The sequence below is a fragment of the Canis lupus genome, chromosome 17 (assembly GCF_011100685.1).
Source record: "Canis lupus familiaris isolate Mischka breed German Shepherd chromosome 17, alternate assembly UU_Cfam_GSD_1.0, whole genome shotgun sequence".
Taxonomy (NCBI): domain Eukaryota; kingdom Metazoa; phylum Chordata; class Mammalia; order Carnivora; family Canidae; genus Canis; species Canis lupus.
The window spans coordinates 61,548,555-61,608,696 of NC_049238.1; the positions used below are offsets into that span (position 1 = coordinate 61,548,555).

Sequence of the window (60,142 nt, forward strand, 5' to 3'; positions counted from 1 at the left end):
AGCAAGCTAGTGCCTGAGTAGAGCTGGGAGTCCTCAAGACACTTCCCTCCTGCCAATCTCACATACTTATCAAAATACCACCTGACAAAGGCCAGAATTCAGGCTTGAGTATGCTTAGGAAGAACCTGCTGCACAGCAGGGAAACCCATATGTTCACAGCTACTGAGCTGACCTTAGCTGACCTCGTGCCATGTCAGGCAACACACCCACTCACCACAGTGCAGCCTGGGCACCGTCAGACCAGTGTGAGAACTAAGACCTTAGATGTGGATATGGAAGGAGGTATGCACACACTTACTAGAAAGAAGAAAAACTGGTCCTTTGGCATCTTCCAGTTAGTTCTTTCTGGCCTGGATGAAGGCTCAGGATGCTTTAGCAGTTTGGCAAGCCTGTTCAGATAAATTTAACATTGAAAGTACCTTCCTGTCTCAACTCCTTTCTACTAATTAAGTGAAACTAGACAGTAGTGCTGGCTCATTCCTTCAGCTTCACATTTTTACACACACCTACTATCCATGACAAGCAAGCTGTGAGAGCTGCCACAGAAGCCCAGTCTCCAGTGTCATTAGATGGAAGACTAGGAAGAAAGGCTATTTCCAGACATGCAAACTGTAGAGCTGTGGGCCAAGCACCTCCCCAAGCTCTCCCCAAGGATTTCAAGGGAGAGGAACTGCTAGCCTCCTCACTGCTGTGACCCTGACCCTCTGCTGGTGCCTTTCTTGAAAGCAGCTCGGGAAGTGCAGGTGGGTTAGGGATAGGAGTCTTCTTGGAGCTTGGCCATCCCAGGGTCAGCCAGCTCTGGGAGTGAAGGAGTCCAGCTGATCTTTTTTTTTTTTTTTTTTTTTTTTCCAGCTGATCTTTTAACTGTGCAAGGATAACTGCGTAGGGTACCACAAGCTTATCCATAAGTTATTAGGTTGAGCCATAGAAAATTGCCAATATTTGACCTTTGAAAATGACAATTTCATACAGTTCAACCCAAACTCTTAATAAGGGGAAAGGCAAGAAATTGAAGCCCAGACTATTGTCTGCAGATTTTATTCAATCTATTAGAAGCAGAATGTTTCCTAGAATATTAGTCTCCCAATTTATTTTTTCATCTTCCATATTGCTTAAGGTTCTATTATGGGTTGAACCGTGTCCTCCCAAAAGGCCTAAATCCTAATCCCCACTACCTCATAATGTGATCTTATGAAAAAAAAAAATTTTTTTTTAAGTAGGCTCCACATGTGGAGCCCAATGTGGGGCTTGAACTCACAACCTTGAGATCAAGACCTGAGACCAAGATTTAGATGCTTAACTGACTGAGCAACCCAGATGCCCCAGAAATAAGGTCTTTAGAGGTAATTAAAGTGATGTCATTAGTGTGGGCTCTACCAATGACTGGTGTCCTTACAAAAAGGGGACATTTTGCCAGAGGCAAGATGATGTGGTGGCAGGAGTGATGCATCTACAAACCAAGGAATGATTAAGGCTACCAGCAGCTAGGAGAGGCTTGAGCAATTCCTTCTTTCAAGCCTTGAGACGGAGCTTGGCCTTGTAGAAACCTTGATTTTGGACTTCTGGTTCCCAGAACTGTGAGGCAATGAAATGTTTATTGTTTTAAGATTTTATTTACTTATTCATGATAAACATAGAGAGAGGCAGAGACACAGGTAGAGGGAGAAGCAGGCTCCCCACTGGGAGCCCAATGAGGGACTTGATCCCAGGACTCTGGGATCATGTCCTGAGCCAAAGGCAGGCACTCAACCACTGAGCCACCCAGGTGTCCCAGATCTTGTTTCAAATCACCCAGTATGTGGTACTGTCATGGCATTACTAACGTTATGGTCCAAATGTTTATACCCCACCCGACTTTATTTATTTATTTAATTTTTTCCACCCGACTTTATATGTTGAAATCCTAACACCCAATGTGATGATATTAGTAGATGAGCTGTAAAGAAATATGTAAGTAACGGAGTGGTACCCTCATGAATGGCGTTAGTGCCCTATTAAAAGAGGCTCTAGAGAAATCTCTAGTCCCTTGTATACCATGTGAGGAGACAGTGAGAAGGTGTTACCTATGAGCCAGTAAGCTAGCCCTCACCAGAAGGTGACTGTGCTGATGTCTTGATCCTGGACTTTCTAGGCTCGAGAGCTGTAAACAGTAATTTCTGTTGTATATAAGCTACCCAAGTCTATGGTATTTTGTTGTAGCAGCCTGAAAGGATGAAGATACCTAGGAAGTAAATACAGGCTCCTTCCAGTGATGATAAACTATGTTATTGGTAAGACACAATAGGACAGCTCATGTTAAAAATGGTATAGTTGTTTAATCTGTAGGATCCAAATTTGAGGTATTTATTCCTACAGGAACTAGTTGTGTGCTTCCTACTGTGGCCAAAAAGATTTTGTTTAGATACAATAAAGCTAGCTTTGTCATTTATCTCACACACACACACTCACACAAACACACAAATACACACTCCTCCCTCTGGTTTTCTGGCATTGTCAGGTTTGTGGTAAGAGTTTCGATATGAATTTTTTCTTCAGTCGGCAATGGGGCAGACATCATGCTTGTGCAACCTTAAGGAGCCCATTCAAATTTAGGAGCACCAGAGACTTCTCCTAAAGAGACACAAAGGATTGCTGATGCTATCACAGGGAGCCCTTTCATGTCAAAAAGTGTAGAAGTGGAAACAGAGCCTCTGGGGTTGTATTCCGAAGATTTGTCTAGGAAGATCAGTGGCTTCACCCTCTAGGGGCCTCAAAAGCAGGTCAGGAGAGCAGGATCAGGGACAACAGATTCTTCTGGAGGGAAGGTGAGCCTATTGCGGATTGGTGTAGAATGCACCAGAAGCTCTTATGTCAATTTTTTTTTTTAGGATCCAGTTTTACAAATGTGCCTAAAAAAACAAAATAATAGAAGGTGATTTTAAGTCAGCTGACTGCAGTCAGATAGGACTTCTCTGAGTAGAAAAGTATATAAAATGAAAGGGATTTTGATTCATATTTGTACCTTCGATCTACGGGCCTACTCTCATTTCTCAGTCAAATTAAAAATCAGCTTTTGACTATCACAACACCATAGTGCCTCTGGGAACTCAGTTCTCTCCCACTTGGTCATTTAATGGTTCATTACCACTTCCATTAAAGATAGTTAGGAAAGGGAAAGGAAGTGAAATTACAACTAAGCCATATGGAACCTTGATACTGAAAGTGTTAGGGAGATAGGATGCATAAACCAAAGCCTGGAATGGAGTTTTAAAATTGACTATGGATTCAAATTATTCAGGATCTTATTCCTGCTTCTTTCATCCATCATTTCTGCAAACAGCTGATACTTGGTGGGGGGTGAGGAGGACACAAAAAGCATTAACGATAAAGGAAAAATAATTTAAAGACATTAGCTTAATATAAAATACAGAAAGAACTCCTATAAATCAGTTAAAAATACAAAGAAAGAAAGACAAGATAAAGGAAAAAAAATGATAAAGAAGTTGAACAGGAATTTCACAAAATGGGAAACAAATATGGTGAAAAAATATATGATGAGATGCTCATCTTCATAGGTGATCAGGAAAATGCAAGTCAAGATCACACAAAGATAGCATTTTATAACCACCTGATTGGCAAAAACCCAGAAGGCTGACTTTAACAATTGCTTGAGAAGATAGATCAACAGAATCTCCTATTGCTGGTGGGAGTGTAATTCGGTAACAGCTTTAGAAAACAAGTCTGGTGTTTCCCTGTGAAGCTTAACACTCAACACTTAACTATGCGCCAAGCTCTTGCCCATGTACAACACCAGAATGCTCACAGAAGCTCATTCATAAGAGAGTCTGAGGTCCACAGAGGCACCTGGGTGGCTCAGTTAGGTGACCAAAACTCGATTTTGGCTCAGCTCATGATCTCAGGTTGTGAGATCCAGCCCCATATCAGACTCCCTGCTAGGTGGAGCCTGCTTAAGATTCTCTATCCCCCCTACTCTGTCTCTAACAAAAGAAAAAAAAATGAAAAAGAGTCCAAGGTCCACGATCAGAAGAGGAGATAAATCCACCATGATATAGTCACATAGTGGACTATGATTAAGCAGGAGCAATGAGGAAACTACAAGCCAACAACAGAGTGAATGTCAGTAACATAAGCTGAATGAAAAGAAAACCAACCCTCAGACAAGTACATATTAGCACTTTTTTTTTTTTTTTTTTTTTACAAAGTTCAGAACAGACAACTAAACTATACACTCCTGAGGTACACACAAATATCCTTGATAAAATTCACTAAAATAAAAAATAAGGTATAAGCAAATATAACACTGTATGGTAATGACACTTCAGAAACCTCAGGAGGAAAGCAGGAGGAGGAGATGGGAAAATAATTAGGTAAGGGTATGATACTAAGATTCTGGTTCTTGGTTGATGGTAGGTTTCAGGGTGTTTATTAAATTAAAAAAAATATATTAGTGAATGAATAGATAAAAGATGGCTGTTTCATGCACCGATGATGCCTGTGTGTCCTAACTCAAAGATTCTGATTAACCTAAACTGGGCACCTGAGGTCCATTAAAACAATACAGAATAGAAACCAACAAAAAAACCCTGGATACCTAAATTAACTCATCTAAATATGAAGCTACGGAATGTAAGGCTTCAAGGGCTCTTCCCTGGCAAATGTCCTGTCGGAGCAGGGGGCTGCGGGTGCTCAGGGATGCAATCTGGAAGCACTTCTAGTAAACTGTCTGCAGAGTCCAGAGGGAAGGGACCGTGTCTTCCAGATAACAGCAGCAGCAGCATGTTGTGGTTTCTTTCCTCGTTTTAAACAAAAACTCATATTTATACACAAGTTTGCATTCTTTTTCTTAAATTTCTTGAATTGTGCAAGCTTTAGGTGCCACAAAACCTGGCTCCAGTCCTGGTAGTCCACTGATATAATCACATCACAAGGTGCACTCCCTCCGCCTTCTGGTCCTCCTCCTAGAGGAAATAAATGTTTGTGTGGCATTCTGGAAGGTCTATGCAACACAAATATACACAAAATATACGGGTATTTTCCCTTCCCTATTATTTTTTATTTTGAAATGTCATCCTGACAGAAAAACTGTAAGACTACTACAAAGAAGAATGGTTTCCTCTGGAACCACTGGAGATTAACTCGCCAAAATTTGTGTAAGATGACAATATATGAAGTCACTCATGATGTTATTTCTAAGAGCAAAAGACTAGGCAAACACTCATGTCTGAGATCTCCAATTCCAACCCAACACTACAGGGTGCATTCTAGTTTTTACTCTTTCATATCTGGAAATCCCCTCTCTGACAGGAACCTGGCTCCCCTCTCAGCTGTCAGCCTGTGTAGATGTCACTGCGTTCCCCATGGGCTTTGACACCAATAGGGAGCCATACTTTCCCCTACTTGGGCTCTGCCGCCCTGTGCTGGGCCACTTGCTCATGTGGACACCCTCTTCACTCCACTAGGGCTCACACCTCACTGTGGCCTCCAGATCAATCCCAAGCCTACCATGCCCACTCTACCTAATGGCTTTTGGAATACATTTTTCGAGAAGGAGGGAAGGGGTAAAAGGGAAAGAGGAAGAAAAAGGAAGAGAATGCAAAAGATCTCTCTACAGTTTCTACACTAATGACAGCATACTACATTCACAGTCCTGCACCTTGTGTTTTCATTCAATATATATTAATGAAATATAAATAATTTCCTTATTATTAATGGCACCATAATATTCCACAAAATTTTTTTATACCACACACAATATGGTTCTTCAACCAGCCTCCTATTGATGGTATCTGTTTTGCCAATCTTCTGCTATTCCAAATAACTTTACATTTATGTATAAATTAACACAATTACTGTGACAGTAGAGCAACTTATACACTGTAATTTTACACAGTTTAGTACATCTGTAGGATAAAGTCCAGGAAATGGGTGAAAATGAGCACACAAGTTTGTGGTTTTGTTTTTTTTTTTTTTCTAAGATTTTTTATTTATTTATTCATAGAGATGCAGAGAGAGAGAGAGAGGCAGAGACACAGGCAGAGGGAGAAGCAGGCTCCATGCAGAGAGCCCGACGCGGGACTCGATCCTGGGTCTCCAGGATCACGCCCTGGGCTGCAGGCGGCGCTAAACCACTGCACCACCGGGGCTGCCCAAGTTTATGGTTTTAATAGATTTTGGCAAGTGCCTCTCTACCAGTAATGCTTAAGAATACCTTTAACTTATTTTTTGCGTGAGAGAGAATTGAGAATTTCTGGGCATTTGTGGGTGATAAAACCAAATCAAAACAAAAACAAACCCAAAATCTGACAACTCCTAAGCCCAAGAAAGTCCAAAGCAAATTAAGGCAAACCACATAAAGAGGCAGTGGCAATTCCTTACTTGTTGCCTCGGAGTACAGGGTCTTCTCATCCATGCTTCGGATATTACAGGAAACAAACAACTTCCTTCCTTCAACTCTATCAAGCTGGCAATTTATCACAACAACAGAACAAAGAGGGATAGGCCTGCAGAAGAAACAAAAAGGAGACAAAATTAGTTTTTACTAAATTTATGTAACATTGAGATGATCAAGTGCTCGTGAAGGGGCAGAAACTCTAAGAGCTGGTGTGTGTGTCAGTAAAACTGTCTCAGATAAAACACCCTTTTTCCTGGGCTGAATGAACCCAGTGGCCATGCATACCCCCTTCCTCCTGAGTGCCTCTGATTTCAGGTAGCAAGTGGGCACCTGGTCCAGGCTGTCTTGGGGCTGACTTCAAAGAGACCACTTGGGTTTCAGATTTGCGATGGCATAGGCTGTCCCATCTGAAGACCCAGCGCAAGGTTTGAAGGATGCTGGGATCCTTTAAAGAAATGAAAACAAGACCATAGGATGGTCCCATCAGCTCTCTCATTTTCTAACATAACAAAAATTTCTCACCCTATCCCTTTTAGGGCAACCGTCACTAAAAAGGCATCAAATGACAACAAATTGCAGGCAATGGCTTAATGTACTAAGCAAGGGCTGTCCAAGAGACCTTTCCATGGAGATAGGCATGTTTCACCTCTGAGCTGTCCAATACAGGAGCTCCTTTACAATGAATACCCAAAATGTGGCTGCTGTGAATGAAAAATGTAACCTTAAAATTTATTTAATTTTAATGAATTTAAATTTAAATTTAAATAGCTACATGTGACCAATGGCTATAGTTACTCTTAGGGAATCCTGGAGACAGGGTGCCATGATGAAAAAGTACCTTTTCAAAGGTGAAATTTTATTTGGCAGAAACATAATGTGGAGCAGATGTGTTCTGTGCTCCTGCAGTGCCACCATGTAAAGGACTACTCCAGGTGGAAGGAGTCATCACAGTGATTCCCTCTGCCGAGTTTCTCTCCCATTAGCTTTTCCTGAACTTCATGATGGAACAATCGAGCTTTGCTTTTTTTTCTTTAAACATCTCTTTATATCATCTTTTATACTGTGTATCTGATTATCATGATATCTTAAGTCTCTAAATCTATTATTTATTCTTTCTGCTGATTCTCACTTATGGTTGTTTACTTCCTCATGGCTTTTATCTTTGTGTATTTGGCACAGATCTACGACTCTAAAGGAAAAATGTCCTTCAGAATTTCTGTTATGTTGCTAGCAGAAGTCTAATCCAGGGCTTCCCAATCAATATGCCATGGATAAGTTGCAAAAATGCTGAGCTATCCATTCTTCACAGCTGGCTAGCTACTACTAATCAGTAGATGCTTTGTCTATGTATCTTAATATGTTAAACACGAAGTATGACATTTGAATCAGGTGTCAGGAAAGTATCTGACCTGAGTAAGAGGCAGTCTTGCTTCTTAGGAGTGTGGACAAAGACATCTCATGATTGACACTGTAATTTATCTTCAATTAAATTTAATCCTAGGTTCTTATCTCTAGCCCCCCTGAGGGCCATCAATGGACTGACTTAAATTTATTATTATTACTACTATTATTATTATGAATCTAACAGCTAAATACAAAATATAAAGCTTGGTCAGTATTAAATTCTAAACTACTGCTGACCCTTAAACAATGTGGTAGGTTAGGGGCACTGACTCCTGCACAGTCAAAAATCCATGTATAATTTTTAACTGTCCCAAAATGTAACTACTAATAGTCTACTGTTGACCTTATTGATAATATAAGCAATTAACCCATATTTTGTAAGTTCTAGGTATTATACACTGTATTCTTATGATAAAGTAAGCCAGAAAAGAGAATGTTAAGAAAATCCTAAGGAAGAGGGACGCCTGGGTGGTTCAGTGGTTGAGTGTCTGCCTTCAGCTAAGGGGGTGATCCTGGGTTCCTGGGATCAAGTCCCACGTCGGGTTTCCTGCAGGGAGCCTGATTCTCCTTCTGTCTGTGTCTCTGCATCTCATGAATAAATAAAATCTTAAAAAAAAAAAAGAAAATCATAAGAGAAAATAAACTTACAATTAAACTTACTATGTTTAATGGAAAAAAGTCCAAGTATAAAGTTGACCCATGCAGTTTAAACCTGTGTTGTTCAAGGATCAACTGTACTTACGTCGCCCAAAGCTTTATTCTGGTCTTTAATCATCAATTAATAGAAGAGAATGAAAGCTGTGTATTGTAGAGAGGAATATCAAACAAGAGTCAAAGACTTCAGTTTTGATCCTGACTATAGTCTCTCTATCCATGTGATTTCATGGAAACTTGTTTTTACTAAGTTTTCTAACTGTGGGTAACAAGTGAACAGCAATAGAACGATTTATGTGGATAGTTTGTTGGATGGGACAAGGACTAAGCATAGGGCCTAGCAGGGAGCAGGTGCTCAAGGCACACATACTTGGTTAATCTAAATTGTAATCCAAATACTGTGCTTTGTTTTTAAATGTACCTTTTTTTTTTTTTTAATTGAGAAGGGAGGTTGTACTGTATTCTTCAATTTTATTTGAATAAAAAAATATTTTAAAAAACCATGAACATGGAAAGATTAAAAACTTAAATTTTGGTGTGCCTGAGTGGCTCAGTGGTTGAGCATCTGCCTTTGGCTCAGGTCGTGATCCGAGAGTCCCAGGATCGAGTCCCGCATCAGGCTCCTTGCCTGATGGAGCCTGCTTCTCCTTCTGCTTGTGTCTCTGCCTCTCTGTGTTTCTCATGAATAAATAAAATCTTAAAAAAAAAAAAAAAAAAAAACTTAAATTTTAATATATTCTTTATCATGTTGAAAAGCCATTTCTAGGATCTAATTTTATAGTATAAATAGTATAAAACATGGACTGTATGTAAAGATGACAATTTTCCCCAAGTTAATCTCTAAGTTAATGTAACTGCTATCAAATTCACACTTTTTTGGTAGATTTTGACAAATTTATCCTAACTTTCATTTGATTCATTCAAATGATACAGAAAGGTGGTTGGTGAGACATAGGATTATATAAAAGAAGGTATGATGACAGTTTGGGTGAGGAATTAAAAGTCTCAAATACAATTAGGAATAAAAGGAAACTACCTCAACATAATAAAAGCCATATAAGAAAAGCCCTCAGCTAACATATTCAATGGAGAAAGATGGAAAGCTTTTCCACCAAGATCAGGAACAAAACAAGGATGACTACTTTTGCCACTTCTATTCAACAACTGCATTTTTTATGTTAACAATGAACAACTGGAAAAGAAAATTACAAATATTACATTTAAGATAACATAAACATATAAAATATTTAGGAATAAACATGACCAAGGAGGCAAAAAATTTCTACTAAAAGAAATTAAAGAAGGTACAAATAGAAGCACCTGGGTGGCTCAGTGGTTGAGCATCTGCGTTTGGCTCAAGCCGTGATCCGGGGTCCTCGAATTGAGTCCTGCATTTGGCTCCCCGCAGGGTGCTTGCTTCTCCCTCTGCCTATGCCTCTGCCTCTCTCTCTGTCTCTCATGAATAAATAAATGAAATCTTTAAAAAATAAATAAAAAAGATACAAATAAATGGAAAAATGTCCTGTGTTCATGGACTGAAGAAAATACTGTTAAGATGTCAATACTATGCAGAACAATTCACGGATTCAATGCAATCCTGGAAAATCTCAATGGGATAAGTTTTTGCAGAAATAGAAAAATCCACCCTAAAATTGATAGGAGTTTCAAGGAATCTTGAATAACCAACACTAGTCTTAGGAAAAAAAAAATAAATAAAAAGCTGGAAGTCTCAAACTTCCTGATTTCAAAACATATTACACAAAGCTACAATAATCAAAACAGTGGTGTACTGGCATAAAGACAGACACAGAAACCAGTGAAGTAGAACAGAGAGCCCAGAAATAAACCCTCTCATATTGGTCAAATGATTTTCACTATAAGTATTAAGACCACTCAATGGGGAAAGGACAGTCTTTTCAACAAATGGTGCTGGGGAAACTGAATATCTACATGCAAAAGAATAAAGTTGGACCTTTACCTTACAACATATACAACAACTGAAAATGCATTAAAAACCAGAAAACTGAGAAGAAAACATCAGTGAAAACCTTTATGCATTGGGTCTGGCAATGAATTCTTGGATAGGGCACCAAAGGCACAAGCAAAAGAAGAAAATAAAGACAAAAGGGATTACTTAAACTTAAAAACTTCTGTGCATTGGGATCCCTGGGTGGCGCAGCGGTTTGGCGCCTGCCTTTGGCCCAGGGTGCGATCCTGGAGACCTGGGATCGAATCCCACGTCGGGCTCCCAGTGCATGGAGCCTGCTTCTCCCTCTGCCTGTGTCTCTGCCTCTCTCTCTCTCCCAGTGTGACTATCATAAATAAATAAAAACTAAAAAAAAAAAAAAAACTGTGCATCAAAGCACACAATCAACAGAGTGAAAAAGCAACCTTCATATGAAATGAAAGAAAATATTTGCAAATCATGTACCTGGTAAGGGGTTAATACCCAGAATATATAAAAAAATCCTGTAACTCAAGAGCAAAAAAATGAAACAATCCAATTAACAAATGAGCAAAGGACTTGAATGGATATTTCTCTAAAGAGAATATACAAATACCCACCAAGCATATGAAAAGATGCTCAATAACACTAATCATTTAACAAAATGCAAATCAGGGGCACCTGGGTGGCTCAGTTGGCTGTCTGCCTTTGGCTCAGGTAGTGATCCCAGGGTCCTGGACTGAACCCCACACTGGGAGCTGGGAAGTCTGCTTCTCCCTCTCCTTTTGCTCCCCCTCCAATGCTCTCTCTCTCTTGCTCTACTCGCTCTCTCAAATAATAAAAATATAATAATAAAATATTTAAAAAACTGCAAATCAAAGCACAATGATATCTATCACCTTATACCATTAGGATGGGTACTATCCAACAAAAATGAAAATAAAAAATCCAAAATAATGTGTGTTAGCAAAAAGATGTGCTGTTGATAGGAATGTAAAATGCTATAGCTGCTATGGAAAACAATATAGTGGTTCCTCAAAAAATTAAAAATAAAACTACCATGTAATCTAGCAATTCCACTCTTTGGTACTTATCCAAAAGAACTGAAAGCAAGATTTCATTGAGATATTTGCATATTCAGGTTCATAAAAGCATTATTTGTAATAGCTAAGCAGTAGAAATACCCTAAATAACCACTGATGGATTTATGGATAAACAAAATGTGGCATATACATACAGTGGATTATTCAGCCTTAAAGAAAAAAAATTCTGGGGCATCTGGGTGGCTCAGTCAGTTAAGTCTCCAACTCCTGATTTCAGCTCAGGTCATGATCTCAGGGTTGTGAGATCAAGCCCTGCATTGGGCTCTGTGCTCAGCGGGCTGTCTGCTTGAGATCCTCTTCCTCTCCCTCTGCCCTACTTGCTCTCTTGCTCTCTTAAATCAATCTTTAAGAAAAAAAAGAAGAGAAAAAGTTCTGTCACATGCTACAACATGGATGAACATTGAGGACATCCTGTGAAGTGAAGTGAGCTAGTCACAAAAAAAGAAATATCATATGAGTCTCTTACATGAGGTAACTGGAGTAGTCAAATTCATAGAAACAAAAAGTAGAATGGTGGTTGCCAGGGTTAGTGGGGACAGGAAAATAGGGAGTTACTGTTTAATGGGTATAGAGTTTCAGTTCTGCAAGATAAAAAAGTTCTGAAGATTAGTTTCACAATAATATGAATATATTTTGCACTACTCAAAAACATTTTTTTAAAATATAAGGCACAAAGCCCATTAAATCTAATATACCACTGTGGACTCATAACCTTATTAAGTGTTAAAAACTTCCCAATTATGACAGAAATAGGCCAGCAGCAAGGTCATCCTGCTCACCATGAGACCACATCCAATATTTTCATAGTCTTTTGCACTATTCTTCTCCACTAAAAAGAAATCAGGGATCTAATGTCTTGGCACAGATATGCCTAGTTGTTGCTAAAATAAAAGTAATGATAATAGCAACATTAACGATAATAATAATAAACAGCCAACACTCACTGAGTATTTGTTTTTTTTTTTTTTTTTTTTTTTTTTTTACTCACTGAGTATTTGTTATGCGGCCAGAGAGTATCCCAGGTGCTTTACATGCATTCATTCATTTACAGCTCATAACGACCCTATATGGTGGATATATTATCATCTTTTTAAAGATGAGGAAATTCAAGCACAGAGAGGTTGAGTAACTTGTCCAAGGTCATACAGCTAGTAAGTGGCACAACAGGCATTTGAACTTTCTCCAAAGTCTGTCCTCTTAACCATATATTATACTGTCTCTCTGGAGACAAAAGTACTTAAAAATACATTTGGATAAGATTGAAAGGACAGGTGCCAGTCTAAAGAGATTCCTAACAGGCCAAATGCAATTTAAGCATAGAAAAGAGGGTGATAATGATAGTTAACTACTTTATGGAAAGCCAGGAGTCCCTAATGATTCTTAAAAAAAGAGAAAAATTAACACAAGAATCATAAAACTATAGCTATGATTCAAAAATAAGGATGGCTATGATATAGGGGAAGTTTAATTTTTTTAAGCAGTTCACATATAGAGCACACTGCAAACAAGTGTTTCTTCTATAAAGTATGTATCTGTCTCACAGTATTTATCTCTGTGAAAGGACATGCTAGACACAGAGTAAGGAATGTGTAGGTCAGGTTGGGGAGGTTGCTTTGAAAGAATTATGTTTATATCCTCATGGCATAAACAGTCCAGTAGTTTTCTGAGCCATAAGGTGAGATCTCTAAAGGTACCTACATTCAGCAAGGAATCTTCCACATGTTAGTTGAAGGTGCTTTGAGAGCCTGCATGAACTGAGGGGTAGGCAAAGACTTGCACAGCCCTCAGCATCCCCACAAAGTGTGTGAGGTGTGAGTGACCTGACAGGCGAAAATAACATCTATGCACAATTGGGGGATTTACACCCACAGACAAATGCCATTTAGGGGTTTGTAAGTCTGGCACAATCTCCTTAAGAACCCTCACTAAACCTCTTCCCTGCCCCAGAGGCAGAGAACTGGCAAGAGGCCAAACAATTCCAGAAAATGCAGGAATTGTACCCTTAACAGAGAGGACTGGTTATAGAAGATAACCAGCTATGTACTCAGCTTGCCCAGTTGAGTATTTCTTTCTTTTTTTTTAAATTTTTTTATTTATGATAATCACACAGAGAGAAAGAGAGAGGCAGAGACACAGGCAGAGGAAGAAGCAGGCTCCATGCACCGGGAGCCCAATGTGGGATTCGATCCTGGGTCTCCAGGATCGCGCCCTGGGCCAAAGGCAGGCGCCAAACCGCTGCGCCACCCAGGGATCCCCAGCTGAGTATTTCTGAAAGAAAACTATAGACTAATTAGTCCTTGTCTCTTGGGAGATGGAATCTCTGCCAATTACATGAGATACATTTAATTGTAGGTAAGTGGTAAACCAAAGCAGAAAATACACAACTAGGACACAATGGACTTGGATACTAAAAAAGGGGAAGCGCTAGGTTAGAAGAAAGGTCTGGAAAGTCCCTCTCACATGGTAAGGAAATCCTGACTCCAATAGGGGCTTGGCTTTATGAACTAGGTAAGGCATGTGTTCCAATCACCTTCAAAGGAAAAATCCTATCCATTAACAATCTCTAGATGACTGCCAAGAACCTACAAATTTGGCTGACCTGTGACAGTTCTTTTAGGGTCTGGCACAAGTACTGGACACCTAATGAGGCTGTAAAAAACAAATATACTAGCCTCAGGAAAATATAAACACTGGCATCCTGGAGAAATTAATCAAGCCCAGAATGAAAAATTTTTAGCAAGTGTAGGTAAAATAAGAAGATATTTTAAAAAGGTTTATTTATTTTAGAGAGAGAGTGATCGAATGCACAAGTGAGGGTGGAGGGAGAGAATCTTCAGGTAGACTGCCCACTGAGCACAGAGCCTGACGCAGGGCCTGATCTCATGACCCATGAGATCATGGCCTAAGCCAAAGCCACAGGTCAGTCATTTAACCAACAGAGCCACCCAGGCACCCTGAAATAATTAGTTTTATGATCACTGAGATAATTTTGTGTTTTTAGTATGTGTTTATGTATTGTCTGTGGCTGCTTTTGTGCTGCAATGGCAGAGTTGAGTAGTTATATTGGGGATGTTATGGCCTGCAAAATGTAAAATATTTACAGAAAAATGTTTGCTGGCCCCTGAAATAAACTAGTAACATTTGCTAAAAGGAAGTGTCCTTTTCTGTAGAATGCCTGGCTAAGAATTACTTATAGTAAATAAGCTCACAATCCATGAGCCATGATGAACTATATAACTCACTGGGGCGTAAGATGGAGATGTTTTGTAATTTAAACGCCCCTCACTGTGCAAAGTAATAACCCACAAAACCTCACTTGGAGACTTCATCTATTGAACTGTTCTTAAACTTTGTTTTGCCCTATTGCTCTTTTTTCTGCCTCTTTTGGGGTTATTTTTGCCTAGAGCCTACCTTGCTCAAACACATAGAGCCTGAAGGGCCTGGATTTTTGGTTCCCGGGACATAGCCCTCACTGCATGATTGATGTGTGAGAGAGCTCCCTTGCTTAAGGTAAGAACAATTCAGAGGCACACATTTCATTCCAGAGCTCCTTGAATGATCAGGATGAGTTGCCCTTTGCAGCACTCGAAGAACCCAGTCTGGTTGGCTCCTTCTCTTTTGTCCTGTTTTGCTCCTCCCACTCCTGTGCTAGTTTACTTCGGGAGCACTTCCTTTATCATTTGCATACAGATCTTTGTCTCAGGGTCTGCTACTGGGCAGCCCACTCCGTGACAGAATACCCAGGAATTTACCTTCTAAAATTGATGTTGAGATTGGCGGTCATGGCAATTCCCCCAGTTAAAATCGCACACATACCAAGAGCAGAATCAATCATGGTTGCAATGGCACCTCCGTGAAGGAATCTAGTTACAACAACAGGGAAAGAAAAAATGTTTTCAGAAGGTCTAAAAACAGTGCCTCTAGAGAGAAACTATCCAAGCACATCTCCATATAATTTACTTATGAAAGGTCCACTTGGTCCATGTTCAACGAACTCAAATAATATTCACGTTCCCAGCTTTATTCTATTTGTAGCATAATGGTCTAGTATTGGTAATATACCAGAACTTAATGGTAATTAGATCACAAGCAAGGAGAAAGCTAAAATATAATTTAAGAAATCTGTATTGTAGGGATCCCTGGGTGGCTCAGCAGTTTAGCGCCTGCCTTTGGCCCAGAGTGGCCCTGGAGTCCCGGGATGGAGTCCCACATCGGGCTCCCAGCATAGAGCCTGCTTCTGTCTCTGCTTCTCTGTGTGTTTCTCATGAATAAATAAATCAAATCCTTAAAAAAAAAAAAAAAAGAAATCTATATCGTATTTTTACTTAGCCGTATACATCACTGTTTAAAAATGCAGGAAATGCAGATAGAAAGAAAAATAAATTAAAAATTGGAAGGTCTTGGGATGCCTGGGTGGCTCCACAGTTGAGCCGTGATCCCGGGGTCCTGGGATTGAGTCCTGCTTTGGGCTCCCTACAGGGAGCCTGCTTCTCCCTCTGCCTGTGTCTCTGCCTCTCTCTGTGTCTCTCATAAATAAATTAAAAAAAAAAAAAAATCTTAAAAAAAAAAAAAAACTGGAAGGCCTTTCATCCCATCATCTAGTGACAAATCACCGTGAACATGTTACTGATACTCTCTCAAATTATACCTTTTGCCCTATCCCATAGCTTTAATATTTTAAACAACTTTCCATGTCAGTAAATATATATCTGCATTGCCACTTCAATGCCTTTATTGTACTCTGTGGGTATGTATGGATACTCTAAGCTATCATTCTTACCCAGGTACTCCTTGCAGGTGAGGACCTCCTTGAAATATGCAAACTGTCCTGTCTTCAACATGATTATGGAACATCGCATATTCAAATCCCACACCTTCCCCAAGGCTTCTGGGAAACTGCTGGGCCTGTGACATTTGTTCTTTTAAAAGTTTTGCGTCTGGAAGGGAAATGAAGTGGATAGGCACATGAGAAAACAGGTATGAGAAAGAGCCATGACAGAGTTAAGTATCTGTACCTTGTGAGAACCACAGGTTTATGGACGACCGATTAAAATGTCAACCAGAAAAAAAAAAATTAAAAAAAAAAAAAATAAAATAAAATAAAATAAAATGTCAACCAGGTACAAAATTAGAGGGATTAGGAGCATCCCACAGAAATAGACTATAGGCTCTTTGCCCTTATAGACTTAACAGTCTAACTGGGGACATAGCAAACATAAATGAAATAAAAAAACAAGGGCAGCCCAGGTGGCTCAGCGGTTTAGCGCCAGCTTCAGCTCAGGGCATGATCCTGGAGTCCTGGGATCGAGTCCCACGTCAGGCTCCCTGCATGGAGCCTGTTTCTCCCTCTGCCTGTGTCTGCCTCTCTCTCTCTCATGAATAAATAAATAAAATCTTAAAAAAAATAAAAATAAAAAACAAGTACTTACACATGGCAATCAGAAAATATAGTATATAAACGCTGATGGTATATTAAATGAAATAACGTATAGACAGAAAGTCTTCTCAGAATAAGTATGGTTTAAATGGGATTTAAAGAAAATGAGCAGTGTAACAGTAGGGAGGTTTTCCTTGCAGAAATGAGTTTAGCCTCAGCAGAAGACAGTCATCATACTGCATCAAAATCAGGTCCAGTTCAGTCCAATGTTCTGAGTGACTAGGACTCTAAGGCCCCAAATTCAGGGTTAGAACCAATAAGGTTTATGAAATCAAATTAGGGAGTTGTAATCTGACATTAAGAAGCAGAATACTTTACATATATCCTGGGCAACAACTAGTATACTTGTTTAGATGTGGTTTTTTGCATATACAACTGTGCACTAGTCAGGTCTACTGAGCTGTGAATCAAAAGGCAGGTCACTTCAAAGCAAAGATGGAAAGCTACTGTTCTAAAGGAAGGGCATATTTATACTTATGCATCTATGTGAGGATTTAATTGCCCAAATTCCGCTTCCTTTCCTGGCTCATTATGATTTGCCGTGCATTAACACGAAATTTCCTTTCTTGTTACTGAATTTATATTTACAAAGTTTGGAAAAATATGAAATGAGAAGATTTGGGAGAGGTGGGGAAAATGGCTCCATGTTAGGTCATGAACATCCTGCGGAGCAGGAACCCTTTTAGACTTTTTTTTTTTTTTTAAGATTATTTATTTATTTATTTATTCATGAGAGAGAGAGAGAGAGAGAGAGAGAGAGAGAGAGGGGCAGAGACACAGGCAGAGGGAGAAGCAGGCTCCATGCAGGGAGCCCGACACGGGACTCGATCTGCGTTCTCCAGGATCAGGCCCTGGGCTGAAGGCGGCGCTAAACCGCTGAGCCACCCGGGCTGCCCCCCTTTTAGAGTTTGTATGCTTGACAAATGGCATTCACTGTGTTTGCACACACAATACGCACTCTAGTGGCTGCTGAGGAAATTCAGGGAGCAGTAGCATAGGAATTGGGAAATTTAAGTTCTTGGCCTAGAACTTGTTCTGTCTTCCACACTTTATCCATACAGTGAGGGGATAAAACTCAATGACCTCTGAGATCCTTCCAATTTTAACATTCTGGAACTTTAGGATAAGATAAAAAAAATTAGAAGGATTTGTTGCTTACTTAGAAGGAGTAGATAAGCAAGTAAAAATTTCTGATCCAGATTACACAAAACCTCAAGGTTATCTTATAAAAATGAGAAAAATAAAGATGTAAAATCAGTTTGTGAGAAATGCAGGCTCAGGCTCACCTCCAACCTTCTGAAGCTCAGCCTGCACTTTAGCAAGACTCAGTGGCCTCATATTCATGTGCAAATCTGAGAGGCACTGGCCTCTTAAACATCTGTGACAGAGGAGAGCTATGGTTAGATCTGAGCTCTGAGTCACTGCCAGCTGGATGAAAGGACAGATTGAAGGGGATGAGAAAGATGAGCGAGAAGACCACTGAGACACTACAGCATCACAGCCACTAGCTCATCCCCTGGGTGAGGTGACTGTCTCCAGGATGTGAAAGAGATGACAGGTGGCTAGATTAGTCCCGGGCTGGGGCTTTCTTAGTTGAGTAGGCCAGAGAGGTTCAGATAAATGCAGTCAAAGAATCGCTTCCGTGGGCCCTAAACAAGCAAGCTAGAAGGAAGACAACTGTGATCAGGGTGTAAATGTGTGAATGTGGGGGTTATTCATTTGTTGCAGTCAAGGCTCAGGATGCCCCTGGCAGTGTGCAGCCAGGGCTGGGTGAAGGAGAGTTTACAAGTGACACAGGAAGCCAAGTGAACTGCGGAGCGGTGGAGAATGGTGGGGAGGCAAGATGGTGACCCAGCTGCTGAGACACTTAGCATGTGAGGGAGAGGTTGGCAGAGGACGGCAACACAGAGGAGAGGAGGAGGTTCAGATGGGATCAACCTCAAAGGCACGGGGGTTTCTACGAGGAACAGGAAGTAACGGGCTGAAAGCAAGTGTGGGTAGCAAGGAGAACAATTCGGAGGGTCAAGTTTCAGGCAAGAGAAAACTGAACCATGAGCCATATAGGAAAGGAACTCTGGAAAACACTGATATTTAAGGAACAGGGAGGGGAGAGAGAAAACTGGTCAGAGATCTGTGAAAGCAAAGAGAGAGATTTCAAGGAGAAGGAGATCAACAAGGCTGAAAAATGCCCTCCAGATTTGGTACTTAGGTCACTAGGAGCTTAAGTGAAGAAATTTCCATAGAGCTGTTAGGGGAGATTGCAGACCACACTGTTAAAAACATTCAGTTGTGTGATGAAGTGTCAGAATAGAACTAGCAATACAAGTCACTAATGTTTCCCCTTCATTTGTAAAACAGAGTAATTCTTATTTTTCTCTTTTGGAGGTTCTATAAAGAAACTTGCAAACTCATTTTTCTTAGTGAAAAGTAGTTTTATTTTTATTTCATTCGTTCCTTCAACAAATGCTGGTGTCTACCATGAGGAAACGAAGACAAGGAAAGTAAAGTGATTTGCCCAAGATCATACAGCTTTAAACTGTGCAACCAAATCGGAACCCACACACTAACATAGGAAGTTGTCAGCTTTTGGATAGTGTCCAAAGCCATGTGACTGAATGGGATTACCAATAGGGTATAGAGAAGAAAGGAATCCTGAGGGCTGAGATGTGGGGCATCCTATCATTAAGACTTTGAGGACAATGAGGAACTGGCAAAAAACAGACAGGAAAGGACCAGTGAAGTAGGAGTGTGCTGTCTTGGAAGCCAAGTTCAGGGGAAAGGAGGCACTGCTGTGCCAAAAACTGAGAGATCACTAGTTAGCATCATGAAGGTCACTATGACCTTGACAAGAATAGTTTCAACAGAGTGATAAGACTCCACTGACTGCAGTGGGTTCAAGAGCGACCAGGAAGCGAGAAAGAGAGAGTTGTAGCATGTCTGCACACTGATGAAAATGTCCCAGTAGGGAGAGATGCCTTTAAATAGGACAAAAGTGAGGGAACACAGCACACAGAGACAAGGCTTGGCTCTCCTAAGAGGATGGGTAGTTCTCTGGTAAGAGGAAAGAGCAGAACATCAGGCACAGATGTAGCAAGTAGATAAATGAGGCAGTGGGAACCTGATTGCTTTTATTTTCTCATAGGGCAACAGGAAGCAAGATCCACTGAAAGCAAGGCTTGAGAATAAGGTAGGAAGCAGCCATCTAGGACAGCAGGAGCATAAATAGGCAGGGGAAAATAAAAAATGCCGGTCAGGCAACATTAAGAGCTTACTGCCGGTCATTTTGTAAAAAAAACCTTTACGATCCCCAAACAATAACCTACGGACAAGTTTGGATGACTAAAAGACAATGAGTGGGATGCCTGGGTGGCTCAGCGGTTGAGCATCTGCCTTCGGCTCAGGGTGTAGTCCCAGGATCTGGGATCGAGTCCCTCTGCCTATGTCTCTGCCTCTCTGTGTGTCTCTTGTGAATAAATAAAATCTTTAAAAAAAAAAAAAAAGATTATGAGGAAATATCCGTATAAGCTTCATGAGGTCAGGGATCCTACCTGTGCCTTCAGATCTATTTTAGGACTACAGTACTTAGGGTAGCAGATGCTCAACAGATGGTTACTGAAGGAGTAAATACTGGATTTGCAAAGAGGAAGCCAAAAAGGCCTTTACAGGCTCATTCTAAAAATGAAGAATACATTAGGTATTTATACAAACTTGTGCAGTTAGGTTCAACAAGTCAGCCACGTAGGTGCAGAAGAGAGATCAGTAGTTTACACGAAAGACATGGAGTGTTAACCGACTTTTAGTACAAAGTGGGACCCGGCTACCTATCTAGTGCTAATGTCTTGTTCTACACTGAAAGGATATCACTGGTTTCAAACTTAGTTCTGGGAAGCATATATTAAAAACGATCCTGAGAAACTGAACATGTCCTGGAAAAGGCAACCAGGCTTGTAAAGGAGACTGAAATATCCTCTGGGAGAAATACCTGAAAAAACAGAGAAGAGCAGCCTGGCAACAAGAACGGTCAGGGAGAGGAGATACATGTATTTACGTCCTACACATGAAAGGATGTGAACAGCTGCTTATTGTTTGTGTCCCTAGTACTAGAATTCAACAAATGGGTGAAGGGCACAAGAAGTGACTATAGCTCAACAGTCTCAGGAAGAAATCACTAATAATAAGAGCTGTCCAAAATGGAAAAAGCCCCATTGCCCCAAGCACCACCGTATGACTGGAGGTGCTCAAGTTACATCCAGCCGAATGGTTGTACAGGTTAACGTAGAAAGCAAGAGAAGATAGAGAAAAAATTAGACTATATTAGTGGGTCCCAATCCACCTTCCACTCCAAAATGAGGGAGCCCACTGTTCTCTCCAACAGCAGTGGCTTAATAGGTTGTGAGCTGGAGGGTGGACATCCCAGTTTTCTTCATTGCGATACCCTAGTACCTAGTAGCATAGTGTCTGACATACAGTAGGTGCTCAATAAATACTTGTGTAAGGAAGAAAGCTAGTAATCTTAAGAGACAAAAGAAGGAAATAGTAATGATGACTAAGAACCCCTCCCTAAGTGATTCTGAAGGTCCATCCCCCTGTGCCCCAGACTAAACAATCTTCCAGGCCCCAAGTCTGGGATTCTATATATCTGTGTTATCCTCGCTTGATTTAGCTAATATATTTATATTAATAACTATCCCTATTTATAACTCCTTAAACTAGTGGTTCCTGATGTTTTTAGGTCTTGGATTCCTTTGGGGATCTTATGAAAGACACAGGTTGGTCCCTAAAAAAGAGACATTCCTTAGGAAAGGGAGATCATTGCTTTCTAAGTGTTTATGTCAAAGAATGGCAGACTTCTTACTTTCTTATAAGGGCAGGTGTTCCAAGTTTTTGTTTTAAATGTAAAAGTCTGATTTAAGAACCTAATTGGGCATTAGAGCATCTCCTAAAATGGCAGAAAAGGTGGGCATTATTACCTCACCTATTTATTTCCCATTTAAAGTGAAATAAAACCAAAGAATGAGTTCAGTAAGACTGGATTTTGCAATGTGAAGATAAAACCAGTTTAAAAAACTTTCAACTTCTAAGTCACTGTTATTGGTGTCACCACAGAAATTGGTGGTTCCCTAATCCCAGGACTAACTGCATCCACATAGTCTGAAAGTTTGTTAAAAATGGATTCTCAGGCTCTACACCTAAGAGTCTGAGTGATTCAGAGCAGGAGAAACACTGACAAAGGAGCTTAACTCTTCAGTTAGTGCAAAAGCAGTACGCCTCTGCAGGCTTGGAAGCAGAAGCTTTCCACGTTTTTCAGATATGCCCCCTTCAAATCACAAGAGCGGGCCTAACTGTGGTCTCTACTCCCACCAGACCTGAGCAGGGAGGTGAAGAAAGCAGTGGGCAGGAGCAATCACTCCTTTTCCCTGGTTATTTTCCATGTGTCTCTGAGGCATACATGTTAATAAATTTGTGTATTTTTCTTATCAGCCTTTTAAAACATTGTCTCCACCAACAACTTGGAATTATATTTCCTCCCCTGTCGTTCCTGGTGACCCAGAAAGGACCTGTTGAGATATACACTTGTTCCAGAGCTACAGATGGGATCCTGGGAAAACTGGCAGAAACCAGCCAAGGAAAAGAATTCTTACCAAGTCTGCCCTCCCGGATTTCCATCGGTAATAGCTGGACAAGACAGGAAGGCAAACATTTTATGTCATTCCACCCTTTCCAAATTCAGCTTAGCAGGAGAAAAACACATGTAAGAATTAACTCTGGGGATGCCTGGATGGCTCAGTGGTTAAGCGTCTGCCTTCGGCCCAGGGCCTGATCCCAGGGTCCAGAGATTGAGTCCCACATCGGGCTCCTCCGCAGGGAGCCTGCTTCTCACTCTGCCTGTGTCTCTGCCTCTCTCTCTATGTCTCTCATGAGTAAATAAAATCTTAAAAAAAAAAAAAAAAAAAAAAAAAAGAATTAACTCTTTGAACTGCAGCTCCTGGATTTGCTTTCAGGTACCTGCTGGCTACTAACCCTTTCCCTCACTTCTATTTGTCTTGTGTTCTGAGAACTTGGGCTGTGTTTCTGCCTGCTGGAGCACACAGGTTGGTGGCCCCAAAATACGGCCAGACAGAAATGTCTGAAATGCAGTTCAGCATCCCATTAGTGGCTAGTGTCCTACAAACTTTTGCCAGCTCTCAGGAGGGTGTTGCATAGTTCTTTCTTTTTTTGGTTACTTTTGGGAGTGGTTCTGATCTTGGAGGGCTGCATTGCCTCTCTCTGGGGACACCTTTCGTGTCTGTCCTTAAGCCATAAAAGGCTTACTGGTTTTGGTTTTAGGAATGACTTAAGGCATTCCTGATTTAAAAGAAACAGGAAAAAAGATTTCAAAAAGGAATAAAGTCAGGAAAATTTACTGTTTGTTTCAGCCGAAACCTGAGAAGGTATTTGAAAGGAATTTTTAAAAAAGCTCTATGGCCACACTGGAGGCTGATATTCAGAGCCTGATATATTTTGTTTTGTTTAAGAGACAGAGAGAGATTGAGCATAGGATAGGGGCAGAAGGAGAGACAATCTTAAGCAGGTGCCATGCTCAGTGGGGAGCCCAAGGCAGGGCTCCATCTCATGAGCCTGAGATCATGACCTGAAGTCAGACACTGAACTCTATCACCCAGAGGCCCCAGGAATTTTTTTTAAGATTGATTGATTGATTGATTTATGATAGAGAGAGAGAGAGAGGCAGGCAGAGACACAGGAGGAGGGAGAAGCAGGCTCCAATGCCGGGAGACCGACGTGGGACTCGATCCCGGGACTCCAGGATCGTGCCCTGGGCCAAAAGCAGGTGCTAAACCGCTAAGCTACCCAGGGATCCCCCCCAGGAATTTTTTAAAAGGCCTCTCTGTTCTATGTGATCCTGGCTCCTCCATGGGAACTTCTCTTTGACTGAAAAGAAACCCCCTTCTTGAGCCCCTACTGATGATATGGTCCACCAGCTCTGTCTACCTCCTCTGTGTCTACATGAGTTAGCTAAGTATAATATGGAACTTAATCACCTTCCACCTTCCATTTAGTTCCCTGGATCCTTTGATACGTCTTCCCCCTTCAAACTCCTACCTTGTCCAAATTTTCTCCACTCCTGCCACATTTTCCCTTCCTACTTCAGCCTCCCAGCTCCCTAAAGCTACTCGATCTTCAGGCCCCTTCCTCTACTAGGGGCTCTCCAGGGACCCAGAGACCCCAAAGCAACTCTCAGAGGCTGCAAAGAAACAAGGAGCTACATGGAAATGGGGCAAATGAAAACCTCTTAGAAGTCTTCTACACAAATATTGGTAAAAAGCTTTAGCTGAGTACGTTAACCGTAACTTACTCCATCTGCCTGAAACACAATTTGGATTCAACTGTTCTTATAAACTGAGTGTAGATTTCTGTTTGCATTTGTCTGTATGTTTATGTATGTCTACATACGAATCTTCTGGATTTGGGGAATTTTTTTTTTTTACCTGTAGATGGCATTACTGTAAAAAGAGCTCTACGTAATTAGCTTTAAAAAAAAAGTGCTTGGGGGGCACCTGGGTAGCTCAATTGGTTGAATGTCTGCCTTCGGCTCTGGTTGTGATCCTGGGGTCCTGGGATCAAGCCCTACATTGGGCTCCCTGCACAGCCCAGAGCCTGCTTCTCCCTCTCCCTCTGCCTACTGCTCCCCCTGCTTATGCATTCTCTGTCAAATAAATAAAATAGGAAGGAAGGAAGGAAGGAAGGAAGGAAGGAAGGAAGGAAGGAAGGAAGGAAGGAAGGAAGGAAGGAAGGAAGGAAGGAAGGAAGGAAGGAATGATTTTTAGAAGTGCTTGGGACACCTGGGTGGTTCAGTGGTTGAGCATCTGCCTTTGGCTCAGGGCATGATCCCCTGGTCCTAGGATCAAGTCCTGCACTGGGTCCGCTACATGGAGCCTGCTTCTCCCTCTGCCTAGGTTTCTGCCTCTCTTGTCTCTCATGAATAAATAAGTAAAATCTTTAAAAAATAAAAATGCTTACATAAATTAAGTAATCCTTAAACTCAGAAATAAAGAAACCGACCTAAATGTTTTTCAAGTTCATATGACTTGAGTAATCTTTGGTAAATAGATACATTGTTTACTAAAACAACAAGCACTAACCCAGAAAAACAGATATACCTTCAGAGTTGTCACCACTAAATGCAGACATACAAACTTTTTCTACCTGGTTTACTAGTCAAATGAGCTCATGTTATCTGTTATAAAAAACCTGGTAGCTAGAAAAATAATGAGGGGCTCCCGGGTGGCTCAATGGTTGAGCATCTGCTTTCAGCTCAGGTCATGATCCCGAAGTCCTGGGATCAAGTTCCACATCAGGCTCCCTGCAAGGAGTCTGCTTCTCCCTCTGCCTGTGTCTCTGCCTCTCTCTGTGTGTCTCTCATGAATAAATAAAATCTTTAAAAAAAAGAGAGAAAAAAAGAATTTGAGATGATGAAATTCTCATGAGTAATGTAAACACTGCTAAGAACAAATGAATGAAGTAGATATAAGCTAAATGTTTATAAATGAACAATTATATGTCTGCTTAAAAATAGTTTCTTAAATCTCTTTGGTAACTTACATTCCTAGAATTTTGCTACGTGATAGATAATCTCTAAATATCTAAACCATTTCGGGCAGACCCGGTGGCTCAGTGGTTTAGTGCCATGTTCAGCCCAGGGTGTGATCCTGGAGACCTAGGATCAAGTCCCACATGTCAGGCTCCCTGCAAGGAGCCTATTTCTCCCTCTGCCTGTGTCTCTGCCTCTCTCTCTCTGTCTCTCATGAATAAATAAAATCTTTAAAAATAAATAAATAAATAAATAAATAAATAAATAAATATCTAGATCATTTCCAAATAAGATAAAATATTGAAACATTAATCGCTAAATATGAAGTCTAAATTTACCTGCTTGTGGCCTCTTATAGAGAAGCTAAACATATTTGGATTTGTTTGTAAACATGTCTTGTGCCACAGTGAAAAACTATGAGAAAGTGCATGCTCCTAGAAATTATGAAAATATATTCACAAAAAAAATTTAAAAAAGAAAATATATTCACAAGTTTGCCAATCTACACAACGCTGGCATGACATAGTTCATAACTGCTTACTTCTTCACTTTCATTAGAAATTAAGATTTCTATGAGTTAAGAATTCTAATATATATCATTAAAAATACTAAAAATAATAAGAGGAACAACTCTGTATATAAAGCAAGTAGAATGTATTTGTAGTGAGAAAAGGTAGACGGTATGGAGATGTATTTTTGTTAGGGATGAAAAAGAGTAAATTTGTCTTAAAGCAGAATAACTAGTTGCTTCAGAATGAAAAGAATAAAGGACAAACTAAGTAGATAAAGTTGGGGAGAAGGGAGAGGGAGGGGGGAGAAGGGGAGAGAAGGAGAGGAGGACAGGGAGAGAGGAGGACAGGGAGAGGGACAGGGGGAGAGGGGGAGGGGGTAGAGAGAGAGAGAGAACACCTTACTTGTGTGCTCAAGGTGGCTAAAACTGAATGAAATTATTACAATGGGATTTTATTTTTAAGCAATCACTACGTCCAACATGGGGCTCTAACTCACACCCCCTAGATCAAGAGTCACATGTTCCACCAACTGAGCCAGCCAGGTTCCTCTATTATTAAGAGTTTTAAAAATAAGTTTTAATAGAATGCCTGTACAAAGTTAAAATTTAACCACTTTCATCTATTAGAAGTACACAGTTTTCTTGACTACTGGTCCGCCTTTTTTTTTTTTTTGTTAAATATTTTATTTATTTATTTATTCATGAGAGACAGAGAGAGAGACAGAGACACAGGCAGAGGGAGAATCAGGCTCCACACAGGGAGCCTGATGTGGGATTCGATCCCGAGTCTCCAGGATCACGCCCTGAGCTGAAGGTGGCGCTAAACCGCTGAGCCACCCAGGGATCCCATGGTCTGCTCTTAAGAAGAAATTGAGGAAGGTTTTTCTTTACCTTTTAAGCAATCTGTCTAGAAAGCAAAGATTTTGTACCTTACCAACATCATTTCCTGTGCTCCATGTTGTCTTTTCCAGGTCTTAAGAAACGGAGTCTTCTCTACTAACAGAGCTAAGTTTTGTTTTGCTGTGTTTTAATAACTAAGTACTCTTCTGGTTTGCCTCTGACACCTTTTACCATCACTCTGGTTAAATAAGAACTGCTGTTTCACAGTGACCTATTTATTAATAAGATGTTCTAAAACGCTTCATATTTGACAAATTTCTCCTAACCAAAGTCTAAGTCAGGTCTGTTTGAACCCAGACTAACTTTGGGATTTCCCAGCATGTTCCCTGTAACATCTTCTAAAGGACAAATATTAAGTATTTAAATTGTGTGAAATTCCTAGAAATCTACTATGTCCTGGTAAAATGTTACCAGTCATAATTCTAGTCATCTTAAAATCTGTGCCACAGAAATAACCACATTTCCTTGTCATTGACATTAGAAGGAAATGTCATCAGATCTTTAACCGTGGCCATTTTTAGGTCTTTTTGTCATTTACAGACAGTTGTTTTATTCTGATGATTTTGCAAAAGTGTTTCATCTTGGGGGCTCTTCTCCGCTCGTGCTCTATTTCTCTCTCTCAAATAAGTAAAATCTTTAAAAAAAAAAAAAAAAAAGGTGCTTTGTCTTCTAAGAGATTCAAGAAAAGGACTGTTTTCTGATAAGCACACTTTTCTGATAACTTTAAGCCATACCACTGAACTGGGTAAGAATTTCCATAACTCTGGTGGAAAACTCAAAAACTCAAACCTGCCAAGATCAAGCAAAACAAGAATCAATTATGTGGGACTAAATGAACTGACAAAGATAAACAGAACTGAAACATTTATCTTTCTCCTTACCTGATCTCATCAGAATTTGGAAATGCTTATTGAGTATTCTTATTTTCATAGTAATATATTTACTCGTAGAACATCTGTTCCTTAGACACAGATATGACCAGTTTCAAATAACTAAGGCTGACTTTACAGAGCTAAGAAAGCCCCTTCAGAACACTGCTTGGTATCTGGCTTACTGGGCTCCTAGTATTATAGTGGGTAAAGACGGTCACCTCTTGGCAGCCTCAGGAAGTTCAGAATATTTGGGGGCCCTGAGAAGAGAGGAATGCACTCAAATTCATAGGTACTACGGCAAGGACAGTTGGTTGTTGGCTTGGCTTCTGGCGTTGAGTGGCTTTTGAAAGTCCATTCTGAGATTCTTAACAAAGGGGGCTCCTGGGTGGCTCAGTACATTAAGCATCTGCCCTCTTCTCAGGTCCTGATCCCAGGGTCCTGGGACAGAGAGCACCGAGTGGGGCTTTAACATCTAACCTAACTGCAGTGTCAACCTTCCCCAGAAACTGGGGTTTTACATCTAACCTAACTGCATCAGTCAGGAATTTTCTGGTCTCTCTCCATCGCCAAAGGCAAATGAGGTCATCTGCAAGATAAGACACCCTGCCTGCCCTTTCCCCTAAGTGATGGTGACCTTGCTTGGAATCCTTTCTTTTCTTTTACTATTAACTCCCTGCCCTGCCCTCCTTCTTATAAAAATCTTCCATTTTGTACAATTCTTGGGAACACCTCTCTACTTGCCAGATGGGATGCTGCAGGATTCACAAATCATTTTTTTTGTTGTTGTTGTTTATTTGAGAGAGAGAGAGAGAGAGAATTCGAGCAAGGGCGAGGAACAGAGGAAGACGGACAAGCAGACTCCACACTGAGCATGGAGCCTGACGTCGGGCTGGATTCCACAACCCTGAGATCATGACCTCAGCTGAAATCAAGAGTTGGATGTTTAACCGACTAAGCCACCCAGGCACCCCTCACAAATTGTTTAATAAAGCCAATTAGATCTTCAAATCTGCTTGGCTGAATTTTGGTTTTTGGCAGGGCTCTCAATCCAATATCTAGAAATCCTAACTGTCCTATTGACTCAAAAACAGTCCATGGTTTGTCCCAACTATTAACTTTTGTTTTTTATTCGTTTCCATAAAAATGCTTATTAAAAAGGTGACTACTCACACCGTGTAGAGCACCCCCCCCCCCCCCCCCCCCACAATACTACCTCCTGAAATGACACAAAACTATTTAGCTGAGCTGACGTATTCTCAGGACTAACAGACTGGTGCAGACATGAAACTTCTTGGTGAAGCTTCAAAGGCAGGAATGAAGGATCACATAGTATGCCAACCCTAAATATGGCTCTTTGGCATCAAGATTATCGTGAGAAAAAAAAAAAAAGATTATCGTGAGGAAAAACAGACACGGGAACTTCTGGAAACATCTATCGTGTTTTCACAATAGATGGGAAAATTTACATTTTCCACACATTTTTGTGTGGGAAATTTATATTTCTAAATGAAATCTCCACTTGTAAGGGTATCTCCTCCTCTGTACTAGACAGAAGGGAGGACTCTAAATTGAAGAAACTCTTCTCAATGAAGAAAGCAGCCTGCCTAACAAACCTTACCCTGTTAATTCCACTTTTCCTGGTAACCTCCCTGCAGCTGGCCCCCTTCCCTCCAGCTTTTTGGCCTTTAGCTACAGATGGTATTTAAATTGGTGGCTAAGGCCTCTTGGGGAGTTACTTTTCCTGGGTATCTTCACATACACCTGAGGTATACCGGTTCAACTTCATTTTTACAATGTTTTGATGTTTTGCTTTTCTTTTAAGAAAGCAATGGGCAGGAAAGAGGATGGTTCACTATTCCTCCCAATTTCTAACCAGAGATTTTGGGACATTTTTGGGAATAAAAAGTCCTCTTTGGGGGATGAAAAGAACAGAATAGAAACTACGGTCAATAATTTTTTTTTAAAAGATTTTATTTATTTATTCATAGAGATGCAGGGAGAGAAAGAGAGGCAGAGATGCAGGCAGAGGGAGAAGCAGGCTCCACACAGAGAGCCTGACGTGGGACTCGATCCTGGGTCTCCAGGATCACGTCCTAGTCTGCAGGCGGCGCTAAACCGCTGCGCCACTGGAGCTGCCCTATGGTCAATAATTTTGTGATAACAATGTGTGGTAACAGAAGGCAGCTAACCCTTAAATCGTGGTGAGCACTGAGTAACACATAGAATTGTTGAATCACTATGTGGTATACCTGAAACTAACGTAACATTGTTATGTCAGTTTTACAAAAGTTCTTTTAGGGGCATCTGGGTGGCTCAGTGATTGAGTGGCTGCCTTTGGCTCAGAACATGATCCTGGGGTCCTGGGATGGAGTCCTACATCAGGATTCCCGCAGGGAGCCTGCTTCTCTCTCTGCCTGTATCTCTGCCTCTCTCTCTGTCTCTCACAAATAAATAAAATCTTTTAAAAAAAGTTTTTTTTTTTTTTTTAAATAACGTGCCTTTATTTTTTTACATAGCACTCATCACCGTCTGACATACTTTGTGTTTAATGGTTTGCCTCTCGTCTCTATGGTGTCAGCTCCACGAGGGCAGAGATTTTAGGTAAAGAAAACAAGTCAAAGCACAGAGCACCTTAAACAGGTCCCCTGGTTTGTTTCCTCTCTCCCTTCTTTCTTTTCTCTCTTCTTCCCCAAGTATTTACATGGCACATAACTAAGTACCAGGTACTGTTCTAGGTACTGGAGACCCATAGAGAATAAAACACAAAAATCTCTGCCCTTGGGGTGCCTGGGTGGCAGAGTGGGTTAAGCCATCTCAAGGTCTTGGGATCATGAGATGGAGCCCCGTGTTGGGCTCTGAGCTCAGTGCAGAGTCTGCTTGGGACTCCCTCTACATGTGTGTATCCTCTCAAATAAACAAATTAATTAAAAAAAAAATCTGCCCTTATGGAGCTCATAACCTGATGTGAGAGACAAAAACACAGTTTGTCCAATGGTGATAAGTGCTATAGAAAAAACAAATGCATCTGAAAAAATGCTTATTAAGGGAAAGAAAATAATCTGAAAAGGCCAAATGCTATATGAATCCAACTATGTGGCATTCTGGAAAAGGCAAAACCATGGACACACTGAAAAGATCAGCGGTTGCCAACAGTTCAGGGGGAAAGTGTTGAGAATGATGGAAACATTCAGTTTGATACTTTAATGATAGCCATCAGTCACCACACATTTGTCAAAACCCATAGCACAATGCAAAGAGTGAACCCCAATGTAACCTACGGACCTTTGTAACCTATGGTTAAGAATGTTATCAACAAGGACGTCTGGGTGGCTCAGCGGTTGAGCATCTGCCTGTCTGGGTGGCTCAGAGGTTGAGCATCTGCCTTTGGCTCAGGGTGTGATCCTGGTCCAGGGATCGAGTCCTGCATCAGGCTCCCTGCAGGGAGCCTGCTTCTCCCTCTGTCTATCTCTCTGCCTCTCTCGTGAATAAATAAAATATTAAAAAAAAAAAAGTTATCAACAGTAGCTCATCAATTATCAATTACACTATCACAAAATGTTAATGATGTGGGAAATAAAGGCAGAAGGAATGAAGATAAAATTAAATCACCTTAAACCTACAGCCAATTGAACAATACTTGAGGTAGGCACATTATGACATTCCTCCTTATAAAAGTCCTTTTGAAACTTCCCTTATCTTTACCTTCCCCAACCCCAAGGTATAAAATCACTTGCTTCTCCTAATCCTGGGGCAGCAGGGAACAGCAGGCAGCAGCAGCCACAGCTCCTTCTGCCCACGGGTCCTGTCCTTGTGCTTCAATAAAACCACCATTTTGCACCAAAGACCTCTCAAGAATTCCTTCTTGGCCATTGGCTCTGGACCTCACCAACCTCATCAACATTCAAAAACTGCATCAGTTAATAGGGGAAGCTGGGGTGGAGGGAGTGTAAGAGGATATGTGAACTCTGTACTCTCCATTTATTTTTCTGTAAGCCTGAAACTATTAAAAAAAAAGTTTTCATTAAAAAAATAAAAAAGCACACACAGAAAAACAGGAAATGCAGTGTGTGTGTACCAGAGGCAGGGTAGGTTGCCTTGGGAGTTTAGAGTCTGAGAGAAGAAAGGTTGATGTCAGAATGCTGAGCTTCTTAGGGTGACAGAGCCACAGACTGGGACATTGCCTCTCTCTGTGTGTCTCACGAATAAATAAAATCTTAAAAAAACCAAAAAAAACAAAAAAACCACAACTTTGCTTGAAGGAAAAACCACCTTAGCTTGACAACAGCCAGGCCTCCAGGATCCTGAGACTTCTTTTTTTTTTTTTTTAATATTTTTATTTATTTATTCATGAAAGACACACAGAGAGAGAAAGAGAGGCAGAGACACAGGAGGAGGGAGAAGCAGACTCCATGCAGGGAGCCTGATGCGGGACTCATTCCCGGGAATCCATCCCAGGACTCCAAGATCACACCCTGGGCCGAAGGCAGGTGCTAAACTGCTGAGCCACCCAGGGATCCTCCTGAGTCTTCTTTAGCATAGGAAAGTCCTTTTGGAAACTTCCCTTTGTCTCTACCACCCCATTCCAAAGTATAAAATCAACTGCTCCCCACAATCACAGTGTAGCCTTTTCTGCCCATGGGTCCTGTCCCCATGCTTTAATAAAACCACCTTTTTGAATCAGAGACCTCAAATTCTTTGCCATTGGCTCCAGCCCCAACATTTCCACATCAGTAACCAGTGCAATATTTGTTCTATATTTGACATTTAAATATTCTTTATGATAATGTGGCTGTTCTTACCAGGAAAAAAGATTTTGACATCTTCAATCCTTTCAGGAGGGTTACATTTATATGAAGGCAAACGTTTCCAAGAGCCATCTTCACTTTTCTTCATGAACTGGTCAAACAGGAGCCTCATGTCCTCATTCCAGCTGGGATTGGGGAGAGAATGGTCCACATGAAGGACTTCAGAAGAAAATGACCTCTAAAGGAGAGAAGAGAAAAAGAATGGGAAGTAAACCCTAATTCATAACATATTCTCCTATTTTCTGAGACTGTTTTGCTGCTGCTCCTCTTCCCAGAAGTTTGTCACTTCAGAGTGCAAGCAAATTTCAGGAATCAGCCAGTACAACCTCTTTGAGAGAAGATTGAGAGACAGTAAATGATTTGCTCAGTGTCACCCAACTACCTACTGACAGAGCAGCATTAAGCCCAGGTCTGCGGATTCCTTTCTCTAAAACAAAACAAAACAAAACAAAACAAAACAAAACAAAACAAAACAAAACAGTTAATCAATCCTAGGTGAGCCAGGAGGAACTGGAGATAAACAAATGAAGGACACACATTCTCCTCCATGTAAAAGGGTTTACCAGTGGGGTCTGCAGAGGAGCAGGGGTGAAGGTGTTTATCTCAGATGGGGGATGGGGAGAAGTTCTTGGACTTGAATCTTAATGATGATGTAGGAAAGATGTCAGGGTTTGAAGCCAATGGCCAAGAAAGAATTCTTGAGCCATCTCTAATGCAAAAAGGTGGTTTTACTAAAGCACGGGGACAGGACCCATGGGCAGAGAGAGCCGCAATGGGGTTGTGTGGGGTGGAGATCATATACCTTCAAGTTGGGAGGGGTTAGGGATAGCATGTAAGTCTCTTGATGAATTTTGGAAGCAAAGTTTCCAGAACTTTGAGCTGGCTAACTGTTGTTGGTGAAAGGTCATTTATTACCGTCTAATAAAACCTTAGTCATGAGACCCTGCAGATGTATATGGTGGATTGTAGGCTTGGGGGATGGCTCTTGGCGGGTAGAAATAAAGTAAGTCTTCAAAGGAATTTTGAGATGTTACATAGACTTACAGGATCCTGGGGGTCGAGCTAAGATTGCCTGTTGCCCTCAGCAAAGTACTAACATAGAGGCAGCTGAGTTCCTAGAGGTCACTCTGTCTGTTTTAAGGACTTGTCAATGAGCTGTAGAGAGTAAAGACATTTAATAATTCTCCTTCTGCCTTTGTTTCCCACATCAGTTACACAAGCAGAAATCAGGCAGCTTGAAAGGGTAAGGGAAAGCTAAGGGAAAACCATATGCAAAAGCAAGGAGGCAGGACACAGTTTCGAGGGGCCTTATGACAACCAACTTATGAAACACTTATGAAATAGGTACTAATTATTACCCTCATTTTACAAATGATGAAACTAAGGCCTAAAAGAAGCTTGGCTTTGGGGTGCCTGGGTGGCTCAGTCAGTTAAGCGTCTGCCCTCGGCTCAGATCATGATCCCAGGGCCCCAGGATTGAGGCCCTGCATTCATTCATTGGGCTTCCTACTCAGTGGTGAGTCTGCTTCTCTTTCTCTTTCCCTCCCCAACTATCTCAAATAAATAAATAGAAAAGAAAAGAAAAGAAAAGAAAAGAAAAGAAAAGAAAAGAAAAGAAAAGAAAAGAAAAGAAAGAAAAGAAAGAAAAGAAGAAAAGAAAAGAAAGCTTTGTTTCAGTGCAAGGGGAGGAGCAGATGGCTGTAGAGATGCAGACAAGGGCTTGACTCTGAGAAACTTCCATACTAAGCTAGTTGGCCTGGTCTCTAGCTGCAGTTGTTCCCAGAGAGATTTTAATAGGAAAATAACAAGATCTAATCTAGCCATCATTAAGAAAGAGAGTGGGAGGAACCAAGACTGAATCTAAGGACTCTGTGTCAAGGATTTTAGAGATACATTTTAGAGATAACCCAAGTGAAAAATTATGACTGCATGAAACAGATAAGGAGTAGGGAGGAGTTAAAATACAAACACCAGCCCCAGGTTTCTGAATTACACAACACAGTGAATGACAGAGCCAATTACCAAGAAAGGGAATGTAAAAAGAAGGCAGAGGTTAGGGGGACAGGTGCTTGGTGTCAAAATGGCTTCCAACCATCAGCACTGAGCAATGCTACTACCATTCCTGTACCAGAGGCCCTGGAAGAGGATAAAGTGTAACTAACTATGGTGTTGGACAAAGCAAATGGCCACAGGCACCGGAAAGGAAAACTATTTTTCTTTTTTAAGCTTCAGTAGAAATCTTGGAATATTTAACAGGTGACTCTAGGATAGATCAGTTCCAGTCTTTTATGGACCAAAGTGACAGAGATAATTGAAGACTTTTAGGAACTAGAATGACTCACTTGGCTGTGAGTTCTCCTACCTGATTTTAATTTGGAAGTGTGGAATTTAACTAAATTGTGTGAACTTTAAAAAATCTGCTATCTGCCAGGTTCTGTGCCAGGAACTGGTTAAGACAGAGAGAGAAGACTTATGCCCTGCCCTCAACTGCTTGCAGCCTTGGGTGTGAAAAATATCCTAAAAGAAGTACATATAGACACAGAAGGACCGACTGGACATTCAGTGAAAACTTCAAAAACACTGATGCAGTGGTTTCTAAAGGATACAAAGTTCACTTGCTGTCCCAAGCAAAGGCACAGGGAGATGACACCTTGGGGAAATGCCAGTATTTCGGTCTTCACAGAGGTAAGGTGCAAAGAGAATAGCAGCCAGATATGGATGGCAGAGTAGAAGGGGAACACACCACCAAGGCTCTTTGACCTTAACAGAGGGCTTATATTTCATCAGCTAGGTCAACGTTTCCAAAGGCCAAAATGAAAGCTGATTTTAGGTAGCACAAAGACTATGGCACATGTATTTTTAAATGCCTATTATCGAAGGATATAAATAACACATCAGGGATCCCTGGGTGGCGCAGCGGTTTGGCGCCTGCCTTTGGCCTAGGGCGCGATCCTGGAGACCCAGGATCAAATCCCACGTCGGGCTCCTGGTGCATGGAGCCTGCTTCTCCCTCTGCCTGTGTCTCTGCCTCTCTCTCTCTCTCTCTCTGTGACTATCATAAATGAATAAAATTAAAAAAAAAAAAAAAAAAAAAAAAAAAAAAATAAATAACACATCACACTTAGCATCTCACAAATGTTATTCCTTAGGATGAAAGCTCATTAAAGAAAGGTAGTCTTTAAAAAACCATGAAACTGATATTTGAATGATGAAATACTTTTTTCCACTACAGGGAACCTTATGGAGTTTTAAGCAAAGTTTTAGAAACCTCCCTCTGGTGTAAAGGATGAACTACAAGGTGTGAAGAATGGCAGGGAAAGCAGTTTAAAAAATTGTTGTAGAGATCCAGAGGATATACGGTTAGAAGCTAAACTAGGTAGAGAGAAATGAAGGAAAAAAAAAAAAAAAGATTTAAGAGACATTTAAGATAATATGACTAATGGATGTGGAGACAGACTGATCATGGGGAAAGAGAAACAGGAGAGCCTTGGATGATTCCAGAATTGTAGCCTTGCAGATTGGGGTGGAAAGAGGAAAGGCGGTTTTTGTTAGTGTTTGCGTGTGTTAGGAGGGGGAAGAGGAGTGGATCTATTAATTTTAGTTAGAGGCATGTTGAGTTTAGGACCACATGAACACTGATGTTGTGAAAAAAAAAATAATGAAAGTTTCAGGTCAAGAGAGTGAGAACTAAAGGATACTTGATGTAAAGGCCTTGTAAATTCCCAGCATAGACTGTGTACTTGAGGGATAAATATCAGGGATTATCATTACCTTTTGTAGCCCTCCATAGAGAAAAAAGTCTTACTTGATCTTTGGTTATGTATCTTTCAAGTGGGACTTGTTAACTAAAGTTATAACTTCTTTTTAATGTGTTTCCTTTTAAGATTAAGTTACCGAACAGGAAAAAAAAAAAGACAAAGTCTGTAAGTACTACTGTCAAATATTCTCAACACAGACTACAAGGCACCAACATATAGTTAAAGGTACAAATGTGGGCAGCCCGGGTGGCTCAGCGGTTTAGCGCCACCTTTGGCCCAGGCGTGATCCTGGAGACCCCCCCGATGGAGTCCCACATCAGGCTCCCTGCATGGGGACTGCTTCTCCCTCTGCCTGTGCCTCTCTGCCTCCCTCTCTCTGTGTTTCTCATGAATGAATAAATAAAATCTTTAAAAAACAAAAAAGGGATCCCTGGGTGGCGCAGTGGTTTGGCGCCTGCCTTTGGCCCAGGGTGCGATCCTGGAGACCCGGGATCGAATCCCACGTCGGGCTCCCGGTGCATGGAGCCTGCTTCTCCCTCTGCCTGTGTCTCTGCCTCTCTCTCTCTCTCTCTGTGACTATCATAAATAAATAAAAATTAAAAAAAAAAAAGGTACAAATATATTTTTGTTGTTGTGAGAGGAGTACAGGACATCTTTCCCAAGGTGAAAGATGGCACAGGACTAATAACTAATCTGCACAGGTTATTCTTTAAAATCAAGGTTCTTGGGATCCCTGGGTGGCGCAGCGGTTTAGCGCCTGCCTTTGGCCCAGGGCGCGATCCTGGAGACCCGGGATCGAATCCCACGTCGGGCTCCCGGTGCATGGAGCCTGCTTCTCCCTCTGCCTGTGTCTCTGCCTCTCTCTCTCTCTCTCTCTCTCTGTGACTATCATAAATAAATAAAAATAAAAAAAAATAGAATAAAATAAAATCAAGGTTCTTGCTCAGAGCTGTTCCCTACCTCTATGTCCCCTTAGTAATTCATTATAGCATATAGTACTTACTAATTTTGCAATTTCATCCTTTTCTCCCAAACTAGATTGTGAGATCCTTGAGACAAAGGCTTTTCTCACTAATCTTTGTATCCTCACAGACAAATGTCTTACTTATTGTTGGAGCCTAATTAATAATAATGGAATACTTCAGTACCAGTAAAACTTAGGGGCCCCTGGGTGGCTCAGGTCAGGATCCCAGGGTCCTCAGATGATCCCCTACATCCGGCTCCCAGCTCAGTGGGGAATCTGCTTCTCCCTCTGCAGATCCCCCTGCTTGTGCTCTCTGGCTTTCTCTGTCAAATAAATAAATAAAATCTCAAAAAAGAAAAAAAAAGAAAGAACAGACCAAACTTATTTAGTACCAACGCCAGACAGTGCGTTACAAGTCACCTCGTTTTACTCTTCCAACAGCCTTTAAAGTCGGGAAAGCGGCCCTGTGCAGCGCGAGGAGGGGCCCCGAGGGAGAGGCGCTGCTGTGCCCGCGGGCGCACACCGCGAGGGCCGGGGCGGGGATGCCCAGGCCAGGTCCCAATCCGGTCACGGTCTCGGCGCGACCAGGCCCCAGCGCGGCCCCAGCAGCCTGGCCGGAGTCCCTCCCCGCCCGGCCCGCCCGCCCGCACTCACCCCTCTCTTCGGGCCGCGGAGGGCCCAGGAGCGCAGCAGCCCCGCGCAGCCCCGGAGCATGGCTGAGAGCGCGGGCGCCGGCGGGAACGGCGCTAGGCCGGGGCTGCCCTCCCCTCCCCTCCCCTCCCGGGCGCGGCGGGAGCACGTGACCCCGGGGGCGGAGCGGGCGGGTCTGGGGTCTCGTGAGACTTGGTGCCCAGGTCCGCGGGCTGCGGGAGGGGAGGAGGCGGCCCGCCCCGCGCGGCCGAGCCCTGGGGCTCCCGGGCCTCCTTCCCGCTGGAGACAAGGCCCTGGGGCGGGTGCAGCCCGCGGACGTCCCCCGGGGTCCGGGCGGTGGTGACTCCCAGGGAGGCTCCCGCCCCTGAGCGCATTCGGAGGCTCAAAATGCTCCTCTTCCTCCTCTTCCGCTGCTCCCCGTCCCTCGCCCCCCTAAAGCCCAGGGCAGAGTTAAAAGTCCTGAGTCAGGCTCCCCTCCCCCGCCCAAAAGAAAGAGAACTCGTAGGAACACTTGAAGGATGCGTGAATCCCCAGCTTTGGTGACAGACCTGAGCTCAAACTCCGCTCCACACCCCGACACCTGGTGTAGACTCTCCAGCCAGCTGCACCTGGCCTCCGAGTCTCCCTCTGCTGCGCGCCGAGAATGCACAGAAGGAGTCACGGAGTTAGGAGTCAACACAAGGCCCCTTGCTTGTACCCTGCAGGGGCTGCCCCCAGGGGGCACCTGTACACCTAAGCCTTCCGCTCGGGTCTTGCGAGGTCCTGGGATCCAGCCCCGCCCCTGGGGCTCCCACCTCCTTGGGAGTCTGGTTTTCTCCTCCCCTGACCCCTTCCCCCTGCTTATGCTTTCTTTCTCTTAAATAGGTCACTAAAGTCTTAAAAAAAACAACAACAACAAATAAAAACTGCCCCAGGCCAGTGGTGTGGTGGCGCTTACTCCTATTAGCTCACGAGGGAGCTGACTTGAAAATTCAGGATTGACTACCCAATCCTTAAGTACTGCCATTATTAAAATTGAAATTACGGCAACTTGGAGGGACACCTGGGAGGCTGAGCTGTTGAGCCTCTGCCCTCGGCTCAGCTTCCTGATCCCTACGTCCTGGGATCAAGCAAGTCTCGTCTGCCTGAGTGTATCTCTCTGTCTCTCGTGAATAAATAAATAAAATCTTCATAAATAAATAATGTCAACTTGCAATTAAATAAGTCATATTAACCAAGACCTACAGCTATCTCACCCCTGATCTCTGGAAAGAGACTGTGTTCACCAAGTCTCCCTATCAGGAATTCACTGACCATCTTGTAAAGAAAGACCCACACCAGAGTCTCCGTGCAGAGGACCCAGGCTCCAGCTGTGGCTACCACATAGTTTTATACAAGAAAAATAAAAGTGAATTAAAGCTTGTTTAATAAATAAATAAATAAATAAATAAATAAATAAATAAATAAATAAATAAATAAATAAATAAGTCATATTAAAAATGTAGGTGTTCAGGAGTGCCTGGGCGGCTCAGCTGATGGGGCGTTTGCCTTGAGCTCAGGTGGTCATCCTGGAGTCTCAGGATGGAGTTCCGCCTCTGGCTCCTTGCTTGGTGGTTAGTGGGCTTCTCCCTCCGTCCCTCCCCTGCTTGTGCGCTCTCTCAAAATCATTAAAAAAAAACCCAAAAAACAAAGGTGTTTGATACTAAAAGCTGTAACTTCCTAATTACCACGTTCTGCTACTACCTGTGCTCTTGGGGTTATTTACCCCTATCCTATCTATGCGGTAGGGGTGGTAGACATATCTCCCCAACATCAACTTTCTGTTACATCACCTGGCGGTTTGAAATCCGCTGCATGGGAGTATTCATTCATATTGCAAAATAGGGCCTCGTCTCCCTTTTTTATTAAACATTTACCAATATACCATAGTCCTAGTCCATCCTGAATTGAGATCTTAACACCCTAGGGTTACTAGCATAATAGGTTATAAAATTGCTTACACCTGGCACATCATTCATGCTATTTTTCCACCAACCGCCTCTGTCACCAGTCATTTGAGGTAAAGGTAGAACTTTGAGGATCATTATCAGGAAAGATTTATCAGGGGTAGTTAAACTTGGCTTTGCACTTGGTGCTAAATTCAGAGAGATCCCATCTACTTCTTTTGTGAGCAATCTATGAAGCTAATTTCCAATTATTCCAGCACCCTTTGTCGAAAGGCTCGCTTTTCTCTGTTCAATTGTCTTTGTATCTAAATAAAAAACTGGTTATCCATACATGTTTATGTCTATTGCTGGACTCTGTATCCTGTGCAGTTATCTTTCTTGATGCTAATCCCATACTGTCTTTATTTCTGTGGCTTAATAATTGGTCTTGATCATTTTCAACTTTGTTCTTCTTTTTCAAAGTTGTTATGGCTGTTCTAGATATTTTGACTTTCCATAGGAATTTTGGAATCGGCCTGTCAATATCTACAAAAAAGCCTGCTGGGATTTTGACAGCTCAGCAAATAGAGTCTTCTCATGAAAGTTGTATTTTATCAACAAGTCTCCTTATGAACAAGTTATATCTTCCCAAGTATTTAAATCATATGTAATGTCTTTTAGCAATGTTTTGTAACATAGGTCTTGTTCATCTTTTGCCATATAGACATACCTTGTTTTTTTTGTGATTCTCTTTATTGTGCTTTGCAGATACTGTGTTTTTATGAATTGAAGATTTGTGACAACACTACATGGAGCAAGTCTATTGGTGCCATTTTTCCAACAGTATTTGCTCGTTTCGCGTCTGTGTCACATTTTGGTATTTCTTCAATGTTTTAAACTTCTCCATTATTATCATATTTGTTATGGTGATCTGTAATCAGTGATTATGCCTGGATGAATGCTCAGATGATGGTTAGCATTGTTTAGCAACACAGTATTTTTAAGTTATATACATTGCTTTTTTTCTTTTTAAGTTTTAGTTATTTATTCAAGACAGAGAGACAGCATAAACAGGGAAGAGAGTCAGAGGAAAGGGAGAAGCAGATTCCGTGCTGAGCAGGGAGCCCAACACAGGGCTCAATCACAGGACCCTAGGATCAACACCTGAGCCAAAGGCAGACACCTAACTGACTGTACCACCCAGGCACCCTGGTACATTGCTTTTTTAGACATAATGTTCTGGCACGTTAAATAGACTACAATGTATGTAAACATAACTTTTACATGCATTGGGAAACCAAAAAATTGATTTGACTTGCTTTATTGTGATATTCAGTTTATTGTGATATTTACTTTATAGTGGTGGTCTGGAACCCAACCTGCAATATCCTAAGGTATGCCCGTATTTATCTTTAAGTATTTCATATGTATGATGCTATTGTAAATATTATTTTTTATTTCAATCTTGACTGTTCACTGCTAGTATGTGGAAATACAGTTACTTTTTAGGGGTGCCTGTGTGGCTCAGTTGATTGAGCATCCAACTCAATTTCAAGTGATGATCTCAGAGTCTTGGGATAGGACCCTGCATAGGGCTCTGCACTCAGTGGAGAGTCTTCTCTCTTTCCCTCTCCCTTTGCCCCTCCCCCTACTCTTACTCTCTCTCTCTCTCTAAAATAAATAAATCTTGGGATCCCTGGGTGACGCAGCGGTTTAGCACCTGCCTTTGGCCCAGGGCGCGATCCTGGAGACCCGGGATCGAATCCCACGTGGGGCTCCCGGTGCATGGAGCCTGCTTCTCCCTCTGCCTGTGTCTCTGACTCTCTCTCTCTCACTGTGTGCCTATCATAAATTAAAAAATAAATAAATACATAAATAAATCTTAAAAAAAAATACAGTTCTTTTTGTATATTAATCTTATATCTGTAGACTTGCTAAATTCATTGGTTAGTTCTAGTAATTTCTTAATAGATTACATTTTCTACATAAATGATCATATTATCTGTGAATACTTTCACTTCTTTCTTTACTATCTGGACAGCTTTTGTCTCTTTTTTTTTGCCTTATTGCACTGTCTAGAATCTTCAGTACAATGTTGAATAGTAGTGATGAAAGTGGACATTCTTATCTTATTGCTGATCTAAGGGGGAAAGTATTTAGTCTTTCACCATCAAGTATGATCTTAGCAGAAGGGTTTTTGTAGATGCTCTTTAACAGGTGGAGAAGTCCCTCCCATTCATCATTTGCTAAGAGTTTCTGTTAATGGGTGTTGGATTTAATCAAATGTTTTTTCTACATATTGAGATGATCAGATGGTTTTTAAAAAATTTTCTTTCATATCAGGGTGTCTGGGTGGTACAGTTGGTTGAGCCTCCAACTTTTGGTTCCAGCTTGGGTAGTGATCTTGGGGTCATCGGATTGGGACCCACTTTGGTGTCTGCTTTCAGTGCAGAGTCTGCTTGAGTTTCTCTCTCCCTCTCCCTCTGCCCCTAGTGTGTACTCTCTCTGTCAAATAAATAAATCTTTAACAAATTAAATAAAATTTGTTTCATATCATGAATTAAACTGATTGTTTTCCTTTGTCCCCTGACCATGTGTTTCTAATGATCTCTACATGTGAATCTATTCTTCACAGCAGAGATTACATACAGTGCTAAACACATGATTTATAGAGGAAGAGCTATAGCATTTCAAGACTGAATGTGTGGAGACCAGTGCCAGGTATCTTTATGTTTGCTAAAATAAAATTTAGAGAGGTAACTGAGACTTGTGCTCAAAAGAGAAATTATATATAAATAATTCAGATCAAATTAGGACTCAGTTGTTGATAAACAAAATCCATATAAGTATATGTGGTTTCAAATAAAGAAATAGAACAGATAAAATAAAAAAACATTTATGTGCATATGTGTAAACTGAAATGTGGTATAGGCATGTATATGTCATATAAATATATATATATGCATATGTCATATGAAAGATAGTGTGAGTCATGATTAAAGGTGCGGGTGTGGGGGTGCCTAGTGGCACAGTTGGTTGAGGGTCTGGCTCTCACCCTCTCTGAGGGTTTTGGCTTGGGTCATGATCTCGGGGTTGTGAGATCTAGCTCCATATCTGGCTCTGCACTTAGTACAGAGTCTGCTTGGGAGTTTCTCCTGTGCTCTCTCTCTCTCTTTCACTCTGTCTAAAATAAATAAATAGGAGCACCAGGGTGACTCAGTCAGTTAAGCATCTGCCTTTGGCTCAGGTAATGATCCTGGAATCCCAGGATCAAGCCCCTGCTCCACAGGAAGCCTGCTTCTCCCTCTCCCTCTGCCACTCCCCCTGCAGGTGCTCTCTCTCCCTCTCTCTCTCTCTCTCTCTCTGTCAGATGAATAAATAAAGTCTAAAAAATAAATTAATTAAATTATTATTTTTTAAAGTGTGAGTATGGATTCCAGAGTCAAACATCTGGACCTGAACCCTGTCTCTGACACAAAATGTGTGGTCCTGGGTAAGTTATTTAACTACTGTGCCTCAATTCCCTAATTTGTGAAATTGAGATTAAAACAGTACCTACCTCCTAGACTTTCGGGAAGGAATAAATGAGATAATGCAAGTCCTGGAAACAAAGCAAATGCCTAATAAATATTAGCTATTATTGTGTATTACAAAATACATGTAAGATTTAATTCATGAGTACTGCAGGCCATTAATATCAATGTGATATTGCCTTTGGGGGATGTTTCTATTCCCCACGCCTTTTCAGCACTCCTGGGAATACCTAAAATATGCAACAGATGTGTTCTGCTTAATCATTTCCTGCCATTCTTATTACAAACTCCTCCAGGAAATCATCTTACAATAGCAAGTAACGGACATTAAATGCATAGGTGACATTTGAGAATTAAGACTTTATACCTTCCCCACATGCAGCCTGGGGAGGACTATTGCCCTATTTCTGGTGACTGAAGAAGTCAGAAGCCCTTGGATCTGTTTCCTGGCTGGGTTCTGCTGCATGATGGTTCTTGCACATGCTCAGAGGCCTCCGTTTAGGGCATTACCTCCAGGCAATTCTGTAATCTGTGGTGGATCCTCAGCTCACAGCGTGGCTTTCTGGGTAATTTTGAAACCTGACACTCTCCTTTCTCACTCATGATAGAGGAAAAGGAGAAAAGGCCTAAAGCATGATTCTTTTTCATTTTTTTCTAAGATTTTATTTTTAAGTAATCTCTGCATCTAATGTGGGGCTGAAACTCAGAGCCCCGAGACCAAGAGTGGTATGCTCCACTGACTGTACCAGCCAGGTGTACCTTTTGCATTATTTTTGAGATGTAATCCACATATAACATTATATTAGCTTTAGAGGTACAACATGAATTGATAATGGGTATATATTGTAAAAGGACCACCATAATAAGTCTAGTTAGCCGCCATCATCACACATCATACCGCTTGAGTTCTGAAGGTGAAGCTAACCTTGCTTTCTTGCTTTTCTGGGATAAAACCACGTAAAGTAAAAAACAAAAACAAAAAACCCACGTAAAGTCCTCTGGAGGGGCAAGGTGAGAAGAACAAGCTGACTCCCCACTGACTTAACCTTTTGAACTTACAGAATACAGATATAATAACTGTTTTATGTCATTTTATGCCCTTCTAACAGCTGTATCAGTTCTGGGTTAGCTTCACTTGGTTGATATTTCCCCTCAGTATGGGTTAGATTTTCCTGAATATGTATGCCTGGTAATCTTTGATTAGAAGAAGAACCGAATGTCAGACATTGTGAGTTTTACCCTGTTGGGTACCTCATAGTTTTGTATTCCTGTAAACCCTCTTGAGCTTTGCTCTGGGATGCAGTTAATTTATTTGGAAATATGTAATCCTTTGATCTTTTTGAGTCTTGCTTTTAAGATTCCTCAGGAAAGGCTAGAGTAGCATGTAGTCTAGGGCAGGGTTTCTCAAACTCAGCACTACTGACTTTTGGACCACAGGTGCTTCATTGTCAGGAGGCTGTCCTGTGCACTACAGGATATTTACTGACATCCCTGGCCTCCCCACTAGATGCTGATAGCAACTACTGCTAGTCCTGATATAAAAAATATGTCTACATGTTACCAAATGTTCCCTGGAGGAGGGGAGCAAAATTACTCCAGATTGGAACCACTGGTCAACTACTGAAGAAAGACTATCTGATGTTCTGTGAACCATGAGGTTTTCTGGTTTAGCTGGGGACAAGCTCTTTTCTGGCTCTCTGTGATTGCTAGGTGTGGTTTCCCTGATTCTCTCAATGGTTCTTTCCCCAGTGAATGGGGTAGTTTCCTTACACATAGGCACCAGTCAATACTCTGAATACCCTTCAGAGATCTCAGAGTGTTTTCTCTGAGAAAAGGAGAGGTCTCTCCTCTCTGGTACTCGGTCCCACAAACATGGCCACCTTAGGCTCCCATACTCTCACCTGGGTCCCCTTCCCTAGGCCACAGCCTGGAAACCCTCTTGAGTTCATTGCAGGGCTCTCTCCTACAATCCCAGTCTCTCAGAAATCATTGTCCTCTACTGCCTGATGTCCAGTAACTTGAAGATTGTTATTTCATATAGTGTGTGTGTGTGTGTGTGTGTGTGTGTGTTTAGGTGGGGAGAGTGTTCTATAAGGTGAGAGGGTAAATCTATTTAATCCTTGTTACTGCATCTTGGCCTCAAGCAGACCCTTAATTTGTAACCTTGAATGGGTGGTGTCTAGTTTCTTGATAACCACCGCCCCCCACTCTGGTAAACTTTCATATTACGTTTCTAAAAGTTGTGAACTTAGGCCTTTATATATGCATATATATATATTTTAAAAGATTTTCTTTACTTATTCATGAGAGACACAGAGGGAGAGAGGCAGAGACACTGGTGGATCCCCTAATTGGGATCATGCCCTGAGCCAAAGGCAGAGGCTCAAACACTGAGTCACCCAGGTCCCCAGGCCTTTTTATAAAACAAAAGTCAGAATGACTATGAACATATAAGGTACAGTGGACTTTAGATCTTGCAAGTTTCTAGACCTTCAAAAATCTTAACATTTTCCAATATTACAAAAATATCTAGTCTCTGCCAAAATGTGATAAAATATAACTGAAAACATTTAAGAGATACTTAAGGAACAATGAACATAATTGAATTTTGATTGGATCTCAAACTTATGTTTCCTGGTTAGAAATTTAGGAATCATTCTTGACCTCTCCTTGTTCCACAACCCCTCCCCACATTCAGCTAGCAGATACTCTTGAGTTTACCTTTTTTTTTTTTTTGAGAGAGAGAGAGTGTGTGTGAGCAGGGAGGAGCAGAGGGAGAGGGAGAAATAGAATCGTAAGCAGGCTCCAAAATCAAGAGATGGATGCTTAACTGACTGAGCCACCCAGGTGCCCCTCCACGTCATGTTTCATGTCTTTGATTTCTTGGTTGACTCATTCATTGTTTAATTTGCATGTTATTTAACCTCCATGTATTTGTGTTCTTTCCAGATTTTTTCTTGTGGTTGATTTCTAGTTTCATAATGTTGTGGTCAGAAAAAATGTATGGTATGACTTTGATCTTTTTGAATTTGTTTCGTGGCCTAATATGTGATCTATTCTGGAGAATGTTCCATGTGCACTTGGAAAGAATGTGTATTCTGCTGTTTTAGGATGGAATGTTCTGAATATATTTGTTAGATCCATCTAGTCTGATGTGTCATTCAAAACCACTCTTTCTTTGTTGATTTTTTGTTTGGATAATCTGTCCACTGATGTAAGTAGAGTGTTTAAGTCTCCTACTATTATTGTATTACTGTTGATTAGTTCCTTTATATTTGTTATCAACTGTTTTATGTATTTGGGTGCTCTCATATTGAGTGCATAAATATTTATAATTATTATATCTTCTTGGTGGATTGTCCCCTTTATTATCAGATAGTGTCCTTTGTCTCTTGTGACAATCTTTGTTTTCAAGTTTATTTTTTCTGATATAAGTGTTTCTAACGTGGCTTCTTTTTGACATCTGTTTGCATGATAAATGTTTCTCCAACCACTCACTTTGAACCTGCAGGTGTCTTTGGGTCTGAAATGGGTCTTTCCTGTCAGCTTATAGCATATAGGATCTTTTTTTTTTTTTTTTTTATCCACTCTGTCACCATATGCCTTTTGATTGGAGCATTTAGTCCTTTTATATTTGAAGTAATTCTTTTTTTTTTTAATTTTTATTTATTTATGATAGTCACAGAGAGAGAGAGAGGCAGAGACACAGGCAGAAGGAGAGGCAGAGACACAGGCAGAGGGAGAAGCAGGCTCCATGCACTGGGAGCCTGACGTGGGATTCGATCCCGGGTCTCCAGGATCGCGCCCTGGGCCAAAGGCAGGCGCTAAACCACTGCGCCACCCAGGGATCCCGTAATTCTTGATAATATGTATTTAATGCCATTTTGTTACTTGTTTTGTGGTTGTTCTTGTTTTTTTGAATCTCTTGATTTTCATAGATATACTTAATTCTACTGCTTTTGTGCCTCCTATTTTTCATACTCTCACTTATGATCTTCCTTTCCACTCAAAGAGTCCCCTTTAATATTTCTTGCCGGTCTGGTTTAGTGCTCCTGAATTCCTTCAGTTTTTGTTTTCTGAGTAACTCTTGATCTCTCCTTCTATTCTGAATGACAGCCTTGCTGAATGAGTATTACCAGCTGCAGATTTTTCCCATTCAGTACTTTGAATCCATCATGCTAAGGAAGGATGCATTCTTGAATTGTTACCCCCAGAGGAGTACACCAAAGTGAGAGTCTGGATGGCAAAGGGTGCAGGTTGGTGTGGGGCAGGTGGTGAAGAAAGGGGCAGTTCAGAAGAGGACTGTTTCAGGAAGAACTATCATTCCTATGTTGATATAGAGGTACTGGGTGGTTCTTATAGTCCTTTTAACCACATGGGAAGAGGGAGAGTTCTGCCTTTGGTGGCCAGGGAGAGGGCATTGTCATTTTCTAACTGTCATAAGCTCTTGCCACATGGGTTCCCTTTCAGGGAATGCCCCAGACTCTTTCCTGCCTTGGCCCTTCTTGTATGTTGTTCCTCTCCGCAGTACTCTTACCCCCACCTCCACCTCTTTACCTGGCTAATTCCAATTTATCCTCTGATATCAGCGTAATTGTCACTGTCTCAATGACACCTTCTTTGACCGAGCATATCAGAGGCAATGCGAGGTGCTTTACATTACATTTTATTTATCTGAATGAGGTCCTTGTTAAGTTCTCCCACAGTAGCTGGGACTTTTCCTTGAAAGCACTTAGCATCATTTGTAGTCAAGCATATATTTGTGCACCCTCTGCCTCCCTTGGGAGACTGTGAGCTTTCTCCAGGTCTCTAAGCTCAGCCTGGCATCTCTAGTGCCTGGCACAGTAACTGACAGATCATGGCACTCAGAAAATAGTTGTCAAATGAACAAATAATAGGAAACACCCGGAAAGAGACTGAGACTCTTTTCCACTCTCAATTCCCTCTCTCTCTAGATTATCTCATTAATTCCCATGGATTTAAACACTATCTGATGCTCCCAACTTTTATCAATAATTCAAAGCTCTTTTCACTTAATCATTAGGATAATTGTGTAAGATCCCCATTATTATCCCTATCTTACAGATGAAACACCTGGAGAAAATTGTATGTCCTGGTGCTATCATCAAAGGTAGAGTTTCTTGGACACCAGGATGTACTCTTAAGAATGTTCTGCTATATCATTCTTATTACAGAGTGCTGGGTCAGTCTTTTTCAATGTTGCTTTTGTTGACTTCAGAATTAAAGACTCCCATAAGATTTATAATGTAAAGATACCTGGATTAATGGATATAATCATGCTGTTAGATGACGATTCTGGTAGTGAGTGGGGTCCACTGAGCTGGATAAACAGCATTCTTTACAGAATTATGTTTTAAGAAAGCTTAGTTTTGCCTTGGTATGCTATGCCTAATTAAAAGCACCATTTATAAATACTTATAAATGTGGGTGCCTGGTGGCTCAGTGGGTTTAACGTTTGACCCTTGATTTTGGCTCAGGTCATGATCTCAGGGTTGTGGGATCGAGCCCCATATCACTCCTCCATCCTCCATGAGGAATCTGCTTGTCCTTCTCCCTCTGCTCATGTTCTCTTTCTCAAATAAATAAATAAAAACTTAAAAAAAAATACTTATAAGTGTTCAATACAGATTTTAAGGCACCAACATGTGCATAAAGAAACTTATTTACTTCCATAGTTGTGAGATTACTGTAGGCCATCCTTCCTATGCTACTGTATGAAACCATTTAGGATTGGACACTAGTCCGAATGTCTTAAGAGTCTTGATAAGGAAAGCTGTAATAGGTTAACAGTGCACCTGTCACTGTGTAAATCACTAAGTCCCTGAGCAGATGAAGTCTGAGTTAGGTCTTATGGGGCCAATAGGAGCTGGCCCACCAGGTGAAGCAGGAAAGGACACTGCAGGTGTAGGGGGTCCAGGAGCCATTCTCAAATGCCAGAGGACAACCTGGAGTTGCTCAGCAGCTCTAGAGAGCCACTAGTGGTTTCTGTGGGGTCTGGGCATTGGTTAGCAGGGGGATTAGGGTAAGATGAGGGTGGAGCAGCAGGCAGGGTCTTCAAGATCCTGAAGGACCATTACCACCCATACTAATGTATTGGTGTTTAGGCCGTGGGGAGCTGCAGGAGTCCTATTAGCAGAGAAGTGACATTATCTGGTCTATATTTTAGAAGGATCACCACGGAAGTTTGGTGGAAAATGCATTAGGATCCAGGATGTGGGGACACCTGGGTGGCTCAGTGGTTGAGCCTCTGCCTTGGGCTCAGGGCGTGATCCTGGAGTCCTGGGATCGAGTCCCGCATCAGGCTTCCTGCATGGAGCCTGCTTCTCCCTCTGCCTGTGTCTCTGCCTCTCTTTCTGTGTGTCTTTCATGAATAAATAAATAAATCTTAAAAAAAAAAAAAAGAATCAGGGATGTGCTTGAGAGATCTTTGGTGTCAATGAGGGAGTTTGGTGATAAATAGGACCTGGGGCATGGGAGGAAAGGAGGAGTCAAGATGTTCTACAGGTTTCTGACCTGTGTGGGGGGATAGTGGAGGGTACTGTTCAGAGTGGGAAAAGAAGTACATTTGGAGGCAGAGGGAAGAAGGATTATCTATTGAGTTGGAGATACCCATGGGGATCCAAGGGGCATAGAAAAGTCAGGAGTTTGAGAGGAAGACTTGAAAATGTCTTTTGATTTATTCACACAGAGCACATGCGAGGCCTCCACCAGAGCTGCTCGGGTGACATGAGGCTGGTGGCCAGACTGGAGAGGTGTGTGGCATGAGTGGGAGCAAGCAGCAGGAAGGACACAGATTGGACTGGACTGGCTGTCCCTCTGAAGGCTCCCTGTGAGGAGAAAGGGCGGCAGTGGCTACAGCAGAAGAAAGGACACTTTGTTCCCTTTTTTTAAAAAAAGATTTTATTTATTTATTTGACAGAAAGAGAGCTGACATGCATAAGCAGAGAGAACGGCAGAGGTAGGGGGAGAAGAAGGCTCTGCCATGAGCAGGGAGCTGGACATGGGGCTCTGTCCCAGGATCCTGAGATCATGACCTGAGCTGAAGACAGATGCTTAACCCTTTGTACCACTCAGCACCCCAGGACTGTTTGATCTTAAACATGAGGTTCAGATTTGTTGTGTTCTTTCTTTCTTTCTTTCTTTCTTTCTTTCTTTCTTTCTTTCTTTCTTTCTTTCTTCTTTCTTTCTTTCTTTCTTTCTTTCTTTCTTTCTTTCTTTCTTTCTTTCTTCTTTCTTTCTTTCTAGATTGTATTTTTTCATGAGAGACACATAAAGAGAGGTGGAGACATAGGCAGAGGGAGAAGCAGGTTCCCTGTGGGGAGCCCCATATGGGACTTGATCCCAGGACCCCAGGGTCACGACCTGAGCCAAAGGCAGACACTCAACCACTGAGCCACCCAGGTGTTCCTTGTTCTTTCTTTAATTCAGAGAAAAATCAACTGTACATGCTAAGACATTCAAACAACACAAGTTATAAAAATAAAAGTAAAAACTTGTCAGCCTGCTTGGTGGCCAAACTACTGAGCTGGGAGCCTGGCACCTACCCTTAGGCACTTTCTACATCCAGCACCTTTCCGTTTAAAACTGCTCTCTCACCCAAACCAGCAATAATGCTAGCAGACTCCCTCACTCCCAGTGCTGCCCCTTCTCTTCCACCATAGTCACAACTCTGAAAACCCCCACATTTCTCAACCCATTATATTCTGTCCACAGGTACTGTGGTGTCATTCACAACTGCTGGGTTCAGGGGATATTTGAAGGCCTCGTCTCACTTGGATCTCTTCACAGCAGTTAAACGTATTGCTCGGTTTTCTTTAAGCTTCCTTTTCTCTGGTTCTCTTAACTCTCTTCTCCAAATTTAATACTTGGGTCTCTGGGAAGTTGCTTCTGCGTGGAGTCATCACTTTCTCATCACATCTCGGGACATCTATCCTTTGCTCTCTTTTCACGGAGTGCGATCTGGCAACTTTGGCTACTCCTTTAACTACATTCTGGTAAAAAGCTTGGGTTCAAATCTGACTGAGTGACTATTTTTTTTTTCAGACCTGTGGATTAAGGGCTCAATTCCATATGACTGTCCACATTTAGATGCAACCTGCAGATGGGGCCCTCAGGCCACCTTCATTTCTGCCAGTGGACTATAAATCCAGAGGTTCTCACACCCTTCTCCCTGTCAGTTTAATCATTCACAGAACTCAGGAAAGCACATACTTATCATAACAATTTTATTATGAGAGATGTAACGGAGGGACTGCCAAATCCAAGGAAGGTGTGTGGGTGGAGGCGGAGATGCCCAGCTTCTATGCCTCTCAGAGTGTGCCACCCACCCAGCACATCAGGTTCACTAATCAGGAATTTCTCCTAAATCCTGTACAAGTTTTTAAAATTGAGATTTCATTATGTAGGCACACTTGATTAAATCACTAAAGTCCCAGCCCTCCAGTCCCATGGTTGGCTCTGCCGTCTTGAAGGTGTCTAGGGGCTCTGCCTGGAGTCACTTCATTAGCTTGCACTCAGGTATGGTTTAAAGGACCCATTATGAAAGACAAAAGACCTTGTAGCACTCAGGAAATCCTCCTTTATGTCTGGGACATTAGAGTTTTAGTCGCCCCCCCACCCCTCCCATCTCTTGGGCTGTTTCTTCTCAGTCTCCTTTGAAGGTTAATCTTCCTTGACTAAACCATTAAATGTTCGAAGTTTTTTTTTTTTTTTTAAGATTTTATTTATTTATTCATGAGAGACACACACACACAGAGGCAGAGACACAGGCAGAGGGAGAAGCAGGCTCCGTCCAGGGAGCCCAACGTAGGACTTGAATCTAGGACCCTGGATCATGCCCTGAGCCAAATCAACTGCAGAGCCACCCAGGTGTCCCAAATGTTGGAGGTTTTTAAGACAAGTTTGGTTCATTGATACACTTGTTGAGTTTATTTAATCAATTTTTTTAAAAGATTTTATTTATTTGAGAGAGAGAGAGCGTGAGCACAAGCAGGATAAAAGGCAGAAGGAGAGAGAAAGGGAGAAGCAGACTCCTTGCTGAGCAGGGAGCCCAATCTGGGGCTCCATCCAAGGACCCTGGGATCATAACCTGAGCTGAAGGCAGACACTTAACTGATTGAGCCACCCAGGTGCCCTGAGTTTATTTAATCAAATGTTTATTGAATATCTATATATTAGCTTCTCTTCTAAGTGCTAGGGATATATAGCAGCAAAGAAAATATACAAAAAAATTTTTTATAGTCCTTTATAGATATTATGATGCATTCCTCTACCACATGGTTTTCATTAAAGAGGGCTGGCTTGATCATTCTCAACATTACTTTTGTTGACTTCAGAGATAGAAGGTGATCAGAACAAAGGAAATAAGTAAAGCAGGAAGGGGTGCCTAAGTGACTCAGTTAAGCATTTGCCTTCAGCTCAGGTCATGATCCCAGGGGCCTGGGATTTGGCCCACTCCCTGCTGAGCAGGGAGTCTGCTTCTCTCTCTCTCTCTCTCCCTCTCTATCTCTCTCTCTCCTCCTCCTCACTCTTGTTCTTGCTCTCTCTCAAGTAAATAAATCTTAAAAAAAAGAAAATCAGGAAAAGCAGATAGAGAGTGCTAGAATGGGGATAATCAGGGAAAGGACTCCCTGAAATCATCACATTTGAGCAAAGATGTGGTGAAAATATGGAGGTTTCTGGGAAAATGACAAGTGCAATAGCCCCAAGGCAGGAATTTGCCTGGTTTTTCAAGGAATAGCAAAGAGGCCACTATGGCCACACCAAAGTGAGTGAAGGAGAGAATAATATGGGAAGAGCCAATGAAAGCCAAGTTACGTTGAAATTTGAAGGTCATTGTAAAGACTTTGGCTCTTACTCTGAGCAAAATGGGGCACAACTGGAGGCTTTTGCATAGAGCGGGTGCATGATGTGACTCACATGAGCTAACTTAACAGTATTACCCAGGCCACTAGGTGGACAGTTGACAGAAAGGGGGGCCTTTCTTCCTTCTGCCCCAAACCAATTTTTTCCCTGGCCCCCTTTTGGAAATCAGTTTCCACCATTCACACCCAGAAACCTAGATGGCACTCTGATTCCTCCTTCTATCTCATGCCTCACATCCAACCAGTTACCACTAGACCAGTTAGGAAGTTAATGCATTAATCTAGACAAGAGATGGTGACTTGGACCAGGGTGGAAGTGATGTAGGTAGTGACTCTAGATATATTTTGAAGGCAAAGGCAACAAGATTTGCTAAGAGAGAAAGAAAGTGTGAGAGAAAGAAAGGAGTCAGGATGATACCAAGGATTTGGGCCTGGGCAACCGGAAGTATGGAGCTGCCAGCAACTGAGACAAGGCAGACAGTGAGAGGAGCTGGTTTTAGGGGGAATATCAGGAATTCAGTTTTGGCTAAATTTGGTATGAGATAAATAAACAGATCCATAGAATAGAAAAGAGAATGCAGACACAGACTCACACCTATACGGACACCTGGTTTACAACCAAGGTGTCACTGCAATAAAGCAGGGGAAATATGTTCTTTTTAACAAATGATGCTAAATCCATTGGGTATCTGATGGGAAAAAATGAGCCTTGACCCTCTTTCATACCATGCACAAAAATTAATGCCAGATGGGGGTGCCTGGGTGGCTCAGTCAGTTAAGTGCCTTTAGCTCAAGTCATGATCTCAGGGTCCTGGGGATCAGACCCCATGTTGGGTTTCTAGCTTAGAGGGGAACCCGCTTCCCCCTCTCCCTCTGCCCTTCCCCCTGACTCCTGCTCTCTCTCAAATAAATACATAAATAGATAGATATTTTTTATTAAAAAATGTTTTTAAATAAAAACTTTTATGTTTTTATCAATTCCAGATGGATTATAGAAAACAAAACAATAAAAAAGTAAAACAATAAAACTTGGAGAAGATGGAGGAAGATCTTTAAGACCTTAGAGTAGAAACAATATTTCATAACAAGATACAAATATCTTGGAGAACCTGGGTGGCTCAGTGGTTGAGCATCTGCCTTCGGCTCAGGTCATGATCCCGGAGTCCCGGGATCGAGTCCCTCATCAGGCTCCCTGCATGGAGTCTGCTTCTGCCTCTGCCTAGGTCTCTGCCTCTTTCTGTGTCTCTCGTGAATAAATAAAATATTTTTTAAAATAAAAATCTCTAAACATAAATGAAATTTATTGATAAGTTGGACTTCATTATAGCTAAGAACTTCTATTAATCAAAAGATACCAATGAGAGTAAAAAGATAAGCCTAAGAGAGGGAGAAGATACTTGTAAAAATTCATCTGATGAAGGGCCTTTTGTAATTAAAGAACACACATACATCAATAAGGAAAAGTCTAACAACACATACACACACATGTGACTTGACCAAACACATCAGAAAAGAAGATATCCGATGGCCAATAAGCAAATGAAAGGGTATTCAGCTTTACTAATCAGTAGAGGAATGCAAAGTAACTAATATACACCTATCAGATGGCTACTAAAAAAACCCTGACAATACCAAATTTTTTATTTGTAGCAAGTTTGGAGGAGCAACTGGAATTCTCTTTCTTTGTTAGTAAGTGTATATATTGATAAAAACCAGTTTGGAAAGCTGTTGAGTAGTATCTCCTAAGGCTGAACATACACATTCTCTACGACCCAGTGGTTCCACTCCTATGTTTACACCCAAGAGAAGTGAGTGAAAGAGACAGGGAAAAGAATATTCATAGTAGCTTCTTTTATAGTAGTGCTGAAGTGGAAGTAGCTCCATATCCATCAGCAGTAGAATGCACAAGTTGTGGGAAACTCATACAACGTCTTTAAAGCCTTGACAAAGAATGCACTGTGCCTCCCCAACAACCTGGTGACTCATAAACAATATTGAGTGGTGAAAAAGCCAGGCACACAAGAGTAGGATGAAGTTTCATTTATACAACCTTGAAAACCAGGTGAAACTAATTTAAAATGACAGAAGTCAAAATTGTGTTATCTTTAGGGAGGGGATTTATTGATAAGGAAGGGGCGCAAGGGGAACCTACAAGGATGCTGGTAATGTTCCAATTCTTGAAATGGAGGGTGGTTACATGTATATGTGGATTCATATAATCTCATTGAGCTGCAGTCACAATTTATATCATATTCTTACTATTTCTTTGTTTTTAAGATTTTATTTATTTATTCATGAAAGACACAGAGAGAGAGAGAGAGAGAGAGAGAGAGGCTGAGACACAGGCAGAGGGAGGAGCAGGCTCCATGCAGGGAGCCTGACAGGGGACTCAACGCTGGGTCTCCAGGATCACGCCCTGGACTGAAGGTGGCACTAAACCACTGAGCCACCGGGGCTGCCCTATTCTTACTATTTCTTAGCTCCTTTTGAAATAATAGGTTGGGGGGGGGGGTGGTGGTTCTTTTTTTCTTTTCTTTTCTTTTTTTTTTTTTTTTTTTAGATTTTATTTATTTGAGGGAGAAAGTATGCAAGCACAAACAGGATTTGGGGGTTGGGGGTGGGGTGGGAGCAGAGGGGAGCAGGAGAAGCAGGCTCTTCCCTGAGCAGGGAGCCTGATGTGGAGCTCCATCCTAGGACCCTGGCATCATGACCTGAACTGAAGGCAGATGCATAACCAACTGAGCCACCCAGGTGCCCCTACGAGTTTGTTTTTTTTTTTTTAATGTATTTACTTATTTAAGTAATCTCTACACCCAATGTGGGGCTGGAACTCACAACCCCAAGATCAAGAGTCTCATGCTTTTCTCATTGAGCCAGCCAGAAGCTCCTAGGTTACAGTTTTGATCCATTTTGTGGGCATCTCTTTGTGGCCTGATCTATTGTTTGTGGGGACATTGTTGTGTTCCTTAACCCTTTTTAAAAATCAGTGTTATAATAACTTTGTGATGATTCAACCTAAATCTTCTTTTGTTGCTCACTTTCATATGAAAGTAGTTTTCTTGAACTTTTAGAATGAGGCAAGAAAATTTTTCCGACTTCTCCAGAGCTGCCTCTGCTTTTTGCTTTAATGTCAAAAACATGAAGCCTGCTTTCTGATGTTTCTGGGCTCTGTTCTCCAACATGATCAGGACCTTTGTGTCCTCTCTGTGCTGGGAGGATGCCCTGGGAGATGGGTACTGACCGTTCGTAGGGGCCAGACTGCTGCAGCCGCCTCAGGCCTTCCTGGGCCCCCTGCTCTCACTAGCATTCAGGGAGCAGAGTCTCTCCCAGATTCAGCGGGGCTCCCGTGCCTGTGGCTGTTTTGAAGTTTTCCTGTTCTTGGGTCCATCAGACACTGCCTCCACCTTCCTTCTTCTTTCTATACTGATGTCGATACTGTGCGGGTTCTGGACTACTGATCTATCTCTACGTGCTTTTATTTCGGGGTTCACAGGGATATTCTGCCTCCTACTTCTGCTGTCAAAGGGCCAAGGCAGGCCGCCCCCATTGGGCCCCTTTGGCATGAAGATTATTTAAAGATGAAAAGCAATCAAAACCCAGCAGATTCAGGAAAAGCTCTTTACCTTCCCCGCAACTATCTGGGAAGAATTGAGATGGAGGACCTGCTCCAGAAAGAGCTCTATCACCTCAGGTAACCACAGTACCCTGTGGACTAGGTGAGGTAGCCCGGAGAAACCCTGCCTGTTTGATCAAAGTCCTCTGTGTCCCATTGTGGGCCCGGCAAACACTTGCTTTGGTTCCAAACACTGACTCTTTTTCATCTCCCTGGGGATTGCATTCCTTCCCTTGGAGGTACAGACCCCCACTCCCTGCTCCTCAGCTCAGGACTACATATATACCCCATTCTGCCTGACTGGCTTTGGAATTTCCATGTCTGTGTGGATTCCCTGTAGATATGAAATTAAATTTGATTTTCTCCTGTGAGTCTGTCTCATGTCAATTCAATTCTTAGTCCAGACAGAAGGACCTAGAAGGGGACAGGAAATTCTTGTTCCCCACACTGTGTGTGCTCCTCCAACTGTCCATGAAGTTTTGGTTTGGGTATCGACTTGGTTGTCTGAATTTTTTTTTTTTTTTTTTTTTTTTTTTAAGGTGAAGCCTAGGGACACTTGGGTGGCTCAGCAGTTAAGTGTGTCTGCCTTCGGCTTAGGGCATGATCCTGGAGTCCCGGGATCCCACATCGGGCTCCCTGCATGGAGCCTGCTTCTCCCTCTGCCAGTGTCTGCCTCTCTCTGTGTGTCTCTCATGAATAAATAAATATATTTTTTAAAATAAATAATTCACAACCCTGAGATCAAGATCCAAGCTGAGATCAAGAGTAGGACACTTTATCGACTGAGCCACCCAGATGCTCCTGCTTGTCTGATTTCAGACGATGACTCAGATATAGAAAAACCGCTGCTGCCACCACTGTTGAATCCCCTGCACTGCAGATGCATGCACTTTTCTATCTCGATATTTTTAAAATTTATTTTTATTTTTACAGATTTTGTTTATTTATTTGAAAGAGGGAGTGGGAGTGTGTAAGCGAGAAAGTACAAGTAGGGGGAGAGGCAGAGGGTGAGGGAGAAGCAGACTCCCCACTGAGCAGGGAGCCTGATGTGAGGTTGATCCTAGGATCCTGAGATCATGACCTGAGCCAAAGGCAGACTCTTAACCCATTGAGCCAATAGGTGCCTTGTTGTATAGGTATTTTATTTTATTTTTAAAGATTTTGGGCACCTGGGTGGCTCAGCGGTTTTGCACCTGCCTTCGGCCCAGGCCAGGTCCTAGAATCCTGGGATTGAGTCCCACATCGGGCTCCCTGCACGGAGCCTGCTTCTCTCTCTGCCTGTGTCTCTGCCTCTCTCTCTCTCTCTCTCTCTGTGTCTCTCAAAGGAATAAATCAATAAAATTTAAAAAATAAAATTTTTATTTATTTCTTCCTTAGAGACACACAGAGAGAGGCAGAGACACAGGCAGAGGGAGAAGTAGGCTCCCTGTGGGGAGCCTCATGTGGGACTCAATCCCAGGATCCTGGGATCATGACCTGAGCCAAAGGCTCAACCACTGAGCCACCCATGTGCCCCAAGTTTGTGGGTTTAATACTTCCAAGTAGGCTATAGTAACTCTGCTTTCCATTTATGTATTACATTTCCCCCCCTTTCGTTTCTTTTGAAATTACCTTATGGTACACTGAGTACACACAGAAGGAACATCGCACAATTTGTTGACAATTTTGTTCTTTATGTTCTCACCAAAACTGCACATTAACCCAAAGTGGCCAAAATACTGTGTATTAGTTTCCTATTGCTTCTGACAAATTACCACAAACTTAGTATGGCTTAAAATATATTTTTTCTCTTTGGAATGAGATGGTGACAGCTACCATGTGGAGGAGCTACTGGGTACTAGATACTGAATGAGATACTTTATACCCATATCACGTTGTATTTTCACAGCAACCCAGTAAGTTCTGCCTTGATATGTCCATTTTAAGTGTGAGAAGACAGTTCCAGGAGATCAGTGAACTTTTCCAGAATCATAAACTTAATAAGTTATAGAGCAGGAATTCAAACCCAGTGTTTCTGACAAATTACATGCATTTTAACCAAATCACAGCAAACTACCCTCCCAGTCTTTTGTAAATATTGGTGAAATCTCTCATTTCATTAATATGAGGAGTGCCAGAGCCTAATCTCTCTTTTTTAAAAGATATGTTAATTTATTTTGAGGGGGTGGGGAGGGGGAGCAGGCGGGTGTGTGCAGAAACAGAAGGTGAGAGAATCCCAAGCAAACTCCCCCTGAGCAGGACTCAGATCATGACCTGAACCCGAATAGAGTCGGACGCTTAACCAACTGAGCCGCCCAGGCGCCCCTAGAGCATAATCTTGATGTCATTCCCAGAAACATATACTGTTGAAACTTGTATTTGCTCTACCTTGTTGGACCCGGGTTTCTATATGCAGGTGAAATAAAATCCTATTTTGAAAAAGGAAAACAAGTTGCCTTAAGGACCTGCAGGGGGCGTCAGAGGTCCATTGACCCTGGTACTCCTTTGTTTTCAGCAAAATTCAAAACTAAGCCAAAGGGCCCTGTGAGTAGGTATCAGCTGTTTGGGAATTGCGGGGCAGGAATAAAGCAAAGTGAAACTTAGAGATAAAGAGGATGTGTCAAAAAAAAAAAAAAAAGAGGATGTGTCTCATTCTATTCCCTGCTCTTTTCCTACCACATTGCTCTTTTCTTTAGAAATTGTCTTGTTTTGTTTTTGTATTGTCTTTTAACTTTTCCCCCTGATCCTGTCCACCATAATTACATTTTGCTTCTTAGCTTCCTTATTCTTTGATTTTCTCCCTCCCCTACTCTTTTAAGATTACTTATTTTTAAGAACCTTAAATTTGTCTTAAAATATACTCATTTAAAATTTCCCGTATACATGTACATATAATATAACAGCAGCACTTGTATTATAAAATAAGTAATTACTAAAAAAAAAAAAATAATAAAATAAAATAAAATAAGTAATTACTACCAAGAGAGGTGAAGGCCTGTATATGCTCACCGACTTTGTAGGGGGAGGGGCGCTGAATTAAAATTAAATGGAATTGAAAGTGATAGCAATACTTATATCTTAGTTTGGAAAAAAAGCAAAGTTTGACATAGAGATACTTTGAATTGAGTGAGATAAACTAAGATGATGATTTCTTTTACTGTTTTGAAGAAACCTTTTCAGTGATCTAACTTCAAATAACTGTTTCCTTTAATTTAACAAAATTTATGAGCTCAGGGAAACTCAT

The 60,142-nt window shown here is 41.6% G+C and overlaps 1 protein-coding gene across 1 annotated transcript; it reads right to left on the reverse strand.

Annotated features, from left to right (window-relative positions):
- Positions 1-6,375: 6,375 nt before the first annotated feature.
- Positions 6,376-38,135, reverse strand: THEM4 (thioesterase superfamily member 4). The gene is made up of 6 exons (XM_038562279.1): positions 37,989-38,135; positions 32,607-32,790; positions 16,278-16,434; positions 15,250-15,360; positions 6,722-6,836; positions 6,376-6,500 (listed from the first exon to the last, which is right to left on the reverse strand). The coding sequence occupies exons 1-5, from the start codon at positions 38,046-38,048 to the stop codon at positions 6,749-6,751; spliced, it is 600 nt and encodes a 199-aa protein (XP_038418207.1). The 5' UTR covers positions 38,049-38,135; the 3' UTR covers positions 6,376-6,500; positions 6,722-6,748.
- Positions 38,136-60,142: the final 22,007 nt, after the last annotated feature.

What these genes read in the sequence shown, in the direction of transcription:
- THEM4 (XM_038562279.1), bottom strand. Translation starts at nt 38,048, where the DNA reads ATGCTCCGGGGCTGCGCGGGGCTGCTGCGCTCCTGGGCCCTCCGCGGC. An exon ending in TCCGCGGCCCGAAGAGAGGG is followed by an intron (nt 32,791 to 37,988) that starts GTGAGTGCGGGC and finishes TCTCTCCTTTAG; the next exon opens with AGGTCATTTTCTTCTGAAGT. An exon ending in TGTCAAAATCTTTTTTCCTG is followed by an intron (nt 16,435 to 32,606) that starts GTAAGAACAGCC and finishes TTTCCCTTCCAG; the next exon opens with ACGCAAAACTTTTAAAAGAA.